General features: G+C 47.1%; 3 protein-coding genes and 1 pseudogene across 4 annotated transcripts in view; 1 reads left to right on the top strand and 3 right to left on the bottom strand.

The window, feature by feature from the left end:
* Positions 1-3,468: 3,468 nt before the first annotated feature.
* Positions 3,469-29,777, top strand: NANS (N-acetylneuraminate synthase). The gene is made up of 6 exons (XM_029202477.1): positions 3,469-3,710; positions 11,766-11,981; positions 23,830-23,929; positions 24,736-24,890; positions 27,520-27,786; positions 29,547-29,777. The coding sequence occupies exons 1-6, from the start codon at positions 3,579-3,581 to the stop codon at positions 29,754-29,756; spliced, it is 1,080 nt and encodes a 359-aa protein (XP_029058310.1). The 5' UTR covers positions 3,469-3,578; the 3' UTR covers positions 29,757-29,777.
* On the bottom strand, positions 29,471-58,817 carry TRIM14 (tripartite motif containing 14). Its single transcript, XM_029203464.1, is given in 13 exon segments — positions 29,471-29,688; positions 31,150-31,232; positions 32,338-32,510; positions 36,847-37,034; positions 37,037-37,215; positions 37,217-37,454; positions 41,104-41,196; positions 44,975-45,381; positions 45,989-46,044; positions 48,986-49,219; positions 55,939-55,963; positions 55,965-56,032; positions 58,579-58,817. Coding segments are annotated over 10 exon segments (1,620 nt in total). The 5' UTR covers positions 58,795-58,817; the 3' UTR covers positions 29,471-29,688; positions 31,150-31,232; positions 32,338-32,510; positions 36,847-36,930.
* LOC114884025 lies at positions 41,194-43,831 on the bottom strand (annotated as a pseudogene).
* Positions 58,818-63,496: 4,679 nt separating the features above from the next.
* CORO2A (coronin 2A) overlaps positions 63,497-69,009 on the bottom strand; it is a 25,877-nt gene continuing 20,364 nt past the window's right edge. For both annotated transcript variants that reach the window (XM_029203066.1, XM_029203067.1), the window contains 6 exons: positions 68,770-68,874; positions 67,966-68,062; positions 66,930-67,042; positions 66,514-66,604; positions 65,349-65,623; positions 63,497-64,031 (listed from right to left, as the gene is read on the bottom strand). In XM_029203066.1, the coding sequence (XP_029058899.1) occupies positions 63,900-64,031; positions 65,349-65,623; positions 66,514-66,604; positions 66,930-67,042; positions 67,966-68,062; positions 68,770-68,874 (813 nt within the window). In that variant the 3' untranslated portion in view covers positions 63,497-63,899. The remainder of the gene's footprint in view (positions 64,032-65,348; positions 65,624-66,513; positions 66,605-66,929; positions 67,043-67,965; positions 68,063-68,769; positions 68,875-69,009) is intronic.

A 69,009-nucleotide genomic window follows, 5' to 3' on the forward strand; every position in this document is an offset into this window, starting at 1 on the left:
CAGGAATGAGGACCAAGTTTGAGGAAGCAGGAAGTGGGTGTAGGTCAGGGTGTGACCATCAAGCGTGCCTATAAATGGAACAGCTGAGAACCTGGGGCACTTGACACCAGGGCAGGTCCTCGGTGGCTGGGGTCCGGGAACTTGGGTGCATTAATACTTCACTTCTTCCTCAGAGGAACTTTCCAGAAAGCTGACTTCAGGGAACAGTCATGTTCACCTAAGAGGCTGAATGTGGCCTGAGGAGTAAATGTATGAAGTCAGTTATGCCTCAGTCCTTGCTGTCATCTTTCCTTTTCTGCACTTGGCCGTTCAGAAAATGTTTATTGGCACCTACGAAGTGTTAAGTTCTGTGCTTGGTGCTACAGATATAGTAGGAAACAGTTCAGGCCCTGCTCTCAAGGAGGTCTTTGTCCTGGAGGACACAGTTATAATATAAGGCTCTAAGCCACATAAGGGCAGAGGCCTGGACTTCTTGTTTGTTCACCATGGTGTCCCTAGGGCTTTGCCCTGGGTTTAGTGCTGAGTAGGTGCTCCAGATGGTTCCAACCCAGAGGAGCTCACAGTCTAGAGAGAATAACAGACAAGAAAAGAGGGAGTCACCATGAAGGGTAGTAAGTGGGCCAAAAGAGGGTCCTATGGGAGCCCAGAGAAGGTCAGTGGGGAGATCAGAGAAGGTCCTGAGGTGACTTCTACCCTGAAAGACTTGCAGAAGGACCTGTAGAAGGCAGGGCTCAGCGTGGTGGGTGTAGGGGAGGAGGGAGTGTGCAGGCTTAGGAAACTGCCTGTGCCAAGGCCTGGAGGAGAGAGAACATGATCCTTTAGGGGAACTCAAAAATAGTTCAGTGTAACTAGAGCACAGAGTGGCAAAAAAATTAGGCAGGAGTCCTAGGCTGGAGGAGGCTTTGCGGGAATCAGCTGCAGGAGGGGCTGATGGGCACAGCCAAACTAGCCACTGGGGTCCCAGGCCCCAGGGTCTGAGCTCTAGGAGCTGGATCCAATCCTTAACCGTGACCCTCATGACCCAGCACTCTGGGTACCCTAGTTTCTCCAAAATTAAGTTCTTCCTTGCCATCTCCTGCCAAAAAAAAAAAAAGAAAAAGAAAAGATCCCTTATTGGTTTTAATTTGTTTTTAAAGACCTTCCCACATGTTCTCGTCCATTTTGACAGATTGAACACTGATTCATTATCCAAGCAGAAAAAGCAACAGAAAGCACTGGAAACTGGCTTTAAAAACAAGAACGAGGGCTTCCCTGGTGGCGCAGTGGTTGAGAGTCCGCCTGCCAATGCAGGGGACACAGGTTCGTGCCCCAGTCCGGGAAGATCCCACGTGCCGCGGAGCGGCTGGGCCCGTGAGCCATGGCCGCTGAGCCTGCGTGTCCAGAGCCTGTGCTCCGCAACGGGAGAGAACACAGCAGTGAGAGGCCCACGTACCGCAAAAAAAAAAAAAAAAAAAAAAGAACAAGAGTAGAAGAAAAATTGTATACTTTCCTCCTTATTCGTGGTAGGTACTAAATAAGTACCTACTTTAATTTATTGAAAGTCCTTATTTAACCACAGATAACAGCCTAATTTGCTTTTGTGGGATGATCATATTTTTAAATGTGATTTCTTTTTTTTCCTTTAAACTTAATTTCCACTTATTTATGAACTATGCAAAACCATGATGGTTTTCTTTAGCCCCAAGTGACTGAGTTACTTTAGTGCTGGGTTTAATTTTCTCTGTATTCAGGTCCTGTTGCTCAGCCTTACCCAGGTGTGAAAGGCCATTTAAACTTGAGAGACATAAAGCACATGGCATCTAGTCTAGACGTATCGCAGACGAATGAACACTGCTGCAATCTCCTTGTCCTTTGGTTGCTTCCTCCTGGCCTCCAAACTTGCACTTCTTCAGAACCGCTCAACTTTGGGATGCCCCTCTAGCCCATGGTCCATTTTCCGTCTGTTTTTAACAACTGAACTTTTCCAAGGAAAAGTCTATTTTTGCCTCCGGTGTTTCTTCATCTTCCTTTGGCCACCGAATCCATTTCACCACCAAATCTGCTGTCTCCAGTGGTCCCCCTGCCCCCATGTTCCCACCAAGTTCTGGCTCCTCATTCTCCTGCACTGCTCTGGGCCTTTGAATCTGTGGGTCTCTCCTCCTCAGGACACACACCCTGGTTCTCTGTCCTTCCAGGACGGCTGCACAAGGCTCACCTCTCCACTGCTCATCCTTCTGCACACTCTCTCCTTCAGGAGTCAAACCCATCCACAGGTTTTCCTCAAAATGGCTCCCACATCTCTCTCTCCAGCCCAGACCTCCACTCAGAGCTTCAGACCTGCCTCTCCTCCTGCCTGGTGGGCAGTTTTACCTGCATATTTACACCAACGTGTCCCAAACCTACCCTTCTCCCTTCCACCCAGAAGTGCCTCCTCCTCTCCTTTCTGTTATTGTTACTTTGCTCATTCTGAAAGTCAAGCTGGGAATCGTGTTATTTCTTCCTTCAAACTTGTTCTTATTTCTCAGCTTTGTCTGTAACCCAGTATAGTGTATTGCAAGAGCCCTAGGCTAGGAGGCAGTCCAGGGTCCTAATCCCAGCTCCACCACGGCTTTCTGGGTGGCTTTGGGCAAGTCAGTGAACTTTTTTTTTTTTTTTTTGCGGTACGCGGGCCTCTCTCCGGACGCGCAGGCTCAGCGTCCATGGCTCACGGGCCTAGCCGTTCCAGTGGAAGCCCTCAGTGACCTTTTTGAACTTGTTGCCTCTCGTATAACAGGACTGGCAACCACTTTTTTTTTTTTTTTTTTTTTTGCAGTATGTAGGCCTCTCACTCCTGCGGCCTCTCCCGCTGCGGAGCACGGGCTCCGAACGCGCAGGCCCAACGGCCATGGCTCACGGGCCCAGCCGCTCCGCGGCACGCGGGATCCTCCCGGACCGGGGCACGAACTCGCGTCCCCTGCACCGGCAGGCGAACTCCCAACCACTGCGCCACCAGGGAAGCCTGGCAACCACTTATTGAAAGCTTATTACAGGCCAAGTACTGTGATTAGGGTGTTCTATACATCATCTCACGAACCTTAAGAGGTGGGGGCTTTATAATTTTCCCATTTCAGAGAAAAAGGAAAATAAAACTCAGAAAGACTAAGGTATTCAGGATCAAGAGCTGGTTAGTGGCATGGGCTGGGCTCGAACCAGCTCTGTAATTCTAACTCCAGAATCTGTTTTTTCCATTACACTGTAGGGCGCGCACTCTCTCCACGCCGAAGGCACCCAGCCGTCAGCCTCCTTCGGGGAATGTCTGCTCACGGGTAAACGCAGGGACCCCACAACCACCAGAGTCTGTGAGCCACAAGCCCAGCTCCCGAGAAGTGCGCGCGGCTTCCTCTTCCCGCCGCACCTCTCCCCTAGAGGGTGGCTCCGCCCCCTGACCTGATTGGCTGTCTGGGGCGAGGCGGCGCTCGAGGATTGGCTGCGCGGTGGTCGCGGGCTGACGTGGCGGGGCCGGTGTGTGGGCTCTGCTGGGCTGCTGACCGAAAAGACCAAGGCGGCGGCGGCGGCGGCACCGTGACGGGTGGTGTGGCACGGAAGCGCGAGCCGCTGCCATGCCGCTGGAGCTGGAGCTGTGTCCCGGGCGCTGGGTGGGCGGGCAGCACCCATGCTTCATCATTGCCGAGATCGGCCAGAACCACCAGGGCGACCTGGACGTGGCCAAGCGCATGATCCGCATGGCCAAGGTGAGGGGACTGTCTAGAGTACTCGGGCGCCGAGCGGGGGGCGGGGCCTGGGGAAGACCGGCCTGGGCAAGGGTGGGGCAGGGCTGCGCAGAGCTGGGGCCATCCTTCCTCTGCCTCTCGGTGCCCTACGTCCGGCCTGCCGTCCAACTCGCCGGATCCATTTCCAAACGTTTCGAATCCTCTTCATCCCTCCGCCACCATCCTGATTTGTTTGCATTACTGCATCTGCGCCCCCCACCCCCTTACTCCCAGCTCTCTCGCTCCCTTCTGGTGGCAGAATGATCTTTCTGAAACACAGATTTGATCAGCCACCTGGCACCTTCAGTGGCTTCCCACTGCCAGCGGGTAGAGTCGAAACCCTTTAATAAAGCCTTCAAGACCTTAATGATCTGGCCCCCTCTTGCCTTTTTTTTTTTTTTTTTTTTAATCTCTGACATCTTCCAGCGACAGCGAATTACTTCCAGGAAGTTCCTGAAATTTGCTGTTGTCTCTCTCACCTGCCATTCCTTGTACTTACCTACCTCATAGAGTTGTGAGGATCAAATGAGATAACTCGTATAAAGATCTTAGTAGAGTACTTGGCAAATAGGACTCAATACATGTTGGTTGTTAGTGATATGATGTTAATGAACATTTATGATCCCTCTCTGGATACTTTCTCCAATCCCTACCTGCAAAGCTGGGCTCCTGTAATTGTTCCCATCGAATTGTATTGTCACTGTCTGTTTAAACTTCTCTCTCTGTTAGACTGTGAGCCCTCTGAAGGGGAGGCCTGTCACGTTCTTCATTGTGACCCCGGGCCCCACAATAAGTCTGCGCTGTGATTCCTTTGTGTAGCGATAGCTCACTCCATCTTTTTTCCTTTCACTTCCCTTCAGTCAGTGCTGTTCACACAGTCATTCATGATTAGGTTTTCTGTTACTCCTTCAGGACTAACTCTTATTACTCCTTCAGGACTAGCTTTTATGGAAGCCTACTGAATCATAAAAATACTTTTATTTTTAAATTTTATTTACTTTTTCATTGAAGTATAATTGATTTGCAATAACATTGGTTTCAGGTGTACAACATAATGATTCAATATTTTTATAGATTATACTCCATTTAAAGTTACTGCAAAATAATGGCTATATTGCCCTGTGCTGTACAATACATCCTTGTTGCTTATTTATTTTATACATAGTAGATGGTGCTTCTTAATCCCCCACTCCTATCTTACCTCTCCCCCTTACTTCTCCCCACTGGTAACCATTAGTTTGTTCTCTAGATCTGTGAGTCTATTTGCAACCTAAGTGTCCGTCAACAGACGAATGGATAAAGAAGATGTGGTTGATATACACAATGGAATATTATTCAAGCATAAAAAAGAATGAAATTCTGCCATTTACAACAATGTGGGTGGACCTGGAGAATATTATGCTTAGTGAAATAAGTCAGAGAAAAACAAATACTCTGTTATCACTTACGAAATCTAAAAAATAAAATACCTTTAAAGAGTAACAATTGCTAACATTTTTGAATGCTTTCTGGGCCAAGTGCTTTAAATGCACCATCTCATTTAATTCCTACAACAACACAGTGGAATAGATGCTGTTGGTTTCATTTTAAAGGCTCAGAGAAGATCAGTGGCTTGTCTGAGGGCCCACAGCTAGTAATTCATGTATTTCAGAGCTTTGCTCTTAGACACAGGGCTCCAGCCTTTGTACTGTAACATTGTTTTCTAGGGGGAGACTTCGGCTCTTAATTTAGGAAACAACCTTATTTTGGAGGTGTCAACTCTGAATGCTGAAGTTGTAAAAATACCTAGAAATAGTGAAGCCATAGAAACAAAGTTATAGTGGTTTTTTTTCTTCTTCCTGTTTTAATTGTGAAGGATAGTTTTCCCCGGGGGAGGAGAATGAAGAGTTTGAGGTTGTGTTATAGTGGAAAACGCGCTGGACTGGAGTCATGATACCATTTACTAGCTGAATAATCTTGGGCAGCTGGATAATCTTGGACTTTTCCTCTCTAAGCTTCAGTTTCACTTGTTTTATAATATGTATGTATCTTTATCTTTAAACTTAAAGCAATGGAATCTTTTGAAATCCTTACATTTTAGGATTTTTTTTTCTTGCCAAATGGAGTCACATTTCCAAGTTTAGTTATGCAGAGTATATTATGTACAAGCTGGCTTGTTCATGTACCAAATCTGTTTACAATATTAAAAGTTGAGTTCTGTCAACTTGGAAAAAATCGCACAGTATAAGAGCTGTGAGTTGAGTTTATTCAGTGTCATACTGAGTTTATTCAGTGTCATAACCAGGGAGACAGCCTGAGAAACTGTTCTGAAGAGGTGAGGAGGGAGGTAAGTATATATGTGATTTTGATGAAGGGAACCTGTAATCAACCACACATCTCTGTGGAAGGTTGCTGCTAGTCACGAGGAACAGATATCTTAATTAATGGTTTTAGTGCTTTTCTAAGTATGGGAAGATTCAAGAATCCAGGTTCATAAAAAATTTCTCCTACAAATACTTAACTGTCTAAAGGGCTGTTCTGCCAGTTTTCCTGGAGCACAGAGAGCCTCATTCCTGATCTCTACCCTAAATTACTTTCAGGATATGTTGAAGGTCAGCAGCTGCAGTGGGTAGTGAGTTAATTCTTGTAGAACCAGGTGGCAAGTGACCTTCTTTAATTGGCAGTTCATTCAATTGTTGACCAAAATAAAAATGCGCAACAGAAGAGTTGTGAGCTAAGTTTTATAGTGAGGACTATAGCCCAGGATACAGTCTCTCAGTAGATCTGAGAAACTGCTCCAAAGAGGTAGGGGAGAAGCCAGTATATATATGGATTTTTTGGCTAGGAAATACATGTAATCAAGCATGAATCTTGGTAAAAAAAAAGTACTGCTAATCACAAAGAACAAATATCTCAAGTTAATGATTTTAGTGCTTTTCTATATACAGGCAAATGCAAGAATCTGGGATCATTAAAATTTTTCCTGAGACATGCATGTTAGCTATCTGGGGGCTTTTTTTTTTTTAACATCTTTATTGGAGTATAATTGCTTTACAGTTGTGTGTTAGTTTCTGCTGTATAACAAAGTGAATCAGCTATACATAAACATATATCCCCATATCTCCTCCCTCTTGCGTCTCCCTCCCACCTTCCCTATCCCACCCCTCTAGGTGGACACAAAGCACCGAGCTGATCTCCCTGTGCTATGTGGCTGCTTCCCACTAGCTATCTATTTACATTTGGTAGTGTATATAGGTCCACAGCATGCTCTCACTTCGTCCCAGCTTACCCTTCCCCCTCCCCATGTCCTCAAGTCCATTCTCTACATCTGTGTCTTTATTCCCGTCCTGCCCCTAGGTTCTTTAGAACCAATTTTTTTTTTATATTCCATATATATGCGTTAGCACACGGTATTTGTTTTTCTCTTTCTGATTTACTTCACTCTGTTTGACAGTCTCTAGGTCCATCCACCTTACTACAAATAACTCAATTTCGTTTCTTTTTATGGCTGAGTAATATTCCATTGTATATATGTGCCACATCTTCTTTATGCATTCATCTGTTGATGGACACATAGGTTGCTTCCATGTCCTGGCTATTGTAAATAGAGCTGCAATGAACATTGTGGTACATGACGCTTTTTGAATTATCGTTTTCTCAGGGTATATGCCCAGTAGTGGGATCGCTGGGTCGTATGGTAGTTCTATTTTTAGTTTTCTAAGGAACCTCCATACTGTTCTCCATAGTGGCTGTATCAATTTACATTCCCACCAACAGTGCAAGAGGGTTCCCTTTTCTCCACACCCTCTCCAGCATTTGTTGTTTGTAGATATTTTGATGATGGCCATTCTGACTGGTGTGAGGTGATGCCTCATTGTAGTTTTGATTTGCATTTCTCTAATGATCAGTGATGTTGAGCATCCTTTCATGTGTTTGTTGGCAATCTGTATATCTTCTTTGGAGAAATGTCTATTTAGGTCTTCTGCGCATTTTTGGACTGGGTTGTTTGTTTTTTTGATATTGAGCTGCATGAGCTGCTTGTAAATTTTGGAGATTAATCCTTTGTCAGTTGCTTCATTTGCAGCTATTTTCTCCCATTCTGAGGGTTGTCTTTTGGTCTTGTTTATGGTTTCCTTTGCTGTGCAAAAGCTTTTAAGTTTCATTAGGTCCCATTTGTTTATTTTTGTTTTTATTTTCATTTCTCTAGGAGGTGGGTCAAAAAGGACCTTGCTGTGATGTATGTAATAGAGTGTTCTGCCTATGTTTTCCTCTAAGAGTTTTATAGTGTCTGGCCTTACATTTAGGTCTTTAATCCATTTTGAATTTATTTTTGTGTATGGAATTAGGGAGTGTTCTAATTTCATTCTTTTACATGTAGCTGTCCAGTTTTCCCAGCACCACTTATTGAAGAGGCTGTCTTTTCTTCATTGTATATTCTTGCCTGCTTTATCAAAGATAAGGTGACCATATGTGTGTGGGTTTATCTCTGGGCTTTCTATCCTGTTCCATTGATCTATATTTCTGTTTTTGTGCCAGTACCATACTGTCTTGATTACTGTAGCTTTGTAGTATAGTCTGAAGTCAGGGAGCCTGATTCCTCCAGCTCTGTTTTTCTTTCTAAAGATTGCTTTGGCTATTCGGGGTCTTTTGTGTTTCCATACAAATTGTGAAATTTTTTGTTCTAGTTCTGTGAAAAATGCCATTGGTAATTTGATAGGGATTGCACTGAATCTGTAGATTGCTTTGGGTAGTATAGTCATTTTCACAATGTTGACTCTTCCAATCCAAGAACATGGTATATCTCTCCATCTATTTGTATCATCTTTAATTTTTTTCTTCAGTGTCTTATAATTTTCTGCATACAGGTCTTTTGTCTCCTTAGGTAGGTTTATACCTAGGTATTTAATTCTTTTTGTTGCAATGGTAAATTGAAGTGTTTCCTTAATTTCTCTTTCAGATTTTTCGTCATTAGTGTATAGGAATGCAAGAGATTTCTGTGCATTAATTTTGTATCCTGCTACCTTACCAAATTCATTGATTAGCTCTAGTAGTTTTCTGGTAGCATCTTTGGGATCCTCTATGTATAGTATCATGTCATCTGCAAACAGTGACAGTTTTACTTCTTCTTTTCCAATTTGGATTCATTTCTTTTTCTTCTCTGAGTGCTGTGGCTGAAACTTCCAAAACTATGTTGAATAATAGTGGTGAGAGAGGGCAACCTTGTCTTGTACCTGATCTTAGTGGAAATGGTTTCAATGTTTCACCATTGAGAACGATGTTGGCTGTGGGGTTGTCATATATGGCCTTTATTATGTTGAGGTAAGTTCCCTCTATGCCTACTTTCGGGAGAGTTTTTATCATAAATGGGCGTTGAATTTTGTCAAAAGCTTTTTCTGCATCTATTGAGAAGATCATACAGTTTTTCTCCTTCAATTTGTTAATATGGTTTATCACATTGATTGATTTGTATATATTGAAGAATCCTTGCATCCCTGGGGTAAACCCCACTTAATCATGGTGTATGATCCTTTTGATGTGCTGTTGGATTCTGTTTGCTAGTACTTTGTTAAGGATTTTTGCATCTATGTTCATCAGTGATATTGGCCTGTAATTTTCTTTCTTTGTGACATCTTTGTCTGGTTTGGTATCAGGGTGATGGTGGCCTTGTAGAATGAGTTTGGGAATGTTCCTCCCTCTGCTATATTTTGGAAGAGTTTGAGAGGATAGGTGTTAGCTCTTCCCTAAATGTTGGATAGAATTTGCCTGTGAAGCCATCTGGTCCTGGGCTTTTTTTTTGGAAGATTTTTTTTTTTTTCGGTACGTGGGCCTCTCACTGTTGTGGCCTCTCCCGTTCCGGAGCACAGGCTCCAGACGCGCAGGCTCAGCGGCCATGGCTCACGGGCCCAGCCGCTCCGCAGTACGTGGGGTCTTCCCGGACCAGGGCACGAACCCATGTCCCCTGCATCGGCAGGCGGACTCTCAACCACTGCGCCACCAGGGAAGCCCTGGAAGATTTTTAATCACAGTTTCAGTTTCTGTGCTTGTGATTGGTCTGTTTATATTTTCTATTTCTTCCTGGTTCAGTCTCAGGAGGTTGTGCTTTTCTAAGAATGTGTCCATTTCTTCCAGTTTGTCCATTTTATTGGCATATAGTTGCTTATAGTAATCTCTCCTGATCCTTTGTATTTCTGCAGTGTCAGTTGTTACTTCTCCTTTTTCATTTCTAATTCTATTGATTTGAGTCTTCTCCCTTTTTTTCTTGATGAGTCTGGCTAGTGGTTTATCAATTTCATTTATCTTCTCAAAGGACCAGCTTTTAGTTTTATTGATCTTAGCTATTATTTCCTTCATTTCTTTTTCATTTATTTCTGATCTGATCTTTATGATTTCTTTCCTTCTGCTAACTTCGGGTTTTTTTTGTTCTTCTTTCTCTAATTGCTTTAGGTATAAGGTTAGGTTGTTTATTTGAGATGTTTCTTGTTTCTTGAGGTAGGATTGTATTGCTATAAACGTCCCTCTTAGAATTGCTTTTGCTGCATCCCATAGCTTTTAGGTCGTCGTGTTTTCATTGTCATTTGTTTCTAGGTATTTTTTGATTTCCTCTTTGATTTCTTCAGTGATCACTTCGTTATTAAGTAGTGTATTGTTTAGCCTCCATGTGTTTGTATTTTTTCCTGTAATTGATATCTAGCCTCATAGTGTTGTGGTTGGAAAAGATACTTGATATGATTTCAATTTTCTTAAATTTACCAAGGCTTGATTTGTGACCCAAGATATGATCTATCCTGGAGAATGTTCCATGAGCACTTGAGAAGAAAGTGTATTCTGTTGTGTTCGGATGGAATGTCCTATAAATATCAATTAAGTCCATCTTGTTTAATGTATCATTTAAGGCTTGTGTTTCCTTATTTATTTTCATTTTGGATGATCTGTCCATTGGTGAAAGTGGGGTGTTAAAGTCCCCTAGTATGATTGTGTTACTGTCGATTTCCCCTTTTATGGCTGTTAGCATTTGCCTTATGTATTGAGGTGCTCCTATGTTGGGTGCATAAATATTTACAATTGTTATATCTTCTTCTTGGATTGATCCTTTGGTGATTATGTAGTGTCCTTCTTTGTCTTTTGTAATCGTCTTTATTTTAAAGTCCATTTTGCCTGATATGAGAATTGCTACTGCAGCTTTCTTTTGATTTCCATTTGCATGGAATATCTTTTGCCATCCCCTCACTTTCAGTCTGTATGTGTCCCTAGGTCTGAAGTGGGTCCCTTGTAGACAGCAAATATACAGGTGTTGTTTTTGTATCCATTCAGCCAGTCTATGTCTTTTGGTTAGAGCATTTAATCCATTTACATTCAAGGTAGTTATTGATATGTGTGTTCCTATTACCATTTTCTTAACTGTTTTGGGTTTATTACTGTAGGTCCTTTCCTTCTCTTGTGTTTCCTGCCTAGAGAACTTCCTTTAGAATTTGTTGTAAAGCTGGTTTGGTGGTGCTGAATTCTCTTAGCTTTTGCTTGTCTGTAAAGGTTTTAATTTCTCTGTTGAATCTGAATGAGATTCTTGCTGGGTTGAGTAATCTTGGTTGTATGTTTTTCTCTTTCGTCACTTTAAATATGTCCTGCCACTCCCTTCTGGTTTGCAGAGTTTCTGCTGAAGATCAGCTGTTAACCTTATGGAGATTCTCTTGTATGTTATTTGTTGCTTTTCCCTTGCTGCTTTTAATATTTTTTCTTTGTATTTAATTTTTTTTTTTCGGCGGTACGCGGGCCTCTCACCGTTGTGGCCTCTCCTGTTGCGGAGCACAGGCTCTGGACGCGCAGGCTCAGCGGCCATGGCTCATGGGCCCAGCCGCTCCGCGGCATGTGGGATCCTCCCGGACTGGGGCACGAACCCGTGTCCCCTGCATCGGCAGGCAGACTCTCAACCACTGCGCCACCAGTGGAGCCCCCCGATGTTAGTTTTAAAGATAATAATTTCATAGCAGTTGCCCCAACACTTCTCTTGTCTCTCAGAATCTGTGCAGGTTCATTAAAGGAGCCCCCTAATGTGTGTTGCAGGAGTGTGGCGCTGACTGTGCCAAGTTACAGAAGAGTGAGCTGGAGTATAAGTTTAATCGGAAAGCCTTGGAGAGGCCGTATACTTCGAAGCATTCCTGGGGGAAGACGTACGGGGAGCACAAACGCCACCTGGAATTCAGCCACGCCCAGTACAAGGAGCTGCAGAAATATGCCGAGGAGGTTGGCATCTTCTTCACTGCCTCCGGCATGGATGAGGTGAGCCCTCTGCCACGCTGCTATTTGCCATTTTAGCAGACCTAGGGGACATCAGGTAGCCCTGTGGCTTTGGCTTAGAGCCAGCTCCAGCCCTTGCTCCCTTTAGACTTTTTTGTGCTTTCTGGACCTAGAGTTCCCCATAGCATTAACAAGATAAATGCCCAGCTAAACAGGAGGCCAGGGGGATCAGAGGCCCAGTGATGCAGGGAACCATAGTTTTCAAAGCAGGCTGTCTCTGGGAGTAGGGGCCAGCCACCCTGGAACCCCAGAGTCCCTCAAGCCTATGGAAGATGCCACACTGGGCCAGTTTTTTCCCAGTGGAAAGTGGCCTGGACTCAGGAAACCTCAGTTCTGACAGGAGTCCTCCCCTTGCTGAGTGGCCGTGGCTTATCTGGGTGAGGTGGCATTGCATGATTCAGAAGGCAGTGGCACACAGGATGGCCATGCTGACATACTGGAAGAGTCCAGCTGGTGCCAGGTCTTGGGTCCCATCTGCTCTGTAACCTGCCTCAAGACTCCTTTACGTGCTCTTTTTTCAAATATAAAAAATTTTTTTAATTATAAAAATTATACAATGTCACAGAAAGTTTAGAAAACAGAAAAAAGGGAGAAAAACTGACCCATAATCTCTATATGGCAGCTCTTTTTTTTTTTTAATCAGTTAATTAATTAATTTATTTTTGGCTGTGTTGGGTCTTTGTTGCCGCAGGCGGGCTTTCTCTAGTTGCGGCAAGTGGGGGCTACTCTTGTTGCGGCGCGCAGGCTTCACATTGCAGTGGCTTCTCTTGTTGCGGAGCACTGGCTCTAGGCACTCAGGCTTCAGTAGTTGTGGCACACAGGCTCAGTAGTTGTGGCTCGCGGGCTCTAGAGCGCAGGCTCAGTAGTTGTGGCGCACGGGCTTAGTTGCTCCGCAGCATGTGGGATCTTCCTGGACCAGGGCTGGAACCCGTGTCCCCTGCATTGGCAGGCAGTTTCTTAACCACTGTGCCACCAGGGAAGTCCCTGGCAGCTCTCTTTATATATTTCCTCCTAGAGTTGTTGTATATGCATATTTTATTGCCTAGTTGTTATATTTGTGAATGTTTAGTTCCGGGCATGCTTTTCCCAGTTAACATTATCTGCAGCTTTTACCCATATCTTGTTTGTTTTTTTTTCTCAGCTTTATTGAGATATAATTGACATGTAGCTCTCCATATCTTGTGCTGAAAGTTATTAATGGTGGTGTAGTATTTCTTTTGAGGATTTATAATGTATGTAACCATTTCTTTATGTTTGAACATGAGGTTATGTTTTTACTTTCAGTTTTTTGTGCTTAAAAATAATGCTGAGATGACCATCTTCTTTTCTGTGTTTTGAATTGTTTCCTTAGGATAGCTTTGCAGTAATGGATCATTAGATGAAACAACATTTTAAAGGCTCTTGAAACACTTAGGATTCTTTTAGTCAACTAGAATATTTGAAGGGAGCCCAGTTCCTTCTCTAGGCCTCTGACCTTTTGTGTCACTATTCCAACTCTAAGATATGTCTGTAAATTGAGTCAAAAGAAACATAACTCTAGCCTAAACCATTGGTAGTTTAAAAAAGGGGGGGAAGCAGAGAACCTAGGTGTCTGTGAAACTTGACAAGTCCAGGCTTCAGTTCCGTAGCCCGCTTACAGTAATATGTCTTATTCCTACTATGCCCCATTTTGCAGATGAAGAAATGGAGACTCAGAAGGGCCAGGAAGTTTGTACAGTGTCACACAGCTGGGAAATGGGTCTTGAGGGCAGATCTGACGCCTAGTGCAGTGTGCTTTCTGCGGTCCCTCAGCTGCCACCTGGCCGTCCGTCCAGGTGTGTGTGGCTTCCCAAAGCTCAGGAGAGCCTTTGGGCTTCCCCCCTGCTCTTCACCACTCTCGATGTTGGTGGCTGGAGAGTCTTTGGGCCCAAGAGATGCCCTGGGGAAAAGGGGACATATTTTTAGGAAAACCTATCTAAAGTGGTTACTGGGCATTTTTCTGATCCCATCTTAAATAGTACCTCCTCAGGAAATTCTTCCCGTGCCCCTGCTTGGTTCAGGCCCGTCCTTCTGTTGTGTTCTCTTGGTTTTCTTTTTTTTAAATTTATTTATTTATTTATTTATTTATTTTTGGCTGCATTGGGTCTTCGTTGCCGCGTGCGGGCTTTCTCTAGTTGCGGTGAGCAGGGACTACTCTTCGTTCTCATTGTGGTGGCTTCTCTTGTTGCAGAGCACGGGCTCTAGGCGCACGGGCTTCAGTAGTTGTGGCTCGCAGACTCCACAGTACAGGCTCAGTAGTTGGGGCGCACGGGCTTAGTTGCTCCGCGGCATGTGGGATCTTCCCGGACCAGGGCTCGAACCTATGTCCCCTGCATTGGCTGGCAGACTCCCAACCACTGCACCACCAGGGAAGTCCTGTCTCTCGATTTTCTTTACTTCCGTAATTACTGCTAACTATTGCTCCTTTCCAACAGGCTGTTAACACCACAGCATCCCCAGTGCCTGGAACGTAGTAGGTGCTCGGGAGATGTTTGTTGAGTGAATAAGTAAATAAGTGAGCCAAACAAAAGAGAGGGTTGATGGTTTTTATCAGATCCTTAAGGGATCTATAAATCAAAAATGTTAGACAAAAAAGATTGTGGGCTTTGGGATCTGAAAGACTTGGGTGTTTTTTCTGGTCTTGCTATTAACTAGCTGAGTGATTAAAAGTAAGAATCTTCAACGTTTCTTGAGTGTTTATGATCTGCCAGGTTCTGTGCTAGGTATTTTAAATGTATCAGCTCATTTACTCCTCTTAACAACCCCTTGAGATAGGACAGTTATTATTCCCACTTTACAGATGAGGACGCTAGAGCACGGAGCGGGTTAGCTGTCAGTAGCTGTTGATCAGCAGAGGCTGATTCCAACCTAGGCGACTCCAGAGCCTGCCCTCCTGACCATACTCTTCTTGCATCTCTCGGGCCTGTTTCCTCATAGGTAAAGGGCAAGGGGGTGGATTAAAAATACCCAGAAGTGGACTTCCTTGGTGGCGCAGCGGTTACGAATCCGCCTGCCCATGCAGGGGACACGGGTTTGAGCCTTGGTCCGGGAAGATCCCACATGCCGCGGAGCAACTAAGCCCATGCGCCACAACTACTGAGCCTGCGTTCTAGAGCTCGCGAGCCACAACTACCGAGCCTGCATGCCACAACTACTGAAGCCCACGTGCCTAGAGCCCATGCTCCGCAACAAGAGAAGCCACCACACTGAGTAGCTCACGCACCGCAACGAAGCATAGCCCCAGTTCACCACAACTAGAGAAAGCCCGCGTGCACCAACGAAGACCCAATGCAGCCAAAAATAAATAAATAAATTTATTTTTAAAATAAATAAATAAAAGTAAAAATACCCAGGAGGTAGGCTTGACCTGAGGAGCATGGACACCCTCATGAACCCAGGTCCTGGCACAATGTTGACCCATAGTCCATGCTTAGGAAATAGCTTGATAGGAAGGTCATGCCCAAGAAATGACAGTTTTCATTCCGTGCTTGTTTCATGTACTGTGGGTTCAGAACCTTTGGGGATTGCTCTTTGGTAACTGCCTGTAGGGCTCATTCACTCAGGGACAGCTAAATCTTAGTCCTTGGAGAGGGCTGGCTTGGGTTCAAGAAACTGATTGTTCTTGGGTCAAATGTGAATAGACTTAAAATTCCTGGGTGAAACTTTTGATCTGACCGACTTGGTAACAAGTCAGTAATGAGGCAGATTCGTTTTTTTGTTTTTAATTTTTGGCCACACCTCTCGGCATGCGGGATCTTAGTTCCCCAACCAGGGATCAAACCCGTGCCCCCTGAAGTGGAAGCACAGAGTCTTAACCACTGGACTACCAGGGAAGTCCCTGGAGGTTCATTTTGAGGCAGATTAGTTTTTGCAGGGCCCATAAACAGGCTCTGGAGAGAATTTCCAAGGAAGTGTACAGATGTATTTTGGATCCCTAGTACTGTCTTTGGAATAAGCATTCAGGCATACCTCGAAGATATTGCCGGTTCAATTCCAGACCACCTCAATAAAGTGAATATCTCAATAGAGCAAGTCAAACGAATTTTTTGGTTTCCCAGTGTTTAATTAACAGCTTTATTGACATACTATACAGTTCAATCAATTAAATTGCACAATTCAGTGGTTTTTAGTATATTCACAGAGTTGTGCGACCATCACCACAGTCAATTTAGAACATTTTTATCACCCCAAGAGGAAGAACTATACCCATTAGCAGTCATTGCTCAATTCCCTCAATTCTCCCAGCCCTAGGCAACCTCTAATCTCCTGTCTATCTCTATAGTTTTGCCTCTTTTGGACATTGCATGTAAATAGAATCAGATAATATGTGGTCCTTTGTGTCTGGCTGCTTTCACATGGTAACATTTTTTCAAGGCTCATCTATGTGGTAGCATGTGTCAGTATTTCGTTCCTTTTTGTTGCTGAATACCATTCAATTTTATGGATAGACTACATTTTATTTATCCACATCTCAGTTGATGGACATTTGGATTGTTTCCACTTTTTGGCTAGTATGAATTGTATGAGCAATGCTGTCACAAACATCCATGTACATGTTTTATATGAACATATTTTCATTTCTCTTGGGTGTATATACGGTAACTCATGTTTAATTTTTTTCGAGAAACTGCCAGACTGTTTTTCAAAGTGGCTGCACCATTTTACATTCCCACCAGCAATGTATGAGGGTTCCAATTTCTCTACATCCTCACCAACATTTGTTATTACATGTCTTTCTGATTCTAGACATCCTAGTGAGTGTGAAGTGATATCTTATTGTGGTTTTGACTTGCATTTATCTGATGGCTAATGATGTTGAGCATCTTTTCATATGCATATTGGCCATTTGTGTGTCTTCTTTGGAGGAATATCTATTCAGATCCTTTGCCAGTTTTTAAATTGGGTTATTTATCTTTACATATTCCTGATACAAGTCCCTAATCAGAAACATGATTTGCAAAAAATTTTCCCATTCTGTGGGGTATCTTTTCACTTCTTGATGGTGTCCTTTGAAGCACGAACATCTTTAATTTTGATGATGTCCAATTTTTTAGTTTTTTCTTTTATGCTTGTCTATTCTTGTAATTTAAACATTTCTCAGTTTTAAACCACAATGTGATATCACTGCACAACTATCAGTATGGCTAAAGGCTAAAATAAAAAGTGATGGGACTTCCCTGGTGGCGCAATGGACAGGAGTCCGCCTGCTAATGCAGGGGACACGTGTTCGATCTCTGGTCCGGGAAGATCCCACATGCCGTGGAACAACTAAGCCCGCACGCCACAACTACTGAAGCCCACGTGCACCTAGAGCCGGTGCTCTACAGCAAGAGAAGCCACCGCAAGGAGAAGCCAGAGCACCGCAACCGAGAGTAGCCCCTGCTCGCCACAACTAGAGAAAGCCCACGCGCAGCAACGAAGACCCAACGTAGCCAAAAATAAATAAAATTAAATCTTAAAAAAAAAAAGTGATGATAACACCAAATTGTGGCAAGGATGCAGAGAAAATGGACCTCTCATGCATTGCTGGTGGGAATGTAGAACGGTACATTCTAGAAAATTCTTTCCTTTTTTAAAAACAACTTTATCAAGATATAATTCACATACTGTACGATTCACCCACTTGACGTGTACTGGTAGTTTCTTATAAAACTAGACACGTGCTCATCATGTGACCCACCAGTTGTCATTTGGTAATTTATCCCCAAAGAAATGAAAACCTATGTTCACCCAAAAATCTGTATATGAGTGTCCATAGCAACTTTATTTGTGGTAGCCCCAAACTAGAACCCAAACTTTCTTTAGGGGATGAATCATTAAATAAACTGTAGCGTATCCACACCACGGAATACTACTCAGCAATAAAAAGGAGTGAAAACTGATGGCTGCCACAGCTTGGATGGATCTCAGGGATATTGTGCTGAGTGAAAAAGCTTCTCTCAGAAGGTTGCATACCGTACGGCTCTGCTTATTTAACATTCTCGGAATAACAGAATTATAGAGCTGGAGAGCAGATTAGTGGTCGTCAGGAGTTAGGGAGGGGAGGGCTTGGAGGTTGATGTGGCTATAGAGGGGTAACATGACGGGAGCCTTGTAGTGGTGGCATAACTCCGTGTCGGACTGTGGTGGTGGTCCGCGTGAGTCTGGGCACGTGGTAAAATTGCAGAGAATTAGATACGAGCACACTCAGATGGGTACATGTGAAAATGGTGAAATCTGAATGAGATCGGTGGGCTCTATCAACCGTACCCTCCCAGTTGTGATATTACACTGTAGCTTTGCAAGATGTTACCACTGGGGGGAACTGTAAAGTGTACATAGGTTCTTTCTGTATTATTTCTTACAGCTGCATGTGAAGCTATTAATTATCTCAAAATAAAAAGTTTAAAATCTAAAAGAAAAACCCTTGGTTTAAAAAAAATTTTTTTTTTTTTTGTTGCGTTGGGTCTTCGTTGCTGCACGTGGGCTTCTCATTGCGTGTCTTCTCTTGTTGCAGAGCACGGGCTTTAGGTGCACAGGCTTCAGTAGTTGTGGCTCACGGGTCTAGAGTGCAACTGAGCACGGGCTCAGTTGCTTCGCAGCATGTGGGATCTTCCCGGACCAGGGCTCGAACCTGTGTCCCCTGCATTGGCAGGTGGGTTCTTAACCACTGTGCCACCAGGAAAGTCCCTTAACATATTTTAATTCAGTAAATATGAATAGGTAGAACCTGCATAAACAGAAACTCAGTAGAGTCCTCAGTACTAAGAGTGCTCTCTAGCGCAGACTCTGGCTGGATGGGCCCGTGGTGAAGTGTACAGACTCCGGGGTCACATTCTGAGTTTGAATATGGTTTTGCCTGTCATTCCTGCTGAGTCCAGGTGGAGGTTATTTACCTTCTTTGTGCTTCTGTTTCTTCAGCTGAACCCATCTCATAGGGTTGTTATGAGGATTAAATGTGATCACCCATGTAAAGTGCAGCACACAGCCAGCGCTTAGCGATGTTAGTTACGGTTCAGGAAACGGCCTGGGCTGAGGATCGGGACATCCGGGTCCTTGCCCTGCTCTGCTCTGAGTTCATCTCAGTGTGAGCTTGGAAGAGTCCCTTCCCTGCTCTGGGCCTCCATTTCCTTTTGTGTGTGAACAAGCTGCTCTCCAAAGGCTCTCCCTGCTCTGTTGTCCTGAGCCAGCATAGAATCAGAGATAGTGTCACTAAGGTGACTTGGATTTGGGATGAGAACTTTCCTGTCCAGTACACGTTTCCAGGCACCGGAGCTCCCGGATGTGGACTCTGAAGGGGGTGCATCTCCTTGCATCTGCTCAGGAAGTCACTTCTTTAGGTCTTTCACTCCCTGGTGGCTTCGAGGTGGGAATCAGGAGCAGGTGGGAGAAGGAGAGGAACCTGGCTGGGTGTAGGTAGCTGGGGCTGACTCTCCGCAGGTACCCTCTTGGTTTCCCAGGAAGCACTTCTCTTTGGTGTATAAACGCGTGCTCTGCGGACACCCTCTGAGTTCAGGTCCTGGTACTAGCACTTGATCGGTGGGCTTGGGCTGGTCATGTAGCCTCTTAGAGCCACACGTGTCCAATCTGTAAAAACGGGGTAATCAAGATGCCCACCCCAGAGGCTGCAGTGAGGACCCAGTGAGGTGAGTCTAGGAGGTGCAAGATCTGCACCCACTGAATGACAGCTGTTCTGTTGCTTAGAACCCTTTTCTCTGCTTCACACTAACAGGGCAGGGAGGCTCCTCTCTCCTAAGAATGCTGTTTGTTCCCCACTAGTCTCCTGACTGACCTGGGCATAGGCAGTAAGGAGAAATGCATGCTTAAGAGCCTTTGCAAGAGTTAATTTTCTTTGCCGGCCAGGTCCCTTTGCCAAACCAGCAAGTCCTGTCTACCCGGCTGTTGGAGGTGGGTCGGTTCCTTGTTCTGTGTTTACCTGGCAAGTATCTCTGAGTATTTACCCACCCAAACTTCCTCATGGATAGTAGGCATTTATTGAGTGCCGATTTTCTCCACTCTGTGTGCTGTCCTAGGGCATTCTTTGTGTGCTGAGGAAAGGTTAAGGCATGGTGGAACGAACTTTGTGAAGACCGAGAAAACTGCCAGGGCGCACGGTCAAAACTGCACGGAGGCATGTGGAACTCGAGTGAAATGAGCAGAGTGTCTTTGGTCAAAATGGAGGGTTCTGTTGAGAAAGCAAATGGGAGCCGTGACATAGAGGTGGCCCCTGGAGACCCATTCCGGCAGAGCTACCCTTCCCTCCCAGCGCCTGCCTCCACGGTGCCCTCTTTCCTCCACCACCTCTGCCACAGGGCACCCCCTGCCTACGTCGTGGTGCACTCTGACAGGGCCACCGGGCTGAGGGCAGGCCCAGCCTTTATGGCTCCGTGCTTCCCCCCTCATCATTTCCTCACCCTGGGCAGCTCTCCAGCACTCCCTGTTCTCCCCAGCTCATCACCATGGATCCAGAAACCAAGGGGAGTGGAAGCAGCTCTAGAAAAATCCCAGCTCCACTCCTGTCGTTTCTGTTACCCCTTAGATCAGCGGGCCCCCAAATTTCTCATGGGACATGATGTGGAAAGGGGGTTCTGTGGACACACGTTGTGGGAAGGGGGTTCCTCATTAATTCATTAATTTAGAATCAAAGCCCCTTCCCCAAATAAATAAGGGTTCTGAGTAGAAAATGTGGGAAACACTGTAAAATAGCTAGACAATTGTATTTACTGGGACCCTCTAAGGGAGAGTCTAACAGTGCAGCATTTTACCCAAACCAGTTTGCTGGTGGGACCGTTTTCTGTGTGTTTAACCCAGTTGGATGCCCAGGGAGGGTCATACTCAGTTGAGTTCCTTTCAGACAGACTCAGAAAGCCTTTGTGATGTGTGAGGTGGGAGGGAGGAGAAGTTGTGAGACTGCCTGGCTGCACTGTACCCCTAGATGGAAGGAGGACAGACAGCAGCGTGGGCAGGGCTAGAGGAAGCCAGGGAGTCCACAGAGAGAAGGCAGCCACTGGCGCTGACCTAGCCTGAGGGGCCCTGGGCACAGTAATATTGCCTCAGGATGGAAGGCTAGCATCTTCCAGATTACTACGGAAGTTGGCACGTTTGCAGGGATTAATCCAAAATGGCAGTTTTCTTTTTCCTTTTTTTAATGTTTAAAGAATGCTTTCTCTATTTATTTTTAAAATTTTGTTAATTTTTGGCTGCGTTGGGGCTTTGTTGCTGTGCACGAGCTTTCTCTAGTTGCAGCGAGCAGGGGCTACTCTTTGCTGAGGTGTGCGGGCTTCTCATTGTGGTGGTTTCTCTTGTTGCGGAGCACGGGCTCTAGGTGCGTGGGCTTCAGTAGCTGTGGCATGCGAGCTCAGTAGTTGTGGCTCGCGGGTTCTAGAGCGCAGGCTCAGTAGTTGTGGCTCCTGGGCTTAGTTGCTCCGTGGCATGTGGGATCTTCCTGGACCAAGGATTGACAAAATGGCAGTTTTCTAAATGGCCACTAGATGGGGCTGGCTCCCCAGGAGAGCTGCAAAACGAGATGCACCTTTCTCCTCCAGCAGGAATTTCCCCTTTTCCTCACTTGAAAATTGTAGAGCTCCGTGCAGATTTTACAATCACTGTAGGTAAGCTTTTTTAAATTTTTTATTGGAGTGTGGTTGCTTTACAATATTGCGTTAGTTTATACTGTACAGCAAAGTGAATCAGCTGTACATATACATATATCCCCTCTTTTTTGGATTTCCTTCTCATTTAGGTCACCACAGAGCATTGAGTAGAGTTCCCTGGGCTATACAGTAGTGTAGGTAAGCTTTTGCAAAGTGAGTTTTCTGCATTTGGCCCCTCGTTGCCCCTGCGCGCTCTGCACCTCTCCTGAGTGGGCTCATCCATCTCTTTATGCCCTTGGGGACTTTTTCATCATGAGCCATGCTCTCACAGAGCATTTTATTTATTTATTTATTTATTTATTTGCGGTACGCGGGCCTCTCACTGCTGTGGCCTCTCCCGTTGCGGAGCACGGGCTCCGGAAGCGCAGGCTCAGCGGCCATGGCCCACGGGCCCAGCCGCTCCGCGGCATGTGGGATCCTCCCAGACCGGGGCACGAACCCGTGTCCCCTGCATCGGCAGGCGGACTCTCAACCACTGCGCCACCAGGGAAGCCCCTAAATAGAGCATTTTACAGACGAAAACTTAGCATAGGGTTTTCCCTCTTAAAATAGAAAACACTCTTCATCTCACAGATAGAGTGAGAAGGGTGGGAACATTAGACTTTGTTCAAGAAACGTATTAAAAACAAATGGTTTTCAGTTCCATCTTAGGGCTGGTTAACAGTACGAGAGATGCGTACACAGGAGAGAGTGACATAGAAAACTGCGGAAGGGAAGAGAGAGACGAGGAAGACGTAAAGCAGAGGGGGGGAAGGCAGTGGTGGCTTAGCACCTTGGAGGGGAGTGGCGCCTGGGCCATCCTGAGAGGTGTCTCTTAGACCAAGGGGGTTGCCTTCTGCCTTTGAACTGTTCATTGGCTGGTTGGTCACTCTGTATGAATCACCAGCAGCTCTAACCCCTACATTATTAGAGGATTAACATATGAGGAAGGTGATTCTCTGAGTGAGACCAATGACTGGAGTAGCTCATCACCTGCTGGGAAGATGGAAGGGAGCTCAGGCAGTAGTGGGTTGATTTAAAGAACCTGCTAGCAGAATTACCTTCTCATATTGTTCCTTACCACCCCCGAGCCCTTTGGATTTTCATGCTGGTAACCTTGCTACTTGCTACTCAGAGTATGATTCACGGAGCAGTAACAGCAGTGTTACCCAGAACTTACAAGAAATGCAGACTCTCAGGCCCCACTCTAGACCAACAGAATCAGAATTTGCATTTCATTTGCGCAAGATCCATCGCAGGTTCGTGTGCCCGTAATAAAGCGTGAGAAGCACTGACCTAGCTAATCAAGTCTTCCAAACTTACTTCTGAGACTCAGCCAGCATTTTAATAGATGGAACTTAGATATTGGGAAACGTTCCAAGACATTGATTCGCCCTACTTCTGATTTTCAACTTCAATTAAAAAAAAATAGTAATGAAAACAGGAATAGTAATGTAAAATTGTAATTTTACAGCAAATTGAGATTTTACTTTTAAAACTTGTGGTCCACTGATTCCTTCAGCAAGCATTTGCTGACATTTGCCAATTTCCTGAGTGTTATTGATGAATCGCAGGTAAGGATGGTGAAGGGCCCTAGAGAGGTAACCTCAAACAGTGACGTTGTGTCCAAAAAAGTGACTGAGGTTCGTTTTTTCTGTGGGCAGCATAGTTTGAGGTCTGAAAGGGCTTGGGTTTGATGGGCCCCGTCAGCTGTGGATCAGTGTGTCAGGGCTAGGCCATCAAACGCTCCATTTTTTCTATTTTTGTCAAGGATTGAAATGGCCTCTCTTCCGGCTGTTTGGTCCTGAGGAAAGGATAGGGCCTTTGAGGGACTTTAACTTGCTCACTGCCTGCTTTGCTGGGTCAAGATTAGGTCGTGACCCTTTTTCGTTTGTTTACTGGGGCTCCAGGCCCCTGGGGAAGGAAGGTCTGGCCAGGGTTCCGATTCTTTTCCAGTTGCTCATAGCCAGTGTGTGCCAGCACGCAATGTTTGTTGGACAAATGGATGGGTGGATATGAATGACGGAATGTTTGAATTTGAATGACATGACATAACAAATCTGTGTCTGCTTTCAAGTTGTTGAGAGAGTCCCTCTTGCTGGGCAAGAGGGGTTTTTCTCTTCATATGTGGCTCCTCGCCTGTCTTCAGGACAGTGACTCTGAACAATCGTGAAAAGGAGCTCCCTCTCGGATTTTTGTAGATGGCAGTTGAGTTTCTGCATGAACTGAATGTTCCATTTTTCAAAGTTGGATCTGGGGACACTAACAACTTCCCTTATCTGGAAAAGACAGCCAAAAAAGGTGAGTGTTTAATTTTTGTCATACATCTGAGTCCAGACCTTCATGTTTTCACCCCGCTAGTAATAACCCACTAAAGGAGTCTCCTGAAGACAGATTTTCCGGTCAGCCTATACTCCCACTTTTTCATGTGCTGACTTGCAAGGAAAGAAATGAAAAATAAGACAGTTTTTTAAAAGAATTTTAAAATTATTTTTAATTTCTAAGAAAATATTTATATAAAATTAAGGATATGACAGTCTGTGTCAAAGTTCTTAGAGGAAGCTCTGACTTTGAAAAGTATTCTGTAGGTATAATATCCAACCTCCACACATCAGAGTCTGTAAAGTGGCTTTACAAGATGAGTGATCTCATCTGATCCTCACGACAATCCTGGGACTGACGCAGGTCATATGATGATGGTGCTTTCTGCTTACTTCACTGACGAGGCATCTGAGAACACACAGCTAGGACATTGGCCGCCCCGGGCCTCACACTCTTGAGTCTGGGGCAGTGCTCACCCTACCACACCATGCAACCTCTTAATCCAATGAGATGCTCATCTTTCTCTAAAGAGTGTGAAATTCCTCTTAATTGGGTTCACTTTGCTGAACAATAATGTTATGGGGGTGAGGGGAGTCTACGTTTCCCGTGGTTGAGAACAGGAACCCACCAGGCTCACCTCTGTTCCCCTACTGTGGCTGGCACAGTGCTTGAGAGATGTTTGCGGGGTTCAGTAGAATGATGAAACCAACAGCAGGGGTGTGCTTAAGGGAGAGTCAGAACCCCTAAAAAGAAAGTGATGATGGTGTTGGTGTTGGGTCCCTCAGGCCGCCCAATGGTCATCTCCAGTGGGATGCAGTCCATGGACACCATGAAGCAAGTCTATCAGATTGTGAAGCCCCTCAACCCCAACTTCTGCTTCCTCCAGTGCACCAGTGCGTACCCGCTCCAGCCCGAGGACGTCAACCTGTGCGTCATCTCGGTGAGCCCGAGGGAGGGCCCTTGTCTGATTGGGCCGTTTGCTGTGGGGAAAATGCGGCCCAAATTCTAACCAGTCTTGACATGCTTCGTAATTCGAACATCCTTTGACGATCTTGCTGTTGCAGAATCAAATTAGAATCAACTATGCAGTTAAGGAGTCAGATACATTCTAAAGATTACAAATTACGTTTTCTTAAAACCAACCTTAATTTCTCTCATTATAAAATTTAAGGGGGAGTCTTCATAATTGTCCATATACATTTTCTTTACCTGTGTGTATTGGCCATCAGTGGTCCGTCTTCTGTGAATCGCTGGCTTTCTTAGTGAGTTGTGGGTTTTTGTAAAATATACATATGATTTACCATCTTAACCATTTTTTGGCGTCCAGTTCAGTGGCATTAAGTACTTTCACACTGTTGTGCTACCATCACCACCATCCATCTGCAGGACTTTTTCATCATCTCAAACTCTATACTCATTAACACTAACTGCCCATTTCCCCTCCCCGAGCCCCTGGCAGCAATCATTCTATTTTGTCTCTATGAATTTGACTACTCTAGGTATCTCAAATAAATGGAACCATACAGTACTTGTCTTTCTGTGTGTCTGCTTTCACTTAGCATAATGTCTTTAGGGTTCATCCATGTTGTAGCATGTGTTAGCATTTCATTCCTTTTTAAGGCTGAAAAATATTCCATTGTATGTATGTACCACATTTTGTTTATCCAGTCATCCGTTGATGGACATTGGGCATGGTTCCACATTTTGGCTATTGTGAATAATGCTGATATGAACATTGGTGTACAAATACACCATTTTTCTCCAAATTGACAAACAAAAAGAAAATTTTGTTTGTCAGTGGGGGAGGCGGAAATGGGCAGTTAGTGTTAATGAGTATAGAGTTTGACTCTGAGATGATGAAAAAGTCCTGGAGATGGATGGTGGTGATGGTAGCACAATAGAACCATTTTGGGATGGTTCCACCTTTTGGCTATTGGGAATAATGCAGATATGAACACTGGTGTATAGAAATCCGTTTTTCTTCATATTGAGTTGTAGGAGACCTTCTTGAATCTTCTGGCTTTTCCTACTTCCAACTCTCTGTTATTTACCAGCTCTCTGATTCTGAGTATCCTTGAGGGTCAGAGTTGTTACAGTGACAACCCTGAGAGAGCTTTCTCTCTCCCAGCATTTTGTCTGTTCCACTTCAGTCGGTTTACAGATGACGAGGTCCAGTCCTTACCCGGCCTGAGATCTCACAGCATCCTGGTGGCAAAGCTGGAGTAGAATTCTTTGTCTCTTATTGTCTCGGGCCATCTCTATCAATTCCTCCTGGTAGCTCCCGAAACATAATTAATTGGAAATATATAGGTGTGTAATTATCGTACAAAAAACATTATAGTAAGAGTAGTGGAATTCTAAATATACACACACACAATCCTGATACTGCAATTAACCAGTTTTCCTTTTATATTTTTCTTTCATTACCGTATATGACATTCTGCGGTTTTTTCCCCCCCATGATTATATAAGCCCTTATACATTTTTCTAAAGAGTCTTCATGTTTAACTTAAAAAAAAAAATTAACCTTTTTTGAAATGACACTCCTCTCTTTTTAACTAAAGTTTCTCTCTCCCAGTTCTGTAGTCTTTTCTCCATTTCTAGCTCATCTCTAAATCATGTTATTTTTTAAATTTAAACATGGTTTAAAAAAAAAATTCAGCCCTGAAATATATAACATACAAAATGAACATCCTCTGTAATCCCATCCCACAGAGATTACCGTAATTAACAATTTAGTGTGTCTGACGCCAAATATTTTCCTGTTTTCTTCCTTTGTGAAGTGTGGTCCCCACATCCCTTCCATCCCCACCTGAGGTATGCTCACATCCTCTCTCTTTAGAGCAGGGCACCATCAGAGTTAAATTGCCAGCCTGCCCCCCAGGCCCAGCCCACCCCTGTCACAGCAGGGTGGATCCTCTGACCTAGCAACCTGCACTTCTTTGTCCATCACACACCCTTAAGCCTGGTTTTCAAGGCCTTTGCCACTCAGCCATCCTTATCTTCTCTTAATTCCCATCTGGGTCTTTCTGCTGTACTTAAGCTTTCTGGTCACCCTCACTGACAAGGCTCACTCCACTTAGAATGTCTTTCGTCACATCCAGTGAATTATAGATAACCAATTAATTAATTATTTAGCATTCCCACCAAAGGATTGTTTTGAGATTGGGCTGTATGTATTATTGATGGTGATATTTGTGCATATAGCATACTTGCTTTCAGCAGCTCAGGCTAATTAAATGTGACAGATGCTTTTTGAATGGGTTTAGGCATTTGGTTATAGTTCTGTTATTATTCTTCGTGGTTTGCGCAGTGTGTAACATTCTTCAGATGTGTTCCTGATAACAGCAGCCATTATTTTTGAGCATTTACAGTGTGCTGAGTGCCCTCCACAAGTTCATAGCAGCTCCCACCAGGTACTGCTATCCCTGGGAAGGAGAGACTCAGAGAGCCTTGGAGGCTTCCTGGAGCTTACTGGGCCTCAAACTCAGATCTGCCTGACTCTAGAATGTATGCGGAAAGTACCACACTATTTAACTTTTTTTTCCCTCCCTTTTTCTATTTTAAAGGAATATCAGAAGCTCTTTCCTGACATTCCCATAGGGTATTCTGGGCATGAAACAGGTATAGTGATATCTGTGGCTGCAGTGGCTCTGGGGGCCAAGGTCTTGGAGCGTCACATAACTTTGGACAAGACCTGGAAGGGGAGTGACCACTCGGCCTCGCTGGAGCCTGCGGAGCTGGCCGAGCTAGTGCGGTCTGTGCGCCTCGTGGAGAGGGCCCTGGGCTCCCCGACCAAGCAGCTGCTGCCCTGTGAGATGGCCTGCAACGAGAAGGTGGGTTCTTCTGTCCTGCCGGGCGCCACTGTTGAGAGGGGCCTCGTGCGCTTACCTGAGAGGTACCTGAGCCCAGGCCAGTGGAATGATGCAGGGATGTCGCTCGGAGCCTATGAGTTTTTTTGGGTTCATATTAGCAGCGGGAGGAACTGGTTATTTAAGGAACTTCAGCTGTTTCTCTGGTTCCCTGGCATATTACAGTTTTCCATGAAGTCTCTGAAGCCTCTGGCCCCAGCACTCTAGACCCCAGGTAGAAGGGGGTGGTATCTGGGGCCCCTCGTGAGGCACGCGGGTAGGTCAAGTCTGGGGTCCCGTGGAGTAGGTAATCCTTGAGGGACATCCAGGCAGAGGGGCCCCATGAGGCAGTGGGAGGAGGGCCTGTGCTATGTCAAGGCGTCCCTAAGCATGGGAGGCAATGGATGGATGGGGGTGGGGCTTGTCACGCGGTTGGTGGGGGGTGACGCAAACGTTCCCTCAGGAGCAGTTTGAGCTGTGCAGCATTAACCTTCAGACCGAGGGGACGGGGAGGCCCGCGAGCCCTGCCTGGCACACTGACTATCTGGGCTTCCCAGAAGCCATGGCCTATACCTGGCTCGGCCTCTGAGTCTAGAGCCAGGCGTCCCGGGGCTGCCAGGGAAACAGACACTCCTCAAACGCTGCGGGCTGTCTGGGCCAGAACAAAGATCTAACACCAGACCTGCTAGAGGAGTGCTCTTTTATCCCAGTGGGGCCTACTTGCTGCCCTCAAATTAAAGATGCATATACACCAGGAAATTAAAATAACAGTAAAAAGAAACAAACTACCTTACACAAGAAAAGGGGAGAGAACTGGCCCAGAAACTGGGAGGAGAGTTATAGCAGTTGAGCACTTAATTTGGTTCTAGCCTTCTGGCTCCCTGGGCAACAGCGAGGTACCAGAGGATGCAGAATCTGATGATCATCCGCCGACAGGCCTTTTGTCCTGGCACAAATTCCAGAACCGATTCCTTGGCCCTTACCTGGAAGATGCAGAGTACTGGACTAGATACTTTGTTGAAAAGCATCTATGGGCAAGACCTAGAAACACTGGTCATGAGCTTCAGGTCTCCTTTGTTCCCCTCACCTGCCCAGCCTATCTGCCTCTTCCTAAGAGGCTCCCTTCCATACTCGGTGTCTGTGCGCCCTCTGTACTGCTATTGTACTGAGCAAGAAGGACACAAGGTTTGTGTCCCTCGAGCAGTGGGCCAGGAGTCAGGAACCCCAGGTTCTCATCTTGGCTCATCGCAACCTTGGCCAGCTTACCCACCTTCCGTGGACCTCCGTTTCCCCATGTTTAAAATGTGATGCTGAACTGGACGATGACAAAAGCAATCATAATTTTAATTTACTGAGAGCAGTCTATGTTCCAGGTAGGTTACATACATTATTATCACGAATCCTTGTAGTCACCTGACAGGGCAGAGACACTGTTATTTCCCATTTTACAGAGAAACTCAGCCACAGCTTGTACCCAGCTGCCTGGGATTCGGATCTGGCTCTCTTTGGCTACATAACCTGAGTCCTTTATTATAAAGGCCCCTCCTCTGAGTCTCTGAGTCCACCCCACACTGGCCGAGTCCCTGCTGTGTGTGAGATACTGTTCTAGGAACCGAAGGGGGAAAACAGAGTCCCTGCTATCCAGGTAACCTTGTGCAAGAAAACTGATCAGGGACCTTGGGGATAAAGCAACGTGCACTAACTATTTCTGTGAGGCTGGCACTGAGTCTTAATTTTGTCCACAGCTGGGCAAGTCGGTGGTGGCCAAAGTGAAAATTCCGGAAGGCACCATTCTAACACTGGACATGCTCACTGTGAAGGTGGGTGAGCCCAAAGGCTACCCTCCTGAAGATATCTTCAGTCTGGTGGGCAAGAAGGTCCTGATCACTGTGGAAGAAGACGACACCATCATGGAGGAATCGGTAGAAAATCATGGCAAAAAAATCAAGTCATAAAATAAAGTGCCATTCTCTGAATGCCGGTGCCGTCAGGTGCATTTGGGTGAGGTGGGGCAGGAGTGGTGGTCTCCGGGGATCTGGCTTTCATCCACTCCCCACCCAGAGAGCAGACATTTAGGGGCCAGGCCCTGGGTCAAGCCCGTTGGAGGGATACAGAGAGCAAATATGGGCGGCCTCTGCCTCAGGTTGGCTGGCCCAGAAGGGGCGGTGGGCTCTGAAGCATCTCATCACTGCCCAATGGCAGTGACGGTGCAGAGGAGTGAGTGCTGGCTGTATGGGCCCTCTCCTTTCAGCCTTCCTTCTTCCTGCCTGCAAAACCAACCCTAATGACCCCAAATGTCTCTTCCTTCCAGCTCTCTCTCCTTATCCCCTGCCCGCCCTGGGGTTGAGTCTAGTTAGCTGTATAGCCATCACCAGGCATTAGAGAAGGGGTTGGCCAAAGTGTTTTGCAGGCAGAGGATGCCAAAGCACTCATAGCTCTGAGCAAAGTGAGGGAAATGGCATTTATTCCTTCTTTAAACAAATATGGAGGGCCTACTATGTGCCAGGCCCTGCTTTGGGGCCTGAGGATACTGCAGTGAATCCCCTCCTTATGGGACTTCCATTCAGATGGGGACAGATGCTCCATAAACCAGGAGCACAGTAAAGTAAACCACAGTACGTCAGAAGGTGACACGTGCAGTGGGGCACGTGAGGGAGCTGGGGAGTGTGGGGCTTGGCGTATTTGCAGCTTGTGGTGACTTGTAAGTATGCTGGCGATGCTGAAATCAGCCCTTCCATGATCCGTCCTGAAATTACAAACCCAGCTAACAAAAGATCCTCACTGTTGGACTTCCTTGAACTGAAGCATGAACCCTTCACAGAGATTCCCTATCATAGTCCTCTCTGTTCTTTTGAACCAATACTGAGATTAATGATTATTTTCAAATGTACTTTCAAATTCTTAATCTTTGTTCATATTTATTTGACCTGGTTACTTTAATTCCTCTTGATTCAAAGTGTATCTTGGGGGGCTTCCCTAGTGGCGCAGTGGTTGAGAGTCCACCCGCCGACGCAGGGGACACAGGTTCGTGCCCCGGTCTGGGAAGATCCCACATGCCGTGGAGCGGCTGGGCCCGTGAGCCATGGCCGCTGAGCCTACGTGTCTGGAGCCCGTGCTCCGCAACGGGAGAGGCCACAACAGTGAGAGGCCCGTGTACCTCAAAAAAAAACAAAACAAAACAAAAGTGTATCTTGGAGTCTGTTTTTGAATGCGTAAATTGCTCTTTGAAGTTTCTTTACTTGTGAGGATAGGGCTTCCCTCTCCTGGGGATCCCAAAACAGTTTCTGGAAGGAGACTCGCGTTTGTATGTGTGGGTGGGGTGGGGTGGGAATCCGGGGTCGTACTCACGAGAATCCATAAGATTGACGTGCTAGGAGCTGGAGTGTGATGGCATCCATTTCTGGCTGCTGTTTACTCCCTTTCACTTCTCCCTATAAACAGTCAAGAGCAGACAATCAAAATTTCTGATTCCATAGCCTTTTTTTTTTTTTTCTACAAGAGCAGAGATAACATTAAGTATCTGAGACCTCCTAACAAGAAGAGACTTAGTATGGTAGTAGACGGATGTGTTCCAGGGCCTGGGAAGAGGAGGTGGGTCTGAAAGGAAAGGAGGGAAGAGCCTAGCTGGGGCTCTGGCTGAGAATGTACAGCAGGTGGTTTCTAGCAGGGAACCTGTCAGTTGCTTCCAGGTCCTGTCAGACTGGAATGTGAGAAGGGCCCAGGCTGCTCTGTAGACCTCAGCTGGATTCCCCCAGAGGGCAGAAGCCAGTGAGGCTCACACCTGGAAGAGCCACTGAGGGCACCGGGCCTAACTCTGCCCTTTGGGTAGAGCACTGGGTAATGTGTTGGAGAGAACTGTGAAGAAGGGCCATCGTCTAGAACCCGCTTCCCATCAGGGCACATAGAGAAAATCATAGCCTGTGAATGCCGTGTGTAGGTAAAGTATGGGGCTGCCTGCAGCCAGGAGCAGCTGGCCACCTCATGCTGTGCCAGGCCCTGAGGGCAGGAGGATGGATCTCTGGGCACAGCTCTGGCCTATTCGTACGTCCCTGAGCACGTGCCAGGAAGGAGATCCAGTGCTGGGCCCACAGTGAGGCAGCAGACGGTCCCTGTTGGAGAATTCACAGCCTATTGGGTGCAGTTACGTCCACAAATAGTGCCCTGCATGCGTGAATTGCTGAAATGTTTTCCAAGAGTCATGAGAGCTATGGGAGTGGGGATGGGAGAGGAGGCGTTGGCCAGGGAAGCTCTCCTGGAGGAGGTGGCACTTTAGTTCAACTGTGCATGTTGAGAAGTGACTGAGGGAGGAATTGTGGAATCTGGGCATGGGAAGTACCCTGTATGTCCAGGTGAAAGTTGGGCAGGGAATGGCCACATGGAGAGGAAGGAAGGGATTTGGAAGGTTGTCAGGAAGGAAGCAAGGGCTTAAAAGCCTGCTGACTTTGGACTGTGTTCAACAGGCAATGGGAAGCCATGGAAGGCTTCAGAGCAGGACATGGTGGACTCAACCTTGGGCCCCACCCCTCTTATGCTTACCGTCCCACCTCGTATGCAGCTTGGCTTCTTGGGCAGCCTGTCCCCTCCTCATGGTATGGACTCCTGCTCACCATGCCCTGGCTGCGCTGGGCCACCTCTGTATGCCCTCTGCTAGGCTGCGTCTCCTCCACCAGGCTATCATCACTGTCCCCCTTCTCCCTGGCAAAAAGGAACTGCAGAAACAGAAGATATCATTCAGTAGACATGAAAGGGTCCCTGAAATCTCTAAAAATTAGTAAGTGACCACAAATGGCTTCAATGTTGATCAAAAGTTGCCCAAAGTTACATAATATTATCTTGGATAGGAACCGCTGGGAGGCAGAATTTGTTGCCACATAAGCAAGAAGTTCTAACGTGAATTACCTTCAGAAATAGTGAACTCCCCCCATTACTAGAGATATTCCCTCAAGGACCAGCTGACTAGAGCAAGAAAGTTGTGGAGGGGGTGGGAAATGAGCAAGGCCCCATCCAGGCCTGGGTGCCGTGTACTTGAAGCAACACAAACTCCCAATGAAGAACACGGTTAAAAGGGACGGTACGGGCTTCCCTGGTGGCGCAGTGGTAGAGAGTCCGCCTGCCGATGCAGGGGGCACGGGTTCGTGCCCCGGTCTGGGGGGATCCCACATGCCGCAGAGTGGCTGGGCCCGTGAGCCATGGCCGCTGAGCCTGCGCGTCCGGAGCCTGTGCTCCGCAACGGGAGAGGCCACAACAGTGAGAGGCCCGTGTACCAAAAAAAGGGACGGTACTCATTTTATTAAAACCACATCTGCAAGCAATTTGCTCTTATCAATAAGGAAATTTCTATAAATTCAAGTCTGAAAGAGAATAAGTGATCAGTACCGTTACAGACATGGACCCCAAGGAAGCTCAGTCCTGTGCTGAATATTCACGGAGGCTCCTGCTACTGCCAGATGGCAGCTAGGAGTATCGGCTGTCTCAGCACCGTATCAGGCACAACAGGAACTCCACCGGGGATGCAGATAGGTCCTGGCATGGTACAGTACTGTACAGTTTTTAAGGCAAGTTCATATACTGTGGGCTCATCTGAGCCTCACAGCACTTGCAGGTAGGGTCATTAACCTCATTTTACAGATGATGCCCCAAGGAGTACAGTGACTAGCTTGAGGTCACAATTGATTGTGGACCAAAACTGCAATTTTCATCCTTTATAGTCCAGCTCTGACTCTGCTACATGAAACCCAAACTCTCAAATCTCCCTCTGGGTGTAAGACCTCATCTCAGAGCCCATGGAAGGTAATCTAAAGGTAGACTTAAGTCCCACAGAGTAACCGAGCAAAAGCAAAGCATCACAGGCCTAATAAGAGAGGGGCCATCTCCAAAGAAGATATACAGATTGCCAACAAACACATGAAAGAATGCTCAACATCATTAATCATTAGAGAAATGCAAATCAAAACTACAATGAGGCATCACCTCACACCAGTCAGAATGGCCATCATCAAAAAATCTGGAAACAATAAATGCTGGAGGAGGGTGTGGAGAAAAGGGAACACTCTTGCACTGTTGGTGGGAATGTAAATTGATACAGCCACTATGGAGAACAGTATGGAGGTTCCTTAAAAAACTAAAAATAGAATTACCATATGACCCAGCAATCCCACTACTGGGCATATACCCTGAGAAAACCATAATTCAAAAAGAGTCATGTACCAAAATGTTCATTGCAGCTCTATTTACAATAGCCAGGACATGGAAGCAACCTAAGTGTCCATCAACAGATGAATGGATAAAGAAGATGTGGCACATATATACAATGGAATATTACTCAGCCATAAAAAGAAATGAAATTGAGTTATTTTTAGTGAGGTGGATGAACCTAGAGTCTGTCATACAGAGTGAAGTAAGTCAGAAAGAGAAAAACAAATACCATATGCTAACACATATATATGGAATCTAAGGGAAAAAAAAGGTCATGAAGAACCTAGGGGTAAGACGGGAATAAAGACACAGACCTACTAGAGAATGGACTTGAGGATATGGGGAGGGGGAAGGGTAAGCTGTGACAAAGTTAGAGAGTGGCATGGACATATATACACTACCAAACGTAAAATCGATAGCTAGTGGGAAGCAGCCGCATAGCACAGGGAGATCAGCTCGGTGATTTGTGACCACCTAGAGGGGTGCAATAGGGAGGGTGGGAGGGAGACGCAAGAGGGAGGGGATATGGGGATATATGTCTACATATAGCTGATTCACTTTGTTATAAAGCAGAAACTAACACACCATTGTAAGCAATTATACTCCAATAAAGATGTTAAAAAAGAAAAAAGAGAGGGGCCAGAGCGAGTAGGCACTGGCTAGAGACCAGCTGCATTCACCTGAACATGGTGGATGAGTACAGACCCCAGTTCCACCATCAGCTGTGTGACCTTGGGCAAGTTACTCATTCTGTGTCTCAATTTTGCCATGTGTACAATTGGGATAACTTTCTACCTCCTAGGGGTGATGTAAGGATCAAATGAGTTAATAGCTGTAAAGCATTAGAACAGTGCCTGACAAAATAGCAAGTATTTTTACTTGGACCCTGCGGCCGTGGGTCTGGGAATAAATATTGGTTTGCAGGGATGAACAGAGATATGGGGTCAAGTACATGCATCTTCCTCTGTCAGGAATGCCCTCTGCCTGTCAGAATTCAGCTCTGGGCCATCCCCAGTAGAATTAATTTCCCTCTTCTCAGCATTCCTGGAGCATAGTGCTGAAGACATCTATCCAAGCTAGAGTTTTAAATGATTTGGTTAGGACTAAAGCCACTTTTGAGGTTCCTTCTGCCTTGTATTCTACTTACATTACATTGCCCCATATGAAAGTGCCGTTTTTAGGTTAAAAAAAAAACTATTGGAAATTGGCAGTTTTATATGGTTCAAACCAATTAACGCACTGAGAGTCTGTTTAAACCCTGAGGGAGATTGCTTTGCGTTTTCCTCACCCTACCACTGCCTTCCTGCCAAGCACCTAAGAAGATACTTTTACATAGTACCACTTCAAAACCATATAAGGCATTTGACCGACAGGATGCTGAACCTTCAGAACTGAGGCACAGACCCTGGAAAGAGGCCTTTCCCTCCCTACTAGAGGGGATGATCTCCCTGGGAAGCCCTGCTGATTTGGCCTTCTCTATTTCCATCATTACCTTCTGGAAAGCAGGGGCTCTCTGGGTTTCCTTGGCAACATTTTGGATCTGAGGAGCATAGGGATGCCTGAGCTGCCCAAACCCCACTCATTGTTAGTTCCTCTCCTTTTGATTCCAAGACCGTTGGGAAAACTGCCTGTGGTTGCTTAGCAACAGTCACCTGCTGATTTCTTCCCAACATTCCCTAAGAAATGAATAAGCAGTAAAATCTTCCAGGTTGAAAGCTGGGCCTGAAGGGTTGGGCCAGGGGGCAAGTGAGACACATGCCTGAGGGCTGGGAGGTGGCCGAGCCCTTAATCACCGTGGGTGACTTTAGGCAACTTTCTTTCAGGACCTTATTCTCCCCAAATGTACAATGGGGTCAGGCTGAGTGATCTGTGAGACCCTCCCAGCTCAGCTGTTCTGATTCAATAGCAGCCAGCTAGTGGTCATTCACTCGCTGCCTTGGAGGGAAGGGACTTTCTTAACTTTTCAGGGTGGGTAAGGTGTAGGACATGGCTGCCCTTAGGAATCTTCCAATCTAATTGGAAAGACAGGTCCCAGACTGTGGATCTGAATCAGAGAGATTCTTGTAGCTTGGGGAGACTTCCTGGGGGCAGTTAAGCCTGGGGAAAACAGACAGGCAAAAAGAAGAAGGGGCTTTCCTGTATAAATGTGTTTATATGGGAAATGGCAAGGGCAAGGATATAGAGGTGGAACTATGCGACACACAGTTCTGATTGGAGAGTCTCTGAAAAGAGCAGTAGGAGCTAGATGAGGATGTGTAGTTTGGGGCAGACTAGAAAAGCCTTGACTGCTAAGGTAAAGTGCTCCCCCCCCCACATAGTCTCCTTGGGAACCCTCTGATAGTTCTAAGAGGTTAAGTGGTTTCACGCAGATCACTCTAGCTGTAGGGTGGACGATGAGCATGGGGAAGGGTTCAGGCCAGGTGTTAAGAAGCTCTTGCAGCTGCTCTTAAGGAAGTGACATGGACAAGCTGAAGGAGAGTGGAGAGGAGGAAGCAGATCCAAGGGACATTAAGGGACAGAAGAGTCTTAGCGACTCTTATTCACATATTTACTGTGCGCCTACTATGTGCCAGGCGGTTCTGAGTGCTGTATGAGGGACAATGTTCTGAGGCTGAGGATCATGTATTCTGACATGGTGAGGATGCTTAGGGCTCACCCATGGGTGTGTCCTTTCAGGAACCTGGACTAAAAGCAGTGTAGTAGAAGGGCCCTGGTGGCCGTGGGGAGTTCGGATGAGAGAGCAGCAGCAGAGGACCTGTGTTCAGGGCCCGTTTGAAACTAGCCTACCTAGGAGAGGAACTGTTCAAAGCACAGGGCATGACTGGTAGGGGAGAGGATGGGAATGCTTACAGAGGCGGCAGTAGATCAGCCGTGTCTGGATCGGGTGAGACCAGAGCCGCGGAGAGCCTAGGGCGGCCACTCAGGTGTCGGCCCCTAGGGCAGTCGGGAGATGCTGATGGCCCCTTCCCAGAGCCGCAGGGCCGGGTAGAGAAGCTCCTGGAAGGCGGCACGGAAGGTGTGCAGGTGGGTCATGCCGTCACGTCGTAAAAGGTGAAGACGCCGACCTCGTACTCCAGGAAGACGCCGAGCCGGTCGGGGTCGTCGCGGGGCCGCAGACGGCTGCGCTGGCCGTCGTGGAAGGCCCAGTACTCGAGGTCATATAGTTCGAGGCACCAGGACTGGCGGTTGCAGCCCAAGCGGGCGGCGGCAGAGGTGCCGCAGGGAGCCGTAGGCCGCGCCCACCCACCAGCCGACGCCCGCCTCCTGCACGTCCACTTCCCAGTAGTGGCGGCCGGCGTCGAAGCAGTGGCGGCCCAGCACCTGCCACAGCGCGTCGAAATGCAGCGCAGGATTGAGCCCCAGGTTGCCGTGGTGGCCACAACGCACCTTCAGGCGGTCTGCCGAGAGGCGCACGCGCGGGTGCAGCGTGTCTAGCTCCAGCGTGAGCGTACGCGCGTCTGCGGAGGGCGGGGACACCGGGCCAGGCCCGATGGGCGGGGCCAGTGCCCCTGCCCCGCCCCGCCCCCTGGAAACCGACCCTGCTGGTACCCGCTGTCCCGCCAAGTGCTCAGGGTAGAATACAGGGAAACACGGAAATCACGAGTGGGGCGGTGGCTGGGGAGCACGGGCAGGAGAAAACATTTTAGTGCACACCCGTTGTACGGCTTGAATTTTGTACCATGGAATTTGTTGCCAATTTCTAAAAATTTAATAAAAAATAATCCTATCGGATCTTCCCTGGTGGCGCAGTGGTTGAGAGTCTGCCTGCCAATGCAGGGCACACGGGTTCGAGCCCTGGTCTGGGAAGATCCCACATGCCGCGGAGCAACTAGGCCGGTGAGCCACAACTACTGAGCCTGCGCGTCTGGAGCCTGTGCTCCGCAACAAGAGAGGCCGCGATAGTGAGAGGCCCGCGCACCGCGATGAAGAGTGGCCCCTGCTCGCCGCAACTAGAGAAAGCCCTTGCACAGAAACGAAGACCCAACACCATCAAAAATAAAAAAATAAATAAATTTAAATTATATAAAAATAAAAAAAATAATCCTATCACTGTTAACACTTGGGTGTATATGCTCCCAATTTTTTTCTTTACTTGCCCCTTTATAGTTTTTTTCTTAACGTTGGTGTCATACTATACAGGCTCTTGGGTAATCTGCTTTTGAAATTTATTGAAGTATTTATGAACGTTTTACCACATCAATTTCATCTGTGGATTCAACCAACCTCTGATCAAATTTTGATGGGCTGTTGGATCTGTGCATGCAGAACCCATGGATACAGGGAGCTGAGTGTATTTGCAAACCATATAATTGTTAAGAGATTAATGTCCAGAGTATATAAGGAACTGGTACCACTCAGTATCAAAAACAAAAACAAAAAAAAGAATAACCCAACTAAAAAATGAGCAAAGGGGCTTCCCTGGTGGTGCAGTGGTTGAGAGTCCGCCTGCCGATGCAGGGGATACGGGTTCGTGCCCCGGTCCGGGAAGATCCCACATGCCGCGGTGCGCTGGGCCCGTGAGCCATGGCCGAGAAGCCTGTGCGTCCGGAGCCTTTGCTCCGCGATGGGAGAGGCCACAACAGTGAGAGGCCCGTGTACCGCAAAAAAAAAAAAAAAAAAAAAAGCATTTTAATGGCAACCTTAAGATTTTGATGCATAGATGAATTATAATTTAACCTATTCCCTCCCCCCGCCTTAAAAAATACGCTTTTTAAAAAGGTTTTGAAAACACTAATATGAATACATCTTTATGTATCTGATTATTTATTTAGGATATATTCCCAGAAGAAGAATTGCTCGGTCAACGGGGATGATTGTGATTTTAAGGCCTTTGGTAAATATTGCCAAACTGTCCTCCAGAAAGGTGGTGGTGATTTAAACTCCCAATAACAGTTCTTGCTGCATTATACACATCTGTAGACATGAAGTTAGAGAAAAGTCTAGGTCTTAGGGCATGTGGATGTTTAGCTTTAGTAGATACTGCCGGATAGTTTTCTCGGTAATATTTTGGAGTTTTCTGTAGAGAGGTTTTGTATGTCTTTTGTTAGATTTATTCCTAGCTTTTTAAAAGTGTTACTGAAAATAATGTTTTTAAAATTTCATTTTCTAATTGTTTATTGCCAATACACAGAAATACAATTGATTTTTGTATGCTGACATTACATCCAGCAGCTGTTCTAAATTCATTTGGTAACTAATTTATTTATAGATTATTTTGGATTTTCTGTAAATAATAATGTCACCTTTGAATAATGATCTTTTTTTTTCCCTTTTCCCATCCTTATAGCTTACTTTTTTGTTTTTTTTTTTTGCCTCAAGGCACTCTCTAGGACATCTAGAACAATGTTGCATAGAAGTGTTTATACTGGGCATCCTTTTCTCCCACTCCTGGGTAAATATCCAACAGAAATGCATACATAGGTGCATCAAAAGACATGTACAGGGATATTCAAAGCAACATTATTCATATAGGCAAAAGCTAAACAATCCAAAATGTCCATCAATAATATTAAGTGTGCTACATTCATACAATGGAATACTACGCCACAGTGAAAATCAACAAACTACTGCTACACACAATCATATGGGTAAATCTCACAAATGTCATGTTGTTCTGTCGAAGCAAGACACAAAAGAATAGTCTGAGTGATCTCATTATATAAAGGTCAAAGACAGGCAAAAGTAATCTTTACTGTTAGAAGTCAGGAGAGTAGTTACCCTTCGGGATAGTGAACTGGCATGAGGAAGGATTCTGGGGAGCTAGAAGTTTCCATTTCATGGTCTGAAGGAAGTTACTGAATGTGTTCACTTTTAAAAAATCATTGAGCTACAGCCCTTTGACTTGTGCACTTTATGTATTTTATATCTGTTAAAGTTTAGTTTAAAAAAATGCATGCCTAGTAATTCCATTTTGAGAAATTACTCCTAAAATAATACAAAAATGAGCTAAGGTGTATTCAGTCACTTATTCATTAATTCAACAAAGAGGTACAAGAATGGATGTTTACCACAGCACTGTTTATAGAAATGAAAATGTAAAGCAGCCTAAATGTCCAATAATATGATATGAGATTGATTTAAACATGGCATATTCAATGGAATACCATGTATCCTTTAAAAATAACCATAATATCTGTGTTTATGAAAATAGAAAATTGTTCAATCTATACTATTAAATTTATTTATATATTTATTTATTTTTTTTGCAGTACGTGGGCCTCTCACTGTTGTGGCCTCTCCCGTTGCGGAGCACAGGCTCCGGACACACAGGCTCAGCGGCCATGGCTCACGGGCCCAGGCGCTCCGCGGCATGTGGGATCCTCCCGGACCGGGGCACGATCCCGTGTCCCCTGCATCGGCAGGCGGACTCTCAACCACTGCACCACCAGGGAAGCCCTAAATTTTTAAAATTACAAAAGAAGGCAATTCCCTGGCGGTCCAGTGGTTAGGACACTGTACTTCCACTGCTGGGGGCTGGAAAATTACAAAAGAATATCTATAATATCCCATTTTTAAAAATCTGTAGACATATATATATTTTAAATGTCTGAAAGAATATATGACAAAGATTAACATCATTTAACTCTGGGGCAGGCAATTGTTTTCTTTTAGTATATGTAATTTCTAATTCTCTACAAGAAGCACGCATTACCTGTATAATTTTTTAAGGGAACAAAGATGTTCACAATATAACAGTAGATGAAAACACAGATTACAAAACAGGATGTAGAGTATGACACCATGTTTGTAAAAAATATATATATTAAATATTTATCACAGTATGTATATAGATATGCCAAAGAAAGTTAAAAGGGCAAATAATAGTTATCTACTACTACGTGTCTGCTTGGGTATGTGAGCAGAAACATTTCCGAAGCTCTTCAGTGATTTATGAGTGATTTTCTTTTAAAAAACTTTTCTTTGTTTTCTAATTTTTCTATAGTGAACGTGTATTATTTCTGTGGTTTTTAAAAAACTGATAATAAGGGTTAAGAAAACTGAAGTTGGGTTTCTTAGGGAAAAAGGGGGGCCTCTACTTCAGTGACCCTCCCTCCCACCAGTACACCCCACGCCCTCTTCACCCTCTCCCCGCTCCTGGGGTCTTACATTTTAAGAAGAGTGATCGCTCTGGTGAGGGGCTTGTTTTCAGCAGGGAACCCGGCTGGGCGCCGGAGGAGCCCGAGAGCTGGCAGCTCATGTCTGTAATGAATTGTGAGAAATGAGTGCTTGGTGTTCATGCAAGCAGCACAAATTACAAAACATACTAAAAATATTACAGAACTGGAGATTTGCATAATCTCTCCCCAAGAATTGCATGCAAATTTAAGTAGGAAATGCAAATTCACAGTAACAAGAAAACTTCAGGACAAGGCTCAGATCTATACAGAAACGCACTTTCCAGGATCCGAAGCAAACTGAGCAATGACAGGCCAGTGTGAGTGAGGCCTGGACATGGGGAGGAGATAGCAGGCTCCAGGACCATCCTGAGAGTCAACCATGTATTCAGCAGTCAAGGAAGGGGGCAATTTCATGGCAGACATGCAAATTCTAGGATAAAGATCGAAAACGAGAAATCAAAGCTGAACCCTTAGGAAGGTCGCATTCAGGTCTCATCCAGGTAAGAGGGAGTTCAGGGGAAACCCAAGTCATGGTCCCTGTCTCCAACAGCTCTGTCAGGTAAATGAGGTGAGAAATGGGCTTGCTTGAGCTATACCACTCAAGGCAGAGAGTGCTCTAGATCGAAGAGACGTGAAAGGGCTCCAGGGCCTGGAGGGGTCAGCGAAGGCTTCATGGAGGAGGAAGCACCTCAGCTGGCCCTTAAAGGATGGGGAAGATTTGGACACCCAGAAAAAGGATGGGAGCCTTTCCCCAGGATACAGCAGGAGCAAAGACATTAAGGACAGGTGCTAGGAGCGTCGTGTAAAAAGTGAGGAGCCATGGAAGGTGTTTGAAGGAGCGCAGACATGAGCAGAAGAATCTCCAGAGCTCTCTCTGGTGGGGAGTGGATGGGGCAGGGTGAGTGTGGAGGCAGAGGCCCTGTTGGTAGGCTCAGGCCTGACCTGGGGCAGCAGGGATGGAAAAGGGGCTGGGCTCAGGATATACTGCAGTGGTACAAGTACCAAGGCTTAACTCTAATGGGAGTGGAGAATGAAGAGTAGATTGGAGTCAAGAAGCAGAGGATTGGGGGTTGAGGCATGGAAGATGCCGGATTCCATTTCAGCCTGTTGACCCTGCAATGTCTGTGGAACTCACAGGTAGGGAGGTGAAGCGGCACACTGGAAGGGCAGTGGTGCTGCAAGACCCCCACCTCCCTGTGGCCTTCCTGGGAGTCAGTACCTCTCAGTATTACCTGTGATAATAAGAATGATGGCCTTATCTTGTGGTGGATGAGGGGTGATGGCCTGGGAGGAAGCAGACTCCAGGGGATCAGAACACAAACCTTGGGACCAGAGTCTGTTTGAATTCTGCCTCTACCCCTACCAGCTGTGTGACCTAGGGCAAGTCAGTTAACCTCTCTGACCCTCAGCTTCCTCATCCATAAAATGGGGGATAATGAAGATGTCTACCACACAGGGTAATGCTGATGGTTGCATTTTTTAGCAAAACCAACACAGAACACATGAAGTAAATAACCACTGGTAATCTTGACATCAACATGAGCTTCAATCATGGTCTGCCATTTTTTGACCAGGGAGCACATTTTGTCATGGATAAGATCCATGCCACGAAAGTTAGGCAGTTCTTGCCCTGAACATCTTCAGGAATTAGCTTTAATTCTCTTAAATGCAGCTTCATCATTCTGCAGGTCAGCAAGGCTCACTTCCAAAAGTTAACCCTTGAGGCCATCAAAAGCAATTTTGGTTCCTAGAGTTCTCATGACTAGGGTTTTTCCAATAGTTCTTATATGGAATGTAGCTGGTGCTTTCACATCGTACCAACCTTCCTTATAAGGAAAACAGATCAACCATTTTCTTCTTGGCTCCCTTTTAACTGCCTTTCGTCAGGCATTTGCTCTTGCAAACCACCATGGTGCTGCTCAGAGAGCCAAAAGGGCCATTCCCTCCAAGTCTAAATGCTCTTTTCCATCTCAGAATATGACAACTTCCTTCTAGTTGTTCCGGTCAAAATCTGTGGAGTCTCCTTGGTATCTCTTTCTCTCTTCTTCCCTTCCTGCGCCCACATCTACTCCTGTTGACTCCCCCCACCTACCCTTTGCTGTTCCTTCAACATGCCAAACTTACTCTTCCCTTGTGCCTCGGGACCTTTGCACTTACTTTTCCCTCTGCCTAGAAGACATTTCCTCCAGATATATCAGCAGCAGCAACAATAATAGCTAACGCTCACGTGGTGCTTATTATGCCTGAGCGCCATTCTGAGCGCTTTACATGTAAGAACTCATTTAATCCTTACAACAACTCTATGAGACAGGAATATATTATCATCTCCATTTTATGGATATAGAAACAGAGGCATAGAAAAGTTAGGTGCCCTGCTCAAGATGGCAGGGTTAGGAAGTGGTGGGCCTGGGATAGGAACCCGGGCAGTCTGGCTCCAGAGTCCATGCATGTGACCACAATGATCTCCAGCCCATCCTTCAGGTCAGCTCACACATCCCCTTCTCAAAGAGGCCTTTCCCACTTCCCATAGAAAATAGCTCTGGGCTTCCCTGGTGGCGCAGTGGTTGAGAGTCCGCCTGCCGATACAGGGGACACAGGTTCGTGCCCCAGTCTGGGAAGATCCCACATGCCGTGGAGCGGCTGAGCCAGTGAGCCATGGCCGCTGAGCCTGCGTGTCCGGAGCCTGTGCTCCGCAATGGGAGAAGCCACAACAGTGAGAGGCCTGTGTACCGCAAAAAAAAAAAAAAAAAAAAACCACAAAACTCTTCCTCCTGGTCACCCTCCATTCTCCTTACCTAGCTTATTTTTTCTCAAAGCACTTCTTTTTTTTTTTTTTTTAAATAAACTTATTTATTTGGCTGAGTTGGGTCTTCGTTGCTGCGCACGGGCTTTTCTCTAGTTGCGGCGAGTGTCGCTGCGGTGCATGGGCTTCTCAGTGCGGTGGCTTCTCTTGTTGTGGAGCAGAGGCTGTAGGCGCGCGGGCTTCAGTAGTTGTGGCTCGCGGGCTCAGTAGTTGTGGCACATGGGCTTAGTTGCTCCGCCGCATGTTGGATCTTCCCGGACCAGGGCTCGAACCCGTGTCCCCTGCATTGGCAGGCGGATTCTTAACCACTGTGCCACCAGGGAAGTCCCCCAAAGCACTTCTTATCGCTGACATATATTCATTTGTTGTCCATCTTCCCCTTAAAAGACTGAGCACCACAAAGGCAGGAGCTTTGTTTTGTACCCCACTGTGCCCAGCACATAACAGGGGCTCAGTAAATGGTCTGAATGAATCCTAATAGCAGAGATGAATGAATGGATATTTCTGAGCACCTGTTTTGTGTCAGGCCCTGCAGTGACCTCAGAGCTGGACCCAAGTGGTTCTTGCCTTCCAGGCATTTAAGAGAGGAAGGGAGGGGTCCATGTATCCAGCTGACAAACACCCCCAGGCAGAAGATGGAGCAGACCCAGGGCAGAGGGGGGAGACGGCCGGGAGAGCTAACGAGCCCAGGGTTTCTTGGAAAGGCTTCCCAGGTGAGCACAGCTGTGGGTCCTGACCAGGCAGAGGAAGAGGAGGGGGAGTTGGCCCTTCCAGCTGGGAGCCCAGCGCAGGCAAAGCTGAGGTGTGGCAGAACCTCGGGAGCAACTGAGGGGCAGGAGCAGAGCAGGGCAGCTGCGAGAAGCAGGACCTGGTCTCCAAATGGGTAGGAGGTGAGGTTGGAAGGGAGGGTTGGGCCCAGGCCCAGGAGACCTTGACCACCCAGCCTAGGGCCTCTGTGCAGGAGACACGTGATTTAGGGTGGCGATATTCACAGTTGTCTCTAATCACAGGGCACTAGGGGAGTAAAGGACCCAAGGTTGGTCACACGGTGACTTACTCGCCTTAAGGCGGACGTCCAGTGGCGTCTGTAGCGGGCTCTGCGTGGCTTCCACAAGGCCCTTAAAGAAGCTCTTGACGGGCTCAAAGGAGTGGGGCACGGGGTGGCACGACTCCCCCAGGCTCATCTGCTGGTCAGCAGCCGCGTGTGCGCGAGGGCACGTGGGGCTCAGGGTGGCTGGGAGCCGCGTCCCAGCCTCCACCACTGTGCCCAGGAACAAACCCAGCCAGCGAGCACTGGCCCCACCTGGCCGTGGCACCTGCTGCCACCCCAGGCCCTGTCCTTGGGAGCAGAGCCCCGAGGACCACAGCCTTGGCAGTCCCCCCCCCGACCCCCGCCTCGAGGAAGGAGGCAAGCTGACTGCCCCTGCCCTGAAGTTGCTCACCACCTCGAAAGGGACCCCGAAGCTTTACAGACACTGTGACAGAGGTCGCCCTGAGGTACAGGGGACGAAAAGAGCGAGGGGCCAGTTTTCCTGGGGAAGGTGCTCCTGGGGCATGTCCAAAGGGGGGGGGAACAGGAAACCATATCCCAAAGGGGAAGCCAAAGACTCTGGAAGCTCAGTTGGAATGCTGACCAAGGGGGTGTGCCCACCACAGTGGGGGCCTGTCCTGTTTTCTGCCTGGACAGCACCTTTTAAATACCCTTCCTGTGTTAAGTGTGGCTTTGTTAAGTAGAAGCAAGAAAACTGTCCCAGCCCCCGGTGTAGGCATGTGACGAGGAGTCTCCACTCCAAGACTTGGATGTGGAAGTGAGGGTGGGCTGGTGACAGTGGCGTGTAGCTGTCAGGGACAGCAGTGGTAGAGGTTGCAGGGGGCGTGCTCTGGGTCAGGGGTGTGAGCTGTGACATCCTGCCCAGCGGAGAAGGGTGGGTCTACACTGGAGCAAGTCTGTGCCATGGCCCTGACTTCACTCCTGCAGCCTGGTCTTCATCACGACTTTCTGGCCTTCCTGGGGATCAGATGTGCTGCCTAATACTCTTTCATAAACTCCTTTCTTGCTTAAAACAGTTACAGTGGATTCTCTCGTTTGCACCTAAGATCCCTGTCTGCACTTTCTGGAGGGTTGTCCTGGGCAAGGATTTAGAAGACAGCAGATTGCCTTAGGACAGCAGGCCCTGGCTGGTGGGCGGTGCTGCCCAAGGTGGGAGGGGCTGGTGGATGCCTCAGGAGGGAGGGAAGGTGGCCCAGCACTTGGCAGGAAGGATGCTGGGCCTTGGAAGGGCTGAGGGATGGTCTCCAAGCCCTGTCTACCTAGGAAGCTGCAGGTCTAGAGCCCATCCTCATTTGGGTGGGAAGAAGGTAATTTGTGGAGAAAGAGGGCTAAGGTCACACTCAGAGGGCTGGCCAGGGAGTCAGATCACTAGCAGGGAGGGCAGGGAGCGGCTCCGGGGTGGCCCAGAGGGCAGATGGGTGGGGTGGGACTGGGGAAGGGGATGAGGGACAAATGCGACCACCTGGTAACCCCAAACTCCAGCATCTAGCACAGGGCCTGACACATAGGAGGTTCTCGATAAATGTTCACAATGCAATAAATGAATGAATGAAACTGAGCACATCTACTTCTTGCCTTTGCAGACTCAGGGAACAGCCACATAACCACCCATCTCTCAAGCCAGAAACCAGCTGTCATCTTGGATTCCCCCAATCACCAATCCTGTCACATCTATCAAACTCGCCTGCTTCTCCCCATCCCCACTGCCCCTTCACTGGTCCAGCCCACCATCATCCCTCTCCTGGATACTGTGGTCTCCTCCCAACTTTCCTTCCAGGCTCCATTCCTGCCTGTCCAGTCCATCCTCCAGCCTGTCACTAAAGTGACCTTTCTAAAGCATTAATCTGACCGTGTCATTCCTCGCTGCAAAACACTCCCCTGGCCCCCGTTCTCTTTACAGGACAAAGTCTAAACTTCATAACCAGGCATATAAGACCCTTCATCAAGTAACCCTGGCATCCCTACATCTCCCAACATGTCCCCCTCCCTTGTACCCTTGCCCCGCCTCCAGTCAGGCTGAACCCTGGCAGTTCTCCAGTCTGCCAAGCTCTCACACGCACATACTTCCTTTCTGCCTGGGATGTCCTCTCTGCTTTTTCCCTCTATATATACCCAGTGAGCTCCTCCTTATTCTCCCATACCAGCTCCACTGTCACTTCCTCCTGGAAGCCTTCCCTGATTCCCCATACAGAGTTGGACTTCTCTTGGACACACTTTTGCTAGCTCACTTAGCTGTGCTGTGTTGTGAATAACTTTCTGAGCATGTCTCCCCACCCACGAGCTCCTAATGTGAAGCAGGGGCCTGTTGCAATCAGGTTGCTCAGTGTATATTTGATGAAAATATGAGTGAACAAATGGAAGGAACGATGAATGTTGAAAATCAGTAGCTTGGGCACCAGAGAATTAAAAAAAAAAAAGAGAGAGAGATGAGAAAGCCCTGAAACCGTTATCTATGATGGAAGAATAGCATTCTTCTCCATGGAAGCCTCCCTTTGGATCAGATATTCCTAAAATGTACCATTATTTTAAAAGAAAAAAAACGTGCCCCTCTGTGCGTCTTGCCTCTCTTAAAGTACAACGTCTAAAGTGCCTAGGAGAGCACCTCACCCAGAATATTTTGTTAGGTTTTTTTTGTTGTGGTTGTTATTTAACAATGAGACACAGGCTGAATTGACCAAGGCCACATAAAGGCACAGGAGGGGAAACAGCCTCCAGGGACTGGCTTGATTAGTCTTGTACTGACTTATTTATTTGTCTGTCTTATTTTGCAGCCAGAGCCCAGGCTAATCTGTGGTTCAACTCAGTGCCATCTTTACTTAGTTGTACCTTGCTTCATCCCACAAACCTTTAAAGCATCTTACAAAAGTTATCTAATGCTGCAAGATTTTCCTTTACAGTGAGAAAAATGAAGCCAAGAGAAAACCAGGATAAGACTGTAAGCTGGAAGCCAGAGTGAGATGAGGCATAAACTGTACGCCACAAAGTCTCATGCCAGCTATTTGAAACATATTTGGCTCTGAGCTTCCCAGAAGCTATGGCAAAGAAAGAAAGAGGAAGAGTTAGATGAGTAGAAAAGCAATCCAAGTGCACAGGTGCCTGCACAGGAGTACTGACACAAGAGAGGAGTTTCTCCCATGGTTCCCTGAAGACGGGAATGTGATCCTCAACAACATGCTTTCACTAAGTGTAGTAGTGAATATTATAGGGGCTAGTTTTTAGATTCTCCTTCAGGATAATAGCCTTCAACAGAGCCCACTGGCCAAGGAGTCTCGTCCTTCTCTCCCCTTTGAGCAAACTGTGACTCCACTCTTTTCTTTTTTTTTTTTTTTGTGGTATGCGGGCCTCTCACTGCCGTGGCCTCTCCCGTCGCGGAGCACAGGCTCCGGACGCGCCGGCCCAGCGGCCATGGCTCATGGGGCCCAGCCGCTCCGCGGCATGTGGGATCCTCCCGGACCGGGGCACGAACCTGCATCCCCTGCATCGGCAGGCGAACTCCCAACCACTGCGCCACCAGGGAAGCCCTGTGACTCCACTCTTGAAGTCTGCTTAGTAGCTTTTGCAAAGGTGCCTGCCTTTCCAGGAGTGATGGTTCCATTAAGACTGTACCGTCAGAGGACTGGGTAGTGATGCCTTGTGGCTTTAGAGTCAGACAGACCTGATCCCAGATCTGCCACCTACCAGCTGTATAACCCTGGATGAGTCCCTTCATCTCCTTGAGCCTCCATTTCTCATTAGTAAAATGGGGTGAGAATATCCAATTTGCAGAGTTCTAGTAAATATTAGAGCTAAGATACCTGAGGTGCTTGGAACACAGAGGCCCTCAAAAATGGTGACTGTTCATGTCATTTAATTAGTCCAAGATGTATATTATCTTCCTAACAATGTAATCAGTCTACCTGCTGACAAGGCAGTTCTCTGTGTATTTACTCAGTGTGTGAATACTGTGTTCAGTGCCACATTAACCAAGATGAAATGTGGCGGCCGGTGGCCACTGTGAGGGCAGAAACCCAGCATTACCTGCAGCAGCTGTACAGGACTGGGTTCCTGGCTGATATTCCAGACCCTGTTGGAGAGATTGTTCATGACATCGATTTGCTCCCCACAAGACTCGATTTGCTCCCTGTACGCCTGCGGGGCAAGCTGTGTGTTTTTCTCAATGAATTTCTTGGTCAGAGTTTCCTCTTCATCAAGTAGTAATCTGAGTTCAGTAAATTTCCTTGTCAGCCAGGTTTTACCTGACTCTGCACGAGCCTAAAGAAAAACCTGAACAATACAAAACCAGATGCAGATATGATTGCCAACCAGGAAATCCAAAACTATCAACATGAAAAAAATTATTATAACTTCTAAAAAGTGAGTTCAGCACTTATAAAAAGCTTTCCTAAGTACCAGCTATAACCAATTGGAAAATGAATGGAGAAATAAAGATCATTCTTAAAACAGTAGGCAAAAAATAGCAAAATATTTAAAACTAGACCTAACAAAACTGTAAGGGACTAGATAAAGAAAAGCATAAAATTGTACTGAAAGACATAAAATAATCTGAATGCATGGAAGAAAAACCATATCCCTGGCTAGGAAGATTGAATACTATAAAGATGCCATTTGTCTCCAAATTAGTCTATAAATTGGATGTAATCCCAATCAAAGTCTTAACATACAGATTAACCAAATGTTAAATTACCATGGGGGAGAATAAGCACAGGAAAAGCCAAAAATTTCTTTTAAAGGATCAGTGAAGGGGAATTCCCTGGCGTTCCAGTGGTTAGGACGCCAGGCTTTCACTGCTGAGGGCACTGGTTTGATTCCTGGTTGGAGAACTAGGATCCTGCAAGCTGTGTGGCATGGCCGAAAAAAAAAAAATCAATGAAGGATGAGCTGCCTTATTAGATATCAAAACAAACTGTAAAGGTACAGGGTTTAAAACTATGTGGCTTAGGCATAGACAAAAAGATCAAGAGCAAAGAATAGCTTAGAAAAGTATAATATAATTATATATATAATTCAACAAATGGTATTGGTACAGCATGCAATTAATCATGTATTAAAAAAAACTAAGTTAGATTCTTATCTTGTTCTGTATACAAAAACAAATTCAGACAGAACCCCACCTATGAAGTACTCTTGTGAAAAATGTGAATCTGAATCTGATTAAGCCTCTAGATCTAACTTAAAGAAACAATTTAGAAGACACATAGAGGACAGAGAAGCATGTTAACCATCAACTTAAAAAATACAACAACCAATAGCGTTTTGAAAACTTTCACTCCTAATTCAAATAAACAAATAAAATGTGACACTTATAAGACAATTGGGAATGTGACTACTGGTTGGATATTTGATAATATTAAGGAACCATTGTTAATTTTCATAGGTGTGATGATGATACCATGGTTATATATTTTAAAAAATGAGTACTTATCTTATAGAGGTAATATGCTCAGAGTTTGACAGATGAAATTGAATGTCTGCGATTTGCTTCAAAACACATATGTATGCTTGAGGTTTTCCACGATAAAAGCTAAACAAACAAACAATTCTAAATAGATCAAAGCACTATACATTAAAAAAATAATAAACCTACTAGAATAAAATACAAAACAATTTTATTTTTAAAAATTTGAGAAGGGAAGACCTCTATAAGAGGAACCCAAAACTCAGATAGCAAAACGGGAGTCATGACAGGTTGGACTACATAAAAAAAGAAACTCTTCCCAAGAGGTAAGGCACTGTAAACAAAGCCACATGACAAGTAACAAACTACACAGGCTTACTATCCATAACATATAGTGAAAAAAGAAATCATTCAATTTAAAAATGGACCAGAGATACACAAATGCCAAGAGACGTATGAACAGGTGTCTCTGCGTCCCAAACAATCAAGGAAGTGAGCAGCATAATCAGAAAAAAAAAAAAGTATATATATATATATATATATATATATATATATATATATATATATATATTGGCCATCAGACCGGAAGAATGCTAACTGATGGATAATACCAAGAGTCCATAAGGATGTGTGGAATAGGCACTTACATACACTGCAGGTGGTAGTGTCCATCAGTATTGCATTTTTAGAGGGTGATATGATAATATCAAAATTTTAAACGCTTAAATCCTTTGATGCAGCAGCTCCTCTTGCAGGAATTGATCCTAGAAAATGTTTTCACATGTGCACAAAGATTTGTGTACCAAGAAGCTCACTATAGCATTGTTGGAGATAGAGAAAAGTTGGACAAAATATTCAACATGGGAAGCATATATGTATGTTCATTGTACAAGTTATGCTGCATTCATACAATGAAATAATAATATTCAGTGATTAAAACGAATGCAGTGTTCTGACACATGCTATAATATGGATGAACCTTGAAGACATGATGCTAAATTAAATAAGCCAGACAGAGAAGGACAAATTTAGTATCCTGAAGGACATGATGCTAAATTAAATAAGCCAGACAGAGAAGGACAGAGAAGGATGCTAAATTAAATAAGCCAGACAGGGAAGGATTCCACTTATATGAAATATCTAGAGTAGGCAAATTCATAGAGACAGGAAGTAGATTAGAGGTTACCAGGAGCTGGGGGGGGGGGGGAATGGGAAGTAATTGCTTAATGATTACAGAGTTTATATTTAGGGTAATGAAAAACTTTTGGAAACAGTGCTGATGGTTGTACAACACTGTGAATGTAATTAATGCCACTGAATTATATGCTTAAAAATGGTTAAAATGGTAACTTTTATGTTACGTGTATTTTGCCACACACACACACACACACACACACACACACACACAAAGAATGCAGTGGACCTATATGTCCTGTCGTGGAAAGCTCTTCAAGACACCGTGTGAAAAAGGGCAAGTTGCAGAATAATATATATAGGATGATCCCATTTATGTAAAAGATAACAAAATTAAAAGTGTACATGTATATATGCATCTGCATGTTTGCAAGTGCATTTAAAATGTCTGGGGACTTCCCTGGTGGTGCAGTGGATAAGAATCCGCCTCTCAGTTCAGGGGACATGGGTTCGAGCCCTGGTCCGGGAAGATCCCACATGCCGCGGAGCAACTAAGCCTGTGCGCCACAACTACTGAGCCTGCGCTCTAGAGCCCATGAGCCACAACTACTGAAGCCCACGCGCCTAGAGCCCGTGCTCCGCAACAAGAGAAGCCACCGCAATGAGAAGCCCGTGCACCGCAACGAAGAGCAGCCCCTGCTCACCGCAACTAGAGAAAGCCTGCACGGGGCAAGAAGGCCCAACGCAGCCAAAATAAATAAATTAATCAAAAATTAAAAAAAATAAAATGTCTGTTAGTTTGGTCATGTTTGGGAAGAGGTGTGGGATTGGGGAGATGGTCAAGAGGGACTCTCACTCTGTACTTTCCATAGCTGTACACTGTATTCTAATTAACTATTTAAATTTTAAAAACTGAGATGTGTTTATGTATTACCAGTACAATTAAAATATAAAATCATAACAACAAAAAAATCAGGCCGGCTTCTTTCCTCAGCCCAAATGTCTGTACAGCCCACACAGCAGCAAGATCCTTGGTACCCAGGCAGGCATGGGGGTGGGCAGGCTCCCCTGTGTGCCATGTTCTCTCCTTAGTGGGGCAGGAATGTGTGGTTTGGCAGGATCTACGGGATGGGCTCCCAAAGTCTGTGTTTCCCATGCAATGTTCTAGGCAGTGGTGAGGCTCTGAGTTTAGAGCCTCATATTGACTAAATTGGCTTTGGGCTAGCTTGGGAATTAGTCCACACTTACAACATGGTTTCTATGAGTCAGTGAGCCTGGACAGAAATATATCTTTGTTGAATGACTAAACGAAGGAAAGAAAATGTGTTCTAAATGCTTGATATATCCACACATTTTGGAGGCAACATATGTACACGGAGGACCTTTCTACAGAAACTGAGAGCAAATATCTTCTCCCAACCGACTGGGCTCCAAGCAGTTTCTACAGATCCACTTTTTCAAGAAGAATATACAAAATAAGCTTAATGATACTACATTTTGTTATAAATCTCAGCGTAGAAAACTTAAGTATAGGCAAGATGAGGCTGATTATGCAATACGGTAAAAAAAAAAAAAGACTGAGAGAGAGAATTCTGGAAATGAAACAAGGAAGTACACTGTCTGGGCCACATTGGTTCAAAGTGAGCTAATATATATCTATATATATATCATGTATTTATATACTCTTTTGTTGTTGTTCACAAAAGTAACAAAAGCTCACTGTGGAAAATTTGGAAGATTTGAAAGAAAACTATAACCACTCTGCTATATATTGTCAACTCATCCCAGTTTGAGTAAAAAGTTAGGGGAGCAGGCAAGTGTTGATTTCCCCTACACCTGGCATGTATGAGCGCGCTGAAAAGCCATGATGGGGAAGCAAACAGCCTATTAACAAGGATGTCAGAGAAAAATCATTTAATGGGTATTGGCTGGGGATTCATGATCAAGTCCTTCTTGATTGCTCTCTGGAAAGGCGTGGATGGGTAGGCCTGGTTGTTGGCTTCTGAACAGTAGACGTTGGTCAATTATGAACTTTACTGGTTTTAATTTGTTTACCAAGCTGTTTTATGGAGTAATTTTCAGGCAAATGGCCTTTTCCCTAGTACTGCCTCTTGAATAAGCAAGGACAGAGAGGCATGGTTGCCCCAGACCTCTGTGCCACAACTACGCCTGCCACAGTTCAGCGGAACGCACCAGACTCCCTACAAAAGTCTGTGCCTATTGAGCCAGGCGACTCACTTCTAGGAACGTGTCCCAAAGAAAATAAATCAAGGTGCCAAATATCACTGCAGCATTGTTTTACCTGAGTGAAAGCCTGGATGTGATCTAAATGTTCAACATTAGGAAAATGGCTTCATGAATCATGGTTGATCCCTATAATGGAATATACAGCCTCTAATACTGACACTGACAAAGAACTTTTAATGACACAGGGAAGGGTTAGGGTCTTAAACGAACAACCACAAAACCCCCCATATGTAAGACGACATACAGTTTTGTTCAAAAAGGGAGAAGGAGCTGACATGGAAATCCCCCTTCCTACTTCAAACACACGGAAATGCTGATAAGATGAGTAAATTTTAAAATTACGCGATCAAGCTGAAAAAAACCCCACAAGACCCCAAAAACCAACCCACAATCAAACAAACAACAACAACAAAAGGGAAATCCTCAGGTGCCAAAAACAAAGAGGGAACTTGGCATCAGAACCATGGGCAGGAGCTGAGTGAGGGACCCCGGTGGGGTGGAGGTAGAGGGGTGTATGAGAGCCACACCATGCTGGGGTCGGGGCATCTAGGAGGGCGCCCTGGGCACCTGGCGTCCTGGGAGCGGGAAGGGGGCCACCTGACCCGCATCAAACCAGATTCACAGAGAGCCGCTCCATCCATGAACTAGGTACCAGTAAAAGCCCACCCACGGGCCTGGGGGAAGGGCAAGGAATCTTGTCATCCATCCAGGGTCATGCACTACTTTTGCAACTTCCTATAAATCTGTAATTACTTCAAAAAAAGTTTTTTTTGGTTTTTTTTTGCGGTACGCGGGCCTCTCACTGTTATGGCCTCTCCTGTTGCGGAGCACAGGCTCCGGATGCGCAGGCTCAGCGGCCATGGCTCACGGGCCCTGCCGCTCCGCGGCATGTGGGATCTTCGCGGACCGGGGCACGAACCCGTGTTCCCTGCATTGGCAGGCGGACTCTCAACCACTGCGCCACCAGGGAAGCCCCAAAATAAAGTTTAAAAGTTGGGGAAAAGCTTCAAAAAAGAAAACCATTCCTTAGATGAAGCTGAAACCTGCCCCCTTAGACTTTCCACACGGATCCTAACTCTTTCCTCGGGGACCCCCAAACCATATCTGCTTAGAGATTTACAGTAAGACTGTGCCCTGACTCTGTTCTTCTGGCTGAACAGCCCAAAGCACCTCCGCCATCCCTTCAGGCGTGCCAACTTTCAGTTCCCAAATCCTTTTGAACTGATGTAGTTGCCTATGCCCAGAGTCTTGCTCTTGAAGACATGACATGATTAATAATTAACCCAGGGCCACAGGTGTAAACCACAACTGTCCCCAGTAAACTGGGGCATGCTGTCACCCGAAAGATAATGGATGTTGGGCAAACAGGGGGCCAACTCTGTGGCCTGGTCTGGGTGCCAGCTACTCCTGTGGTCGTCAGAGCCAATCTCCCTGCCTGACTTGGGGTGGCCAGTCTGGGGTTCACAGGGCCCTCAGTGAGACAGACCCTGGGAGGGCAACCCACTCCAGCCCTCACTTTGAGGCGGTGGCAGCTGAGGGTGAGAAGGGAAGGGATTGGCCAAGTTCACCTAAAACGCTCCTAAAGAGCAACACCATTCTCACAGTCAAAACAGCAGCTGGGATAATGTCAGCCCCAACTTCCCACTTAAAACCCACAAAAGAATCCACTTAAATAAACAGTGTGATGCAAGGAGAAGCCTGAAGAAAGTACATACTTATGGAATACATTTATACCTATTTACTTTCTTTCAACAGTGAAACCTAAAGAGCGATTTGTGTGTTCCTTACCTTGTGTTTTGCTTTGCTTAAGGCAGTCTGGGGTGCTGGGTTTGGAGGACTAGTCTGTCCAAGAGAATGGCTTTGGCCATGGCGGGAGGAAAGGCCGTTCCTGCATTTTGTCAGGCATTATGGGACAAGGCTAGGGCTCTGGGCAGAGGCAGATTCACCACAAAGCTAATGAAACAGGAGCCCCAGGTCCCTCCCTGGCATGGCCCCTTCATGATCTTGCAACTAATTTTGTGTTCTTTTTCTCCAAAAGGGCCCCCTAAATTACAGAAGCCCCAGGTCTCACCAAACCTGACCTGCCCCTTTGAGGCTGTTTGTCATTTTCCCTTGGCTCTATATTGGGGAGAACTGTATGTCCAAGGGCAAAGGTGGACATCTCATCTGGAATAAGGAAGAATCCCCCACTTGCCTTGAGCTTCTCAGCAGCATCTTGTCTGGGTTATGTTGCCAACTTGCTGCTGCTTCTTGGTTGTCAAATTCTTTAAACATTCTTGGGTGAGTTTCTGTATGTGAAAGTATTAGGAGAGAAGTCTTAGTGTTGTCACTTTTGAGATAACAAGTCACCCCAGGGGTCATGTCCTCTCACTCCTGTATTTTTTTTCAGCTGAGCTGAGACTCAAAAGGTGAGCTGACTTGCCCAAAGTCATGAGGCAAGTTGGAAGATGAGCTGGAAGTAGGGCCACTCTGATCCTCAGAGGCCCACATGAGGTATTCTCCAAACCTCGAGGTGCCCCCTTTTTTTCTAGGACAGTCCTGCTTGTGACCTGCTTTTCCAGGCCCTCAAATAGGACTTTAGGGAAGCAGCTTGGGGTCAGGGGAAGAGCCTTCACTTCTAGAGTGAATACTGAGTACCTATAATGTGCTGGCGCCTGTTCTCGGAGCTGCTCTCATGCAACTTGCATCCAGGTTTGGTCTGTGGTCCTCTGGCCTGGACTGGGGTTCAGAGGACCTGCATGTGTAAGAGGTCCCCTCGCCCACCTAAGATGGCTCCCTTCCTTATCTCTGCTTTTTGCAACTGCCATTTCTCCAAAGGCCTTACCTCCATCTTACCTTCTTATGGCTCACCTTACACTCAGCTGCTGGACCAATTGGGAGCTTCCTGAGGGCAGGTCTGCTCCATTCTTGGTTCCTGATCCCCCATAGGGACCAGGGGGTGACCCGGAAGTGTTTGCTGAATTGAACAGAATTACCAGGGGCTGCCAAATTCAAGTGGAGAGCTGGAGCAAGTTATGAGCCTAAGCCCCAGACTCAGATGGGACCTCCTAGGTCTGAGTCCCAGCTCTCCTTCCACATGACCTGGGCAAGTGATCTCACCTTTCTGAGCCTCGGTTTCCTCAGCTACAAAAAAAGGGGACACCCCTACGGAGTTGCTGTAAAGAATAAGAAGTACACAGAGTGTTTGGTATAGTGCTTGGCACACAGTAAGTGCTCAATAGACATAGCTTGTATTGTTATTTGAATATCCAACAAGCATTTGCTATGGTGTGCAGTTTTATTCTAGCTGGGGGTCTGGGAGTGAGTGGTGGGGCTGGGAACACAATAGAAACCCAAGTATAAGCCATAGTCTCAACTTCCAGGAGCACATTCATACCCCACTGTGATTTCTAAGCCTTCAAGTCCAGTTCCTGGCTATCAGCCAAGGATAACCCAGCTTCCTGGTGCTTGAAACCTCCAGTCACAGGGTGCTTCTCCCATCTAGTACCTGGTGGAACCCCACTTATTCTTCACGGCCAGTTCCAATGGCTCCTCCTCCAGGAAGTCTTGCTGGGCTTCCTGTCCCTAGTTCACATTGTCCTCTCTTTGGCTCCCACTGACCACTGCCTCAGACTCCCCAATTACAATACTTATCATACTGTGTTGTCACTGTTTGTTCTTCCCCCACTAGCCAAGGAACTCCTCCAGGTCAGGGAAGAATTGGTCTATTCCCTGACTCATGGCACCAGGTATGAGTTGAATGGATGTCTAATGAATGAATGAATGGGCAGATGGATGATGCATGAACAGACAGGTGAGTGGGTGGGTGTGTGGATGCAAAAGGGGTAGGTGGGTGGACCTGCCTATTAGAAGCTGTATCTCTGAAAGCAGCCTTGTTAACTCTGAAAACAGCATTTTGAGGAACTAAATTATTATTATAACCATTTTATAGATAAGAAAAAGATCTTGGAGGCAGAGGCAAGCCTTGAATCCTGGACTCTACCTGCTAGATTGGCCCCCACGTGGCCCATTCTCACAGTGGAGCTCCAAGGTTGTCACCATGATGGTGTTAAGTCATGCTGTGCAGGGAATAGGTCATTGTGGGGCTGGATTAACCACAGACGACTTCTTGAAGGTGAAGTGGTAGAATCAACACTGTCCTGTCTGTGACGGGAAGGCCTGCCTAGCCCAGAGAGGTTGGAGGGGTCTGACTAGAGTCACTGGACAAGTTGGCCACAAGGTTGGAACAAGAGTCCAGAGCCCCCTTCCACTATTAAGAATGAGCATGGGTGAGAGCTCCAAGGTGAGAATGGGCCCGTGGGAGGCAGTCCTGGGTTCAAGGCCCGCCTCGGCCTCCAGAACCCTCCTCTTCTTGGCCACGAACCGTCTGGCCTAGCTCTCACCAGGCTGTTATGAGGGTTGTCCGCTCCCAGGGCGATCAGGCGGTCCTCAGCCCCTCTCTGAATTCCAGGAGGGAAAACCAGAGGAGGTGTTTGTGTGGCTTTCCGGAAACACAGATGTTTTCGAAGCGGGAGAGGTTTTTTTCATCTTTGTTAAAAGGCAGAATTTCTTCCGGCCCAAAGGCAGTGTGGTAGACCCGCCTTGGTGGGTGAGGTCCGGGATATCCGGTGCCGGCCGGGGCGCCCAAGTTCTCACTCCCAAACCCACCTCTTCTTATGCTTAAATGATGGCCTTGCCTTTCCTTGGGCTTGTTTCTTTTTCTGAACAACAGGTCGGCCTCCAAGATGGTCTCTGGGCCGCCTTGGGGGTCCTGGTCCCAACCGGGAACTGTCAGTGGGACCCAGTACGCACCTCCCCGCCCGCTGCTCCCGGGCTCACGCCCCCGCGTCCCCACCTGCACGCGCGCCGCCTCCTCCAGCGCCAGACCAACCGGGTGGCCGCGGTGCGAGCCCAGCACCAGGCAAAGCGCGCACACGCAGCGGCGGCAGCGGCGACAGAGGAGCTCAGCCACGCGGTCGCCGTGCTCCGGGCAGCGCCAGCCGCGCGCGTCTTCGGGCTCCGCTGGGCGCAGCCCCCCAGGAGTCCCACTTGGCGCCGCCGCGGCCGCCATTCACCCGCAAGTTTTGCGGCCGCCGCGCAGAGAGGGGCCGGCGGGGAAATAGTAAACCTGCGCGGTGGGGCGGGGCGCACCGGGCCGTCCCAGTTCCGGCAGGGAAAGACAGATATATGGCAGGGCGCCGCCTGCAGGCCAGGGCACAGCCGCAGCATCATCACCCTGCGGACAGCACGGTGCTCTTCCGCCCATCCGCCGGGGCAGTGAATGCTCAGGCCCGGTCTCCCGGCTCTGTGTCTAGCCCAGAGGCGGCCACAGCACAAATGGGGGCTCACTTCGAATGGGCTAACTAACTGCAAGGAGGTGGGCTTCCCCGCTGAGTGACGCTCGTCCAGTCATGATCAGAAAACTGCAGCCCTGTGGATGGGACCAAAGTTGGCTGTGGCCTTCCGGGATGCTATGCATTACCTAGACTTTTCATTTTCCCTTAATTCTCTCTTGCCCTATCCCCAAGAAAAATAACGATTCCCGAAATTTTGAGAAACATTCTGGAAACTCCACCTGCCCCCACGCTAAAGTCTCAGCATCCACGGTGGTACAGGCATTATGGAAAACAGTATGGAGGTTCCTCAAAAAATTAAAAATAGAGCTACCATATGATCCAGCAATCTTACTTCTGGGTGTATATCCAAAGAATATGAAGTCAGTATATCAGAGCTATCTGCACTCCCATGTTCATTGCAGCATTATTTACAATAGCCAAAATATGGAAACAACCCAAGTGTCCATCAGTGGATGAATGGATAAAGAAGATGTGGTATATGCACGTATATATAGTGAAATGTTATTCAGACTTAAAAGAGGAAATCCTGCCATTTTCTAAATGAATGAGCCAGGAAGACATTATGCTAAGTGAAATAAGCCAGATGGAGAAGGACAAATACTGTATGATACCTAAATATGTAGAATCTAAAAAAAAAAAAAAAAAAGTCAAACTGATAGAGTAGAAAGGTGATTGCCAGGGGCTCACAGAAAAGGGTAGGGTGGGGGAAAAGGGTACAAACTTTAAGTTACAGAACGCATAAGTTCTGGGGATCTAATGTACAGCATGGTGACTATAGTTAATAATACTGTATTGTACACTTGAGATTTGTTGAGATTGGATCTCAAATGTTCTCAACCATACACAAAAAATGGTAACGACGTGAGGTAATGGATGTGTTAATCAACTTGATTGTGGTGATCATTTCACAATGTATTCATATCGTAATCATTACCACATACACCTCAAGAAATCACAAACAACATAAATATATACAATTTTTGTCAATCATACCTCAATAAAGCTAGGGAAAAAAGCCTCAGCTCCCACCTACAAAGCCGTTGGCTCTTTCCTTTCTTTTCCTTTTTTTTTTTTTTTGGCCCACCGCTTGCACATGGAACTTCCCCTAGCAGGGATTGAACCCACGCTCCCTGCAGTAGAAGCATGGAGTTTTAACCCCTGGACAACTAGGGAAGTCTGCCCTTGGCCCTTAATACTCATGATCTCTGCCCTGTCTATGCTCCACCCTTTGCTTGTTTCCAGACTATGGAACAGCTGGTTTTCTCTGCTTGGAACACTCTTTTCCCCAGATGCTCTTTGCCTTGTTTACTCCTATTTATCCTTCAGGTTTCTGCCTAAGTATCATTTCCTCCAAGAAGCCTTCCTTGCTTCTCCTCCAAGAGCAGCCTGAATGTCCCCTTCCTTCCAACCATGACTAAAAACTCTTTGCAGGGTAGGAACCAAGTCTTTCTTGCCTGTTTCCCAGCTTGGATTCTGGCCCAAACAAGTGGGTATTTCCAAAAGTTCATTTTATGCCACCTTGCTTTCACAAAAGACATACATTAGTACTTGCTTTCACTAACGGAAAGAAATCTGAAGAGGATTTTCGCTTTTATGAGAAAAGACAAAAAGTAAAAATATGTTCAGCGTTTGTTTTACAGCAAGCTATTATAGAGGCATTGGTGCACCCCCTAGCACCCCAAGCAGTGGGAGTGGCACCACCAAGCTCCTTCCCCAGGAACTACACTCAGTATCTCAACATTAAACAGTCTTAGCTTTGAACCGTGCCTGTGAGCATGTGTGCTTTATCTGGACTTATTTTGTGTGTCCGTTAGCAAGTTGTGTTAAGGTAACTGATTCTTCACTTTAGCCATTTTGGCTTACAAAAGGTTTCATAAGAACCCTCTACTTTCATATATCGAGGGAAACTGTCATTGGTATTTGTGAAACAAATCAAGGAAAGCTCCATGCATTAAAATGTCTAGGAAGATGTTGTTTATTATTTTGTTACATTCTTTCCATTGCACTATTCCACATCTATTTATTTTCACTTTTTTTTTTTTTTTACAAAGGTACAAGGAATTTCAGAAACAATATTAAAACAATCAAACTGTTTCAGGCACGGTTTCATATTAAAAGCATAGATTGATTTCTGACTTCCTGCTTCCCTCTATGATAAAATCTCAATGACTGTAGAGCTAAGGTGGATACACCCCAAAGCTCATCTCCCAGTGCTGTCTTCATTCTCAGAAAGTTCCTGAGTCAACAGTCAGGGGGTTCCTAGGGTATGGAGTAAGGAGATGAGTACACATTCCGCTTGCCCTGAGCTTGAGGGCCCTGCAAATGCTGGGCGAGTTCCACTTCATCAGTCAAGAACAAAAATGTAATTTTAAAAAATGTCTTAAAAAAATATCTGATAAAAATTACCTATCCCTCTCCCTTGCTGTGAAATAATTTAAATAATTTATTATAGATGTAAAAAAAAAAAAAGGAAAAAGAAGTTTGTTCATGGATGCCTTCGTATTGTTTTTAAGCACGAGGTCTGGGTCCCTCAGGGGTGGGGAGAGCTTGAGAAGGAAGGGATGTCTGTGTCGAGGAGGCATGTGGGAAGCTCTCCAGACTGGCCCCACCTCCATGCCTTGCAGCCAGTGCCTTTTGGGCTTGATGATTCTTCATTCTCTGAGGTTAGGTCTTCTCTTCTGAACTTGGGGATAATAACACCTAGCTGACCCGTATTAGAGTAGAATGTGTCAGTGATTGAGGGTGGGAGTGCTTTGTAAACTGTGACATGCTGGCCGCAAATGAGGTGGGAAAGGTAACCCCATCCAGTAGAGCTCTGCTCCCCTGACAATGCCTGGGATTTGGCCTTTGGCAAGCTTGGCAGGCCCCAGTGACTGAGTAAACCCGACAAGGAACATGGGCACCTGGTGTGTGTGGGCAAACAAGGGGACGCAGCCATGGCTCGGGGGGGGAGCAGTCGGGAGCACAGAGCCCTCACTGTGCTGCAGTCAGGGTCCCAGAGACACCCAGGACAATGCTTCTTGACTTTTTTTTAGGAGCTTCTAGCATGGACTTAGAAGACAGGGTTGAAGTCCCAGATCCTGTCTGCACTCACTGTCCTCATCTTTACTGCAAATAGGTACAGAGGGACTAGCCCAGCGGGTCTCTGTCCTCTCTGTATTGCAGAATTACCTGGGAACTTATAAAAACATACACAAGGTCAGGCCCTACTCTGGAGATTCGGCTCCAGTTGGTCTGAGGTTGGGCCTGGGTATCTGTATTTCATGAAGGCTCCCAAGGGGATTCTAAGATACAGCCTGGGTTGAAACCTACCAGGCTAGGTGGCCTCCTGCAGTTCCCATCTTAGCTCCAGGATCACCCTGTGCAATGGACAAACTCATCGTCTGCATAGCCTTGGTAAAGAGGGGCACATTTAACTTCCAACATTCCCCGTCTCTAGCTGGGTTGTTGTACTGACCACTGAGAAGGAGAGAACCTTAGAGAAAGGGCTCAGAATACAGATTCACAAAGAAGGGACACAGAAAAACTCTCAGGCTGGAAGGGAAGTCAGGGCCATCTGGTCCCGCTTCCTTGCCTAGTACAGTCATCCTTCTCCAGAAACCCTCATGGCTGGGCAGCCATGGGGCTCTGCCGGCACACTTCCAGGCTGGGTCTCCCTACCTCCTGGGGACCTCTTCTATTACTTTGGGCTGAAATCTGCCTACATCATCCTGGAGGAGGCAGGCTCTGCGACCTCAGGGCTTTGGTGGTGGCAGTCAGTAGCCATGGGCACCACTCTGCTGTCTGCATCCCCACATAAGGGATAGTGTCTACCCATATTCAGCTGATTCTGGTTGAAGAGAGAGAGGATGGCCTCCCGTCTGTGTTCTACAATTAGGCTGAACCCTGACTTACTTCCCTGAAGTTAAACTTCCTCTGCCTCTTTGTCAATGTCTTTGGAGTTCCTGCAGCAAACCCAGATCATCACCCTACAAGTAGTTTTCCTTAGGTCAAGGCCAAGGTTTCTTATCTCAGGTGGCAGATCCTATAGAGGGCAGCACATTCCAGGGTCCCCCTTGTTCAGATGGAGAAAGTGAGACCAGAGAGGTAATGATTTGCAAGAGGTCACTGAGCAACTCAGGGGCACAGCTGAGGCCAGAAGCAACGGATTCCTGCCTTGTGGGCTGAGAACTGCACATCTGCTACATCATAAACTGCAGAAAGGCAGACCCAGGAGACCAGGAGCTCAGCCCAGCCCAGCCATGAACTCTCTGGGGACCTTGATTACTTGCCTCTCTCTGGGCCTCAGTTTCTTCACCTGTAAAATAAGGAAGTTGTGCCACGTCACTGGTTTTCAAACTTCTAATATTTTTTTAGTAGCAGAATTATGTATTCCATAGAAGCTAATATATAAAACAGAAAGAAGGGGAGCTGACTGGTAGGAATGGAGGCGGGGGGGGGTGCACAGCCCTCCTGACTTAGCCTTCCCCCCTTGCTATGCACCACAGTTTGAAAACCACAGGAAGGTTCACCTCCTAGGACCTTCCAGCTCTAACTTTCTACAATGTTTTTCCCCTTGAGAAGTTACTGTGGACCCTTCAAAACAATTAAACAGAAGGCAAGGTATCATCTAAAAAGAGTCAATTCAGACACTGTTGTTTCAAGAAGGCAAATAGAAAATCGGCACCAGGTCCCACTGGAATCTTTCCGCGACCAAGAGTTTCATCTCTGGTAAAAAATACAGAAATAGTGGCTGTTCTCGGGGGACCTGTGGTTTGGTTCCGGACCTCCCCGTGAGCCGAGTGGTGTCCCTGAGGGCGAGGAGGGCAGAGGACCCTGCTCAGAGCCTCTCTGAGCCCATCCGCAAGTTTTTGATCTCCAGTTCCAATTGTTTGGCCTGGACCTCACGCTGGGTCACCAGCTCCCGGAGCCTTCGGATCTCATCTTGTTGCCGATAGAACATCTGCAGCAGCTGGGAAAGCACAGAGCAGAGGGGAAGGTCACCTGGGTGTCCTGGGATGCAAGGGGTCAGGACACCAGCAGAAAGCATTAAACATTGCCCCTTTTTGACTCGGAAAGGTGGGTGATTACATTTACGTGGCTGAGGCCTGAGGGGACAGTCATGGCATAGATCTTTTACAAAAACCTAGTTTTCTTCACCCAATTAATGAAAATCAAAAAGTCTTGACGTTTCAGACATTTTTTGCCTCCTTAGATTCCCCCATGGGTGGAGCAAAGGATACTTAGCCCTGAAGTCTTGGAGATTGGAGTTTTCACCACCACTAAACTATGTGACCTCAGGCAGTTTACTTACCCTCTCTGAACTTCAATTTCCTCCTCTGGAAACTGGGGATCAGAAAACTAACCTCAGCATTATTATAATTGTTGCCACTGTATAGAATGGTACTAGATGTTGGGTGTCCCCCCTAAGGATTTCGTTATTCCACTGGGTGCTAACAACACCCCTACGAGGGTGGTAGTATTAGTACCCCCACTCCACCACTGTGGAAACTGAAGCTGAGAGATTCAGCCATGCAGCGGAACTACTAAGCCCATGCGCCACAACTACTGAGCCTGCACTCTAGAGCCCGCGAGCCACAACTACTGAGCCTGTGCACCACAATTACTGAAGCCCCCGCACCTAGAGCCCGTGCTCCGCAAGAGAAGCCACAGCAATGAGAAGCCCGTACACCGCAACTCGCCCCCGCTCGCCACAACTAGAGAAAGCCCGCGCGCAGCAACGAAGACCCAACGCAGCCAAAAATAAATAAATAAATAAACAAATTTATTTTAAAAAAGAGAGAGATTCAGCCCCCGCGTCCAAGGTCCTAGAAGTAGCGCTCAGTAGAGCCAGGATCAGAATCCCTCTGTGAGACCCCAACCCGTGTTCTTAGCTGCTACACGCGCCCAGGGCTGTTGAGAAAATACAGTCAGATGATATATTGAAGTGCCTACCTACCCAGGGCCTGGCACACAGTAGGCACTTAACAAATGTTGACTCTGAGCGCACAGAAAATCCTAGAGCATCAGAAGTGGAAAGGACTTTACTACCTACCAAGTCAAACCCTCGGCATTTTACAGATGGTTCCCTACCACCTGTAAGTAAACCCACCATCTTGACACGCAGATGGTGCTCATGACGTGTTTGTGAGTGAATCAGCAAAGTGAGTTATGGGGCTAGGCCAGGCCACACATCTGGTTATTTTCCTCGCCCCTCACTTTCTGCCGCCCCCCAGCTGCTCACAGCTGCTCCCCTCCCTTGGCAGGCCTACCCCACCCTCGTTCGCACCTCGTTCTCTGTCTTTGGTGGGGGACATTCGAAGATGTCAAAGCCATTTGTGAACCAAGTTTTCTTCTCCTCCAGTCGGTGTTCTGCCACCCACCGTGGCGCCCTCTCCTCCAGCAGGGAGAGGGGCCTCCTTCCATCTTCTGCAGCCAGCTTTTCTGTCTGGTTGAAGAGACGAGGCGAGGTGTGGGGCCTGGGCTTGGAGAGGGGTCTCTCTGGGGGCAGAGGCTGGGGGCTCAGCAGCTCGGAGCCAGGCCTAAGGGACATCAGAACTGGCCCTGGGAGGGAAGCAAAGGGCTGGGTGAGGACTGAGTGCCCCTGAGCAGGTGGGCATGCGGGGCACTGACACACGCAGACACACACAAGCCACACGGAGACACAGAGATACACATGACACGTGTGGGTGATATGGCTACATGCAGACAGGCACAAACCCACAGACCAGGGCAAGCAGAGTGCAAATACACACTCGTGTGATTATCTAAGCGAGGCTTGGTTTGTAGGGACTGCCCCAGAACACCGCGGGCCCCTCGCACCTGCGCTGCGCTCTGCCGTCTACCAGTTCATGAATTCTTCCAACACCCCAAGAAGCAGGGGAGGCAGGCAACACGGCTACAATGAGGAAACCGAGCCCAGGGAGGAGCGAGACTGTCTAAGGGTTACACATAAAAGGGAGGGGGCGGCAGGCAGCTCCGGGGGCTGCAGCAGGGGTGGGAGCACACACTGCCTCCCCCTGCACAGGCCCTTATGTTGACAGGCCAGGGAGGGAGAGTCAGGGCAGGCAGAGTGGGCAGAAGGGCCCGGGCGGGGGCTGCTGCCTAGAGGGTTTCTGGGGTCAAAGAGTAATTGCAGAGGTGGCGGGAGGATGGGCATGGGGCATCTAGCTGAGACTCTCCAGTCACTCTGCACAGCCCAGAATTTAAAGACATTTTCCCTGGAGCAAAATCCCTTGATTCGGAGGGAGTTTCCTGAGCCACTTGGGACAAGCCCCTCCCTTCCTGGACCCATATGCGACCATCCTAACCACTGGGAACCGACTGTCAAGGACCAGTCCTCTGGGGTTACGGGAGGACACAAATACCAGCCAAACCCCTCTCAGCTACTTGGGGCCACTGGACGCTCCGTTGTCCCCCACATTCAGCCGAGGCCTTTTCTCTGCCTTCCTCACCTTTATTCATCCCACTGAGCCACTCCTGGGCCGTTAGAGAGGGCTGGGCACCTGCCGTGGGCGGGTAGATGTCCTCTTGGTAGGATTCCGACTGCAGGAGAAGTCAGGACAGTGAGAGTGGGAATGGTGGGGGAGGGCCCTTAGAGATCCAGGGGTGCAGACTCCCCCCAACCCCTGTGAGTTGAGGAAACTGAAGCCCAGAGAGCAAAGGGATGTGCCCAGCGTCACAGAGCAACTCAAGAGCAGAGGTAGGAGGGACAGCGTGCTGACCACGAGAAAGGCTTCCCCTTGAGGAGGGGCCATCAGCCTCCCTGTTGCTCCCCCAGGGGCGTGGGCTCCAGGCTCCAGGTCCCGGGGTCCTTCTTCTCCAGGAGGGGTTCCCTACCTCCCTCGGAGACGGCTCACACCACCCTTACCCGCCGGGGTACAATCATGGATATGGGCTCAATGAGGCTTTTGGTTGTAATGAGCTTGTAGAAGCGGAAGATCTCACAGGAGGACACGTCAAGACCTCTCTTTGGCATAACACCTGTGGGGAGATGACCAAGGAGAGCCAAGAGATTCCTCAGGGTGGGCTGGGGCCCCAGGGACCCAGGGTGAGTGGCAAAGCCAGGCTGAACACCTGGAAGTGAACAGAGACCAGCCTCTTTCCACTATCCTTCCCTTAACAAACAGTCCTACATTGGACCAGGTCCCGAGCTGGGGAAATGGGGTTGAAATCCTCAGACTTTCTCCCCTACCTTCAAGGATTTTAGCTAAACTTTTACAGAAAGTGTGCTCTGCTCAAGGTCCTCCATCACCCTCCCCATAGCTCCCAACCCAGATGCTCTTATTAGAGCAATGCCAGCTTTCCTTTGATTATTAGTGTTAGCATACTATCTTTCTCCATCTTCACTTTTTTTTTTTGGTCGTGCAGCGTGGCCTGCGGGATCTTAGTTTCCCGACCAGGGATTGAACCCGTGCCCCATGCAGTGGAAGCACAGAGTCTTAACCACTGGACCGCCAGGGAAGTACCTCCATCTTTACTTTTAATCTAGCTGTGTCTTTATATATAAGTGGGTTTCCTGTAGAGGGCATGTAGTTGCATCCTGTTTTGTTTTGTTTTGTCTTGAATCCCTAAACACACTTAAAAAGTAGGACCTCTCTTAGGTCAGTGTTCCCCAACTCCTTGCTACTGCTGTAACTGCTTAACTTTCAGCTAGAACACCTTCATCCTCTCCCCATGCTGTGCTCTGCTTCCCTTTTGGCTCTTCAAGTCTTGCCTCCTCCAGTAAGCTCTCCCGGACTTCTTCCTGTGTGCTCCCAGAGAACCTCCCGCATACCTCAACTAGAGCTCCCATGACTCAGAGCGTTGACCCACTGTCTCCCTCCCCAGTGAGGGGCTCTCTAGGGTGAGGCCTGACTCATCCCTGTCTCCCCAGGCCCCAAGTGGCCTCAGTGTCCCACACTCACCGATCCCCTTCTGTGGATTATAGGAGCGGTACTCGGTCAGGTAGTTCAGGTGAGGTTTGTCGGTGCTGACCTCATAGTAGCGGATGTTCCCGTCTCCCTGTGGAGGGGAGGGCACCGCTCAGAGCCGGGCCCCATCAGCCCCCCACCTGGTCCCCACTGCCACACAGCAGAAACCTGGAGAGGACTGTGAGTGAAGAGCTGGCAGAGCTGCCTCTCACAAGGGCAGAGCAGAGGACTGTCACCAAGGCAGCAGGGCACCAAGGCACCTCATTTTAACACTTAGTCCCCACAACCATGACCCAAAGCCCACACAGATGCCTCCAAGGCAGAGGCTCTGGGAGCACAGGCCTGAACCCCACTCCCATCTGAGAGCCGCATACCAAGGTCAGAAGTGGGGTTCCTGAGACCATCCAGTGGGTCTTACCCCTGGGGCATTTCTGGTTGTCACTGTCATAATGACTGGGTGGGGATGTGGGTGCTGCTCCTGGCATTGGTGGGTAGGGGCCAGGGATGCCAAGTACAAGATAGTCTTACCCAATGAAGACCTGCTCTGCCTCAAATTTGAAGGTGCCCCTGACAGGAAACACCGACTGGTCCCTCCTTATCTGGACCCAGAACTTGGGAGGGACTAGCTCAGGGTGTCTGGCAAAGCCCTGGTCCCAGGTGTTCTTGTGGAGCCAGGAAGGTGGGAGAGGGGTGAGGCTCACCACAGGGGGAGAGTATCTAGCCACTCCTGCCTGTCCCTGCCCCTGCCCCGTACCCCAAGGGCACCAGGCCGCCACCTCCCTCCCGTGTCAGACTGACCTTCCCCACCACGTAGAGCATGTTGGTGTCCGAGTCATAGAACGGAAACAGCACGCCTGAGGAGCCATCGAGGTCCTCCTCTGCGAGAGGCACAGAGAGGTCATCCTGCAAGGGAAGGGAGACCAGGAGGGCCTATGGGTCACTCATGGAGTGCCCCTTGGTGGTGCTAAGAATTCCTGTCACAGGGCTGTGTGTGTGTGTGTGTGTGTGTGTGTGTGTGTGTGTGTGTGTGTGTGTGTG

The sequence above is a fragment of the Monodon monoceros genome, unplaced genomic scaffold, assembly GCF_005190385.1.
Source record: "Monodon monoceros isolate NGI ecotype Baffin Bay Population unplaced genomic scaffold, NGI_Narwhal_1 Super_Scaffold_5, whole genome shotgun sequence".
NCBI lineage: Eukaryota > Metazoa > Chordata > Mammalia > Artiodactyla > Monodontidae > Monodon > Monodon monoceros.

What these genes read in the sequence shown, in the direction of transcription:
- NANS (XM_029202477.1), top strand. Translation starts at nt 3,579, where the DNA reads ATGCCGCTGGAGCTGGAGCTGTGTCCCGGGCGCTGGGTGGGCGGGCAG. An exon ending in CTGCCTCCGGCATGGATGAG is followed by an intron (nt 11,982 to 23,829) that starts GTGAGCCCTCTG and finishes GGATTTTTGTAG; the next exon opens with ATGGCAGTTGAGTTTCTGCA. An exon ending in GGAAAAGACAGCCAAAAAAG is followed by an intron (nt 23,930 to 24,735) that starts GTGAGTGTTTAA and finishes TGGGTCCCTCAG; the next exon opens with GCCGCCCAATGGTCATCTCC.